Below are 72,089 nucleotides of genomic sequence, written 5' to 3' on the forward strand. Positions count from 1 at the left end.
CAGTGAATTTCAGAGTTCATCTTTCTTTTTATTAAAGTAACTAATCAAATGGTTCAGCCTATAAAAATACAATAATCCTCCCTCCTAATTAGAGCAATTTGAGTTCAGGTAGAAATAAAAGCTCACACACACATACACACACACACCTCAGGATTGCTGCCAGAAAGCTCACAGGATAAAGAAAATAAAACAAATTTTCCTCATCTCACACCAGGACATCATAGTCTCCCTCCTGTCTCCACAGATAATGGAGTCTTTCAGCTTTGGTGCATATCTAAAAGCTAAACAGCAACTTGGAATTTGTCCTGAAGGGGAACCAGGACAAGGCACCTTTAAGGATAATAAGGCAGAAAGGGACTCCTCATGTGCAGGGGTGGTCCTGCTATCCCTGAATCTGTGGGATTAATCAAAATCTAATCAAAGTCTTCACCCTCACAAAGTGTGAGTGAGTCTGCCTCAGTTTGCTGTAGCCAAGAAACAGTTCAGGAACAGAGGTTTGCTCAGCCATTTTGCGGTGCTACACATGGTCTTCATCCCATACAGCACAAACTTACAAGAGTGCAGCCAGGATAGTAACTGAGGAAGTCTAAGATTGTGTTCTTAAAAGAATGGAATTCTCATGGATGGCAAACACATCACCTCCACAGTGGCCTTCAGGAAAGACAGGTCAACAGAGCATCTGTTGTGGAACAGAGCAGGGAGGCAGTGACAGCTGGGCCACCTTAGTCACAATTATTTGACTAATTAAGTGTAAAATGTCACTAAGATGTTGCCTTAATGAAACAGGGTTTATTCAATCCAGACACTCTCCTAAGCTCTCCAAGCATGTCTTTGTCCCGTCCTAACAGGATAGGAAACAGTCCATGTCCTCACATGGGGCCAGAATATCTTTAAGTCTGATCTACATACCATAGGAGCCTGATCCTGCTGGGATCTGGGCAGACTCCAAGAAGCACAACAGACTCCACAGGAGGGACACAGAGAAGGCAAACTGAACAAAACATGAGGAAGTTTCCTTCTGCATCAACACCGACCACTATGAAAATACTTTTTTACTAGAGGCACCACATCATAAGAATACTCTGAGCATGTAAAATGCCTTTAGTTACAGCCAAGAAGTTTTTAAAACATTGCTTTACTGCTTCTTTGTTGATCATGATTGTCTTAAAAGGCCCAGACCATTCCTCTATGCTGCAACAAAGGTATCTCCATCAGAAATCCTGAAACCATGGAAAACTCAGGAAATTACATCACTGCACATCAGTGAAGGCCCTGGTCTGTCCTTTACGGACACTAGCATTCCTTCTGGTTCTTAAAAAAGCTACCATCCAAACCAGTTCGTATCTGGAGTATTTTTTATGGTTAAGCACAACTCTTTCTGTGGGAATGTAATCTCAGGATTCAGACGTGTAAACAGTTGCTTGAGAGAAGAGCACCCTTAGTAATTTCCTTCTGCAACATGTAACTGCAATTTAGTTGCACACACATGGAATACACAGTTTAGTTTCAATTACTAAATACATGCTGGCAAAGAAGAGCATTACTTTCTCAGTGCTGTTTTACCAGAAGGAATAAGTGAAAGCTATCCTAAGGAACATCTAATACCAAATTTCTTGGTCTCCGTGGCTTAAAACCACACCATTAACTCTGCATTACAACGGAGTTGGCTCAAAACCCATTTCCTCATGCTAGTTCCTGTTGGTAGCCCTGCTTGCCTTGCAAGCAACATCTGTAGCCTTTGGAGATAAGTATAAATGTTTCTTGAGCAGGATTTTACATAAAAGCTGTTGGCCTGCTGAAATGTCCACAGTTCTCACCTCCTACTGGCACTGAGATCTGAGGTTAAATACAAATGAGATTTCATAACTGTTAAGGATGATGCATCTGCTGACAGTGAGATATAATTTGATAAGTAACCACACTGTGAACTCTTGAATGAAAGAGATTTCTTCTTCCTCTTCTATTAAAATCTCTGTACAGAATCAAATATATTTATAAACCCTCAGATGTGGATTTTTTTAAGGTGGTGATAGAGCTAACAATGAACCTGGCTTCAGGACTCAGAGTCTGCTCCTAGCCCGCTTGGCAACTCTTCATATGATTCAAGAGAGAGTTCTTTCACTTTTTTCTGTAACCATTCACATGTGCAGCTGTGAACTGATGCCTGCTGGTCACAAACGTTTGTAAAGACCCCATGCAGAGAATGAATTCTGCGTTAACATTAACTTCCCAAGATAATGCTCAAATGTGAAGACCTAAGGGAGCCAAATAAAGCTCTTGATATTCAGGGGCAACTGTCTCAGTGTGTTGCCCAAACTCTGGAAAAAGTTTCAGATCATTTGTCAAACCCTTTTCCCTCCTGCCAGAAACTGAAGCAGCAAGTGAGCATGGCTTTCATCAATATGCTCCCATAGATAACAAGTTGGTCCTTTGTCCTCAGAGAATAATGGTCTCCATGCATTCATCTGAGGAGCATTTGTCCTAGCTATCCTGCAAGGAGGAATGTGGGTCAATCCCTGATCCAGAACTGTACTGCTGTTCTCTGGTCATGGCCAGCAGCCAGAAGCAGCTTATTAAGAGTTCCACACTGGCCCTCTGCATGCTGCCTTGTTGCATTTCAGAAACATCAGCACTCCTGCCTCTCCCTGCAAATCCCACCCAAGCAGCAGGCAGGGATTTGCATTATCTCTGCTACATGTCAGACAAATGCCTGCAGCCTTTTTGATCCTATCCCTATCAAAATGCCAAGGAAAAGATGCTTCTTTATCCTCTTGCTTACCCTGTCTTCTGTGATGGTATCCCTGCAGCCTTCCAGCTCTTCCTTCTTCTTCACCTTTGTCACCTATACTGACAAGGTAACTTGTTCTTTGAGTTGAAAAGCTCTTTTTCCCACGGAAACTAGTCAGGAACTAAGCTGTCAAGACTCCCAGTTTAGATGTTGAATCCATGGTGATGCCTGTTAACTTACCTGAGCCTAAGCTTTCATGGCATGTCAGGTGAAGATGGAAGGAGGCAGATAGAACAGGGCACTGTGTTGTCCATGACTAAATCACAGCACTTTTCTGAACTGCAGCTCACACTGACACCAGCTTCCCTGCTCCCCTTGAATTAGCCCAGCAAATGCATCCAGCTGATCTTTTCATCAGTGATTCCTCCTCTAGCACAATGCAACTCTGCATACTTTCATTATTTGATTCCTTTCATATTTTTAAAAAGTTCATTATTCTTTAAGATTTACTGCTGTGTTTTAAGTGTGCTTTCCAAACATCACACGTCACTATCTTTCACACTACGGCCTGTGAGAGGCATAAATATCTGTAAACCTAATTTGCAGAAAAGAAAGCACAGGCATAGGAGTTATGCAACCTGCCTAATTCTCTGCTGTTCATCTGTCACCAGATCAGTCACGACAGACTCTGTTAAAATCACTAAAGATGTGACAATTTTTCTTTGGCGAGTTATCTTTTGGTCTTTTGACTTGGTACCTGAGGCCCACTGCTCACTGCCTGTGGGAGGGTCGGGATTAAAAATAATAATTTCCAACAGGATGATGCTTTACAGCGGCTGCAGAAATGCACTGTGCTAGTAGAGGATCAGAGTGAAGATTTAGCCCAGAGTGTTGACCAAAGCTGCAAGTATTTGCAGAAGAGGTGGTGGATTTGTCCCTTTTGCAAGCTCTTGAGGACACAACCTACAACATTTTGCTGGGCGGTCAGTCACAGAGATGCCAGGGACTTTGACTTGACTGAAAGAGGAACTGCCTAAACACCTCCGATTTCATTGTTCTTGCTGCAAAATAAAGAGGAACCACAGGAGAACAAGAACAGTGACACTGGGTCATGTCCATATCTGGCACCAGCCACAGCAAATGCCCAGGGAAGAGTATGGCAACAGAGCAAGCACTAGGAAATCTCCCTGCCCCTCAGGCCCTCCCCCCAGTCTCTTACCATCTCCAGCTCAGGGCCATTTTCTCCTTAGGGATGCCCAGGGTAGACAAAGCAGAGATTGTTCCACCAGCTGATGTGATACTTTGGCCAGTTCCACATCTCTGTTACACCTGAAGGACACAACATCCCGTTGTGTCCCGAAGGATCCCGTTTGTCACATCCCGGCAGGGGAAGCCCTGGGATTGGTTCTAGTCCTTACTCAACACAAAAGCCATCCTGATTGCAAGAGACATCCCCAGAAGGCTTTAAAGGCCTTTGCAATTACTGGGTCTTGTAGTGCAATTATCAACACCAAGACTCAGCGAAAGCTCAGTTCTAATGAATACAAGATCTTTACTGAAAATATCCTAGAAGCAGTCAAGTCCTGGCACCTTCCACTGCTCACTATAGTTCTTCAGGTGTCTACAGCCACATCTCACAGCACAGAACAAGCACCTTTCTCAATGTGAGAGACAGATACTGCTCTGCACCCTTAGAGCAACTCTAAATTACCAAGGCTCACAACCCTCTGCTGAGCTCAGGGCAGGAGCAAGGCAGAATGCAAACTGGAGCCCTCAAAACTGTCCACTCTCCCATATATTCCCGATCCACTGAAACACAAAAAGAACATAGGGTATTCCAGGAAACAAGATGAGATCATGCTGTGATAAATAAAGCATGGAGTGAAAAGTCAGTCCTAGAGAAGAAACAAAAGATGGTGCAAGATGGTCAAAGAAACTTCACTGAAAAAAGGCTTGCAGACTCTTCAATATTTCACAGAATCATAGAATCCACTGAGTTGGAAAGGACCCATGAGGATCATCGAGTCAACCCCTGGCCCTGCACAGCATACCCCAAGAAACACATCATGTAATTTCCTTATCTTTCCCTCAAAAAGCAATTCCTGTGCTAGAGCATAGGACACTAGCTGAGGAAAGAAGCTTGTACCTTTGAGGAAAAAAAAACCAAAACAACAACAACAAAAAAATCCTAAAATCCAATAGAAAGTAATGCTTTCTACATGGAATTTATTTCCTCTTAAACAAACCCTGCAACTGACTAAAGGCTTCCAATTTACAGTTAGGAGAACAGAAATATATGTCAAGAGACACTGGAGTTAATACCACACTGGCACCAGGCTTGTGGAGTGCTTGGGTGAGAGCAAAGCAGAGCAGGTACCCCTAGCTACACATGCAAGGCTCCTGAGCACCTTCTCAGCTCACAGCCTCCTGGAACAGGAGGCTCTCAGTGTAACACATTACACTGCAGGTCAAGAACAGCATCTCAAACACACATCCCTCATCTGCCCTTTCATTCTTCTCCCAGTGCCCTTACCTGAAGACTCTTGCCACTTAGAACAAATGGCAAGTCTTGTATCTTATCAGGCTTACCACCAGGATCCTCATCATTACAGTGGCAGTTGTTGGAATCTATCACAGTTTTTTACAGTCTCAGACGATACAATACCGGTCTTTCATATTCCTACCGTAAGAAAACAATCCATGTAGAGAATTCTAGACTGCATCATGGCTATCCTGAGGAATGGGAACATCACAGAAACACAAGAAATGTAAATTCTAACACAAATGATAAAATGACCAAGAAGATGTTCTGACAAGCAGTAGGTACCCAGCACTATTGCTTCTATGTATCCCTCTTGTTCTGCACAAACAACAAAAGAACTGAGACATTTTTAAGTCTAAAGTAGGTCTTCTGTAAGACTACAAATTTCTGGTTTCTACATACTCATGATTCATTTAAATCCTACGGTATCCATTTCCAAGAGAAGCAATGTCAGGGGGTTTTTTTATTAAATTCCTGCTGTAAGAATGATTTGACCTCCTTAAATCCAGCTGCCCTGACAAGCTTTACATGGGACTGGACATTCACATAGATGCAAAACATGGCAATCGACTGGTAGGGACTAGCAGAGGTGTTCAGTGAGGAGTCTGAGCTTCTGCATTGCTTTTGGAAAACACTAATACTAGGGTGTTTGCTTTAATTTTCCATTTCCTGAGAGCCCCTGTCAGGAACAGTGTGCCACAGCCTATAGCACACTGCTACAAGGATGAGGCACACTCCAACTGCAGCACCACAGGGAAGAAGGATTGTATGGCAATTGCAAGGTGCTGCTTTGCAAGGAGGCCCAGCCTTTGGGTTTGCCCAGGGCAGTACTTCTACCTGTGGGCAACAACAGCTTCAGGGTGAAAAAAAATAAAAATTGAGATGTGCTCTTCTCTGAAATTGTGCTGTGATGCTTCATGAATTGTCATTTTAGTGCTGCCCTCATGTCCTGATCCTAGCTGCATGTGTCACGGTGAAGGAGTGCATCATAGAACCACAGAATGTTAAGGGGAACCACAGAATGAAAGGATCTTAAAGATCATCCAGTCCCGACACCCCTGACATAGGCAGGGACACCTCCCACTAGACCAGGTTACTTAAGGCCTTATCCAGCCTGGCTTTGAACACTATCAAGGCTGGGGTATCCACAACCTCCCTGGGTAACCTGTTCCAGTATCTCACCAAATTTTATCTGTTTTGGTTTGTATCCACTGGTCCCTGTCCTACCACTACAGTTCCTGACAAAGCCCCTCTCTGGCTTCCCTATAGGTGCCCTTCAGATACTGGAAGGCTGCAAGGCAATGCTCTCTTCTCTGGGCTGAACAGCCCCAACTTTGTTAGCCTGTCTTTGCAGGGGCTATGCTCCCATCCCCTTCATGGCTCTCCTCTGGACTTGCTCCAACAGTTCCATGTCCTTCTTGTGTTGGGAATACCAGAACTGTACACAGTATTCCAGGGGATCTCACAAAAGCACAGGAGCTAAATGTCTGATGAGAGACAAAATGCAACCACAGAACCCAGCCCACAGGGGACAGTCAGGATTTTCAGCTTCCTTGAGGCATCCATATACTATTTTAAAATCAAAGTATTCAGGGTTCTGCTGCATTCAGGTATTTCAAAGAGAGACTTAAAAATGTGCTTTTGGTTTCCTGAGTTGAAAGGAGGTGGGATGATTCTAACAGGAAGAAATGCAAAGTTGATCTGGGCAAAAACATCCCTACAGAATTGTGTTTGTCTCCTTCCATTTTGAAGATGAGCCAAGGAATGACCAAATTTTGTGGACATGGCTACAAATAAACTGGTTAAAAAGAAACTCCACCTGCAGTTTCCCAGTGGGCTGACTAATCCTTTCCTACTTGGATTGTCTGCATAGCTCCAGTGCACAAGATTAACCAGCCAGTCATGACGCACTCACTGCGCTCTCCCTCAGGGGTGGCCACATCTCACTCGTCCTTCTGCAAAATTCATCATGTCCCTCCACCAGGAGGGATATTTTGCAAAGGAAGGCAGCTGCTGCTATGGAATTGGAGTTGCCTCTTCCTAGTGCTGCTCTTTCTCCAAGACAGATTCCTCTGAGGTAAGAGAGGAGAAAGAAAAAGAGAGACTTCAGCATTATTTTATATCGAAGCTAAGTGTGAATACACATTGCTGAGTTAACAGTGTGGAGATGGACCACATGCAATCTCTTGTTGAAGTAGCCAAGGGAAAATATCACAAATCCAGGCAAAACATGGCATGTGTAGTCATAATGTTCTTTTAACTACTGGCATCCAAAGAGCCAAGATAGAACAACAGGATCTTTGTAATGAGTTTGCCAGACTTTGTTCAGGTTTGGGATGCAAATTCAGGAAGGACACTGTAAAGGCAAAAAAGAAGGAGTAAGAATCCATTTGGCTGAGCTTCAAGAAAAGGTAACCATCTACCATTAAAGCACTACCCTGGCTCAGCACCACCCAGAATTACTAAAAGTAAACTGCTGCCAAAAGAATATTTATGCAGGACCAAACTCCTAGCAGGAACTGATAGCCAGCTCCCATACAGAGATCACTGGGGTTATAAACTCACCTCTTCCCCTTTCAAGCCAAGACTCAGACTTGCCTGTCATCAGTTTCCACATGATGCGTGTTCAGAATTTTTCCTCCCCTATTCAATTTTGCTGGAAGAGAATATGACTAAAGTTGTTTGGATTGACCCATTAAATAAACATGAGCGGGACATGGTGTGCTAGCAGAGGATCATGTGTGTTTTCATGAAGGGAACTGACTTCTGGATTTATGGATGTTGTCACAGGCAAGCCTCTTTCAGACATACTAACACTAGAAGAGACTCTACATTTTTTTTCAGCCCCAAAGGGATTACTTTAACAAAATTTGTTCTTCCTCTTGATTTTTTCCTTAACAGCTTGGTTACAAGAAAGGAGGAAACCAATCCTTGATCTGCACCAAGATCTCCTCTGTTTGGTTACTCACCAAAAGGGAGGAAAACTACCATGAGCTGCAATGCAGTGGGAGAATTAAACAAGACCCTATAAGCTATTAATTTAGGCATGAAACAAAAAAAAATTAAAATAGAAACCAGCTAGTTTTAAGGACGTACTCAATATTTTTAATGGATTGGAGAACATGAGAGGAAGGGGAGTGGGAGAAATATGTTGCTTCATATCATGGCTGTAATGGTTGGTAAAAGTTTTCAGGCTAGAAAACAAATTTAAGCAACATTTTCATCCACTCTGGAGTTTATAGAGTGCTTCTCCATTCAAACAGCAGCAAAAATTTTTCCCTACACTAAGCACATACTGGGTTTGTCTACCTGCATATCTTCAATTCATCTGAGCCTCCACTAATGGAAGTCTTGTTACACCAGAAGCCTCAGTGGCAGCTCTCATGTACATGTACACAAGTGTGCATGTGCAACATGTACACATGTACACATATAAACTATCAAAATACTATTATAAAGTGAGTGTTCCCTCTCAACACCCTTTCCCTGCCCACCCCACCTCCCTCCCCTTCCCCAGGCCAGCATATTTCAAAACAGAGTGGAACTGAGCACTTTCCAAGAGCCACCCAGCCTCTGGTCGCACTGCAAACATCTGGGTGCGTTGACAAGTCCCTGGGCCCCTCTAGGACTGGTCTCAACGAGCAGCCTCGAGTTCACAATACTGATTCCTTGGATTCAGGGTCTGCTGTGCTGCTGGTGTTGGAGACTGGATTTTTGTGGGTTACCAAAGGTGACGTTTCCGCTTCAGACTTGCTGTTAGCAACTGCTTCTACGGTGACTTCCTTTAGCTCTTGCTCTCTCTCTTTCTTGTCTTTTTCATTCAGGTAATTAAGGATGCCCGCTCCCAGGGCATCCCCTTCCACATTCACAACTGTGGTGGTTCGGTCCCTAGTGAAGGGAAACAAAAACCAAAGCAGCAGGCTTTTAGTTTTAAGAGAGTTACAACACAGTAAGGGGAGCTGATTTACCCCTGCTGAACCACTAACATCAGTGGAACCAGACAAGAGACATACAGTTCTCACAGGTATTTTCCACTGAAGTATCATCGCTATTTCAGAACTAAAAATGTGCACCAGAGCAGGTTTAAGGTCAGTCAAAATGTTACTGTCAGCAGCTTCTGGTCTCTCTGTGGGTTGTAGCAATAGTACTACCCTTTCTCAGGCATCCTGCTCTTCACAGGTCACCTCCTTCCTCTTCCCTTTCCCCAGGTCAGCATTTTTCAAATGCATGTTCAGAGCAGGAATGTACTTCAGGCCCATCCAAAAAGTAACTCAGAACACCCAGCTCTCTTTTTTAACTACTGTGACTGGCATCTTAATCCAAGCACCTACTCAAGAGATCCTTCCAAAAGCAGGCAGAATGACTTGTGCTCTCTGCATTTGTTGCCTGTAGCACCTGCCCTAATTTTTGGTCCTACAACACAAAACTAGTGTGCCAGGGTGTACTGGAAAAGATTTATGGGTCATAAAGATAAACAATGTTTTCATGTGGCTCTTGAGACTTGCTAGCCATTCTGCAGCCTACCTTTAACAGAGGTTCAACTTGTAGTTGTGGTCCTCTCTGGTACCTAACCAGCTGCCATTAAAGCAAGATATGGGACTCCCTCCCCCTCCCTTTTGTTACCAAAAAGCTGAGCTCCTTGACTAGAACACTGTTGACCACAGAGGGATGCTACCTATTTTAAAAGGAAGGTAACCAGCACAACATAGGCTGAGAGCAGCCCAGAGTGAAAGGAAGGGCAATTTTTTCATTCTTGCCTTCAATCACTTGCAAGTACAAGTGTGGAATGCCCAGGCACTACTGTACTTCCTTAGAAAGACAGGATAAAAAGGGCTAGCCACTGCTTTGCCTGTCTCTTCTGTCCTTTGGAGTTTGCAGTAAGAAAGAGTGTGATGACCTCGAGGAAGCTGTAGGAATATGATTATGCTCCACAGACACGTGCTGTGTGGGAAGCGAAGATAATACAGCTACCACCTTCTCCAGTCTCTGAAATTCAAGGGTGTCCTCAGGCATCCTAATTTCCACATCTGCTGTGGGAATGCACCATCTATATAGAGAGGCTGGTGTTTCCAAAAACCAATGCTGAGGCATTATGTGCAGTCTAAATCAGGAACTGCTCAATAACCAACCAACTGGAAACAAAAATCCTGAGTGGGATTGAGATGACTTGACCCATAGTGACCTCTTACTTCTTTCCCAAAAGATGGAAAGGAAAGGTGATAATAGAGTCTATTAAAACTTGTGACACTCAGCAGTGTGTTCCAGCCATAACACTACCCACAGCAGTGACAGGTATCACAAACCCTCTGCGTCTCTGCTCTGCCAGTGGAGAGCACCTCTCTGTGTTGGTGCTTTGACGAGTCTTGAAACTATAAAAAAAGCTCTAACAATAGCTGACACGTGGGAAACTGCTTCCCACATGTGACCAAGGAAGTTTGCCACAACTGATGTCCAGACTCAATTTCCTTTGTCCTCCCCTGCCCTTCTAGTGTCCAATTAATTTCAAACAATATCAACACCTTCTAAATGGACTTTTAACAACAGTTCTAACTGGAATTGAAGCCAAGAAGAAATTAACTTCTAAAAAGGCTGAATTAAAAAAACTGAAGAGGGATTTTAGCATATTGACTGATTTAACTGGGAAGGCACCACCTTTTCCAATCCCCGTCGTAAGTTACCTGTCCTGTAGGCAGACATCTTGTGGAGTCTTATTTTCTACTGGGTTTTATTTTCTACTGGGTTATATTCTGTACTCTGACCACCTTTCCAGCTAAGCATGCTACAAGGACATGCTACAAGGATGCTGTAGTGAGGTAGATGTCACACTCTTCTCCCACGTAACAAGTGACAGGGTGAGAGGAAATGGCCTCAAATTGCACCAGTAGAGGATTAGATTAGGTCTTACAAAACTCTTTTCCATGGAAAGGGTTGTAAATTATTTGAACAGTCTGCTTAGGGAAGTGGTGGAGTCCCCATGACATCGCTTAATGGTGAGCACGGTGGTGGTGCTACACCGACAGCTGGCCTTGACAATCTGAACAGTTTTTTTTCCAGGCTTAGCAATTCTGTAATTCCATGTTTCTATGCCTTGCAAGCAGGTACTCACACAATCCAGTCCACGGCCAGTATGAGGGACAGGTCGTTGGTGGGCAGCCCGATGGCCTCCAGGATGATGGCGATGGTGAGGACGCCTCCGGCAGGGACCCCAGCTGCTCCCACGCTGGACGCCGTGGCTGTCACGCTGCAAATCAATGTCCGTGCCTGGTTAGAGAGGCTCCCAGCTCTCTTCTGCTGCACTCTGTCACGTGCCTCCCTGCTATGGGAATTGTAAACAAACGCTCCAGCGTGGGACACACCGAGCATTTGCTTCCCAGGCAAACCCCTTCCTGCCTGCTGATGCAAAGGAACGGCTACAGAGGACAGGGAGGACGGTCCAGGACAACACCAGGACTGTCTTTTCAGGGTAAGAAACAGCCAACACAGCTGTATCCTGCTGCCTTACTAACATTCCCAGCACCAGTAAGTATGCTGAGTGGCTTGCACCTCCTGACCCCACATGTATAAAGGCAAACTCTGCCACGCAGGGCACAGCACCTTCTCTGTGTCTCCTTTGCATCCCAACACAGACCCTAAATCAGGAGCTGGAAACCTGCAGTGCACGTGCTCAACATGCCTTTTTGTGTGCAGGTGTCTGCAACTGAGCTCTCCTTGGGCTATCACTGCATCATCCTCAGACCTGTCTTCACACCTGATCGAGTGAGAGTACCTGAAAAGCTAATTTGGCTACCCACTAAATACAAAACCAGTGCCCCAACCCTGCCTTAAATAGACAAACAACATACTGGGAAACATAATCAAGAATGAAATAAAACCTAGCCAGGAAGGGTAAAAAAAATGCCAGGAACCAGCCCTAGGAGGCATCTGGTAGATGCAGCTGTGGCTGCTGCGCACAGTGAGGAGCCAGAACTGCTTGTAGTACCCTCATTTAAGGGATTTTGAGGAGAGAAATGAAGATAATGACACTTCATGGGATATGGGACATCGTGGGATATTCCAGGCATAGAGGGGAGAGAGTCTTAGAGAAGGAGATAGGCCTGAGATAGTGGAAAGGACAATGGAGCAAAGCAGTTAGGAGGGGAACAGCAAGAGATCTGATGAGGAAAGCCAGTTATGTGGTGGTAGGAAGGACAGATGTAGGCAGGAACAGAGTCCTTAGTATGAAATACATGCATGAGGAACCAAGGAGCTGGCAGGAGAATTTTCTAAGACATCAGGGGTGCTTTCTGGGCAATGCTGAATGCCTCAATTACCCAGCCTAATGGTGACTGGAGGATGGAGGAGTGACATGCTTAAGGAAGGAGAGGAATTTCATGTGTTCAATTTAAACAGCTCAAAGACTGTTTCAGAATTCAATTACCCCTCCCAGGTTCCACCTTTTATTAAATTGAGAATCTTGTAAAGGTTTAAAGATTCCATCCTTTAATCACCCTATAATTATGTTACATAGCAGTTTGCAAGATTTAGGTCAGAGATGTGGAATGCTAACTGTTAGTTATTAACGGAGAGACCACAGCTTGAATGTGTCTGGGGGCCAGAAGGATGTGGTTGCAAGCAACTTACAGAATTGTGAAGATCTGCCCAGGGTTGAGGTCGACATTGTTCAGCTGAGCAATAAACACAGCTGCCATGCACTGGAAAATAGCAGCTCCATCCATGTTTACAGTGGCCCCAATGGGAAGGATAAACCTGCTGATCCTCTTGTCGACTTTGTTGTTCTCCTCAATACACTTGATCATGGACGGGAGCGTGGCTGAGCTGGAAACAGAACAGGGAGAAAAGAAATACAGAGCACCAGGGTGGTCTGAATGACCCATCACTATCTCATGGCTTTCATGTTTCTAACATGCTGCAGACAGGACTGTCAAGACAACAATGCCATTTTATAGTCCCTCTCTGTCATGAGGACAATGAGGGACCCTCCTTGTTGAGTTTTGAGCAGAGGTATTTAATAATCTGCTTTCATCTAGAAAGCTTGTAAGGACTTTAATCTCCCAGAAGCAAGAACTCATGACTTAACACAATATGCAGCATTACATGGCTGTAGAATGAATAAGTCTGAAACCACAAACATACAGTAAGAGATGCAAATATAGCAGGGGAGGAGGTTGGAACTAGATGATCTTTAAAGTTCCTTCCAACCCAAGCCATTGTATGATTTTATGACAACATAAACACAACAGATGCAACAGCGGTCTCTGTTAATGCTGTATTAGTACCTTCTCAAATTAACAGAAACATAATTAAAAATAAAACATCACTCTTGGATTTACTTCTTGCTTTATAAATTACGTGGTTTTGCTCATAAACCCTCTCCTACTATGCAGAAGGAGATAGTTTATAAATAGTACTTCAGCTCCATTGACAGATATGCAACTGCTTTTGGGGATGACCTGAAACAATTTTATATAAATATGTTACTTGATCAAGTGTTTGTACTTGAGAAAAGTGTAAATGACATGCTCAATCATTTGGTTATGACAAATAAAAGCTGATCAGGTCAGATCTTTGAAATAAAACATTAAATGCCTTTACACTAGTAACCAAGTCTGCTTTGCTCCTACAAAATTAGTCTAAATCCCACAAAATTAGTTTAAATTTGTTCCAGGTCCTTCTGAACTTAAAAAGTAAACTTCTGAGGGAAAAGTCACTCACTACTGACCCTCACTTCACTTAAAATTGAAAGGACGGCTGGCAGGATTATTTAAAGACAATAAATTTACTTCCCCCCCCCCCCCCCCCCCAAGATATTTCCAACTCAGCATCATGAAAATATTGGCCCCAATATTTTGAGGAATTCTTTTCAACAGCTTCTAATCAGCATGTGCTGTGTGGCGAGCTGACAACAGCAGTGAGACTCTCTATGCTCAGAAGACTCTTTCTGCAATCTCAGGAACAACATTCACACCTAAAACTAAAACTGGATACAGCCAGTTTAGGCTGACAAACGTAACCAGGCAATGGTCCCAGAAGTGGCACAGAAACCCACCTGGAGCAAGTGGCAAAGGCAGTGGCAAGTGGTGTGATAAGTCCTAAGAGGAAACGATACGGATTTTGCCGTGTGGCTGCAAAATAAATAAGTGGCAGAATGATTCCTCCATGGATGACGTGGCCCAGGATAGAGGCGAAGATGTATTTTCCCAGACTGGTGACCAGAAGCACAATATCTTCCATTTCAACAATCTTGCTCCCAACAAGGAACATAATGCCAATAGGTACATACCTGTGTAAATGCAATATTGGCTGTCATTAAGTACAAACAAAAAGCCTTGGAAAACACGACATTTTCTGTTGTGGAGATAACATTCCACTAAAGAATCTGCTGCTCCTACTGAAGGGTGGTTCCTGGTTCCTTGTTCACCACACATTCAGGTTAGGCAAATTGTTTGGTGGATGGTAAGCACAGAAATTTTAAAAGGTCTGTTCACTTGTGCCCTCAGAGATGGAGCTAGGAGAGTGCCAAAGGAAAGGTGAGTGGGAAGCAGAAATGCTGTCAGGACCTACCAGGGTAAGACACCATTGGGGAGGGGAAGGGAGCAGCATCACATCACTGGAGTAGACAGAGAGGTCAAAGAGTTGCTTCTTACACAGGCAGAAACTCCCAGCAGAGTCAGGTCATTAAAATTACAGACACACTGGGTGCCAACTCCATGGAGGTTAAGAAAAAACTGTGTACATACCAGAGAGCTCAGCTAAAGCCAGCTGAAGCATGAGCCAAAGACAGCAATTAACTCTGCTATTTGCCTAAAAAGGACTAAGTTAAACGACCAGGCTTCCAGAGATTCCCCCAAGTGAACAGCCAGGAGCACACACACATCCATGCGTCCTATTTAGAAACATGCCACGTCAGCATTTGTTTTAAGCTTCCCTTGTCAAGAGCACCCGGAGCTGCTCCAGTGGAAGGGCCACCTGCAGGCCACAGCCACACCTCTGGTCCCAGCAGCACTGAAAAAACTGAACTGCCCTTGCACCAACAGCACAGCAGCTCTAAACATACTGCATGAATCACTGCAGGCCCAGGGCCAGCTCCTTCCTAAGCTCTACTGGAATGTTTATGTCTGAGCACCTCTGCTGATGCTGCTCACACTTCATCCCTTTCTTCTAAGATTAGGAAATACTAAAAGATCACCCTGCTCCCCAAAATCTTGCCCCAGGAAAACGTGACTACAAAACATTTGCCTATACATCTCAGGAATAAAAAGAATCCAATGCCCATGTTCAGAGAAGATGATTTGTGGAGTCGGGACAACCTTCAGAAGGTTTGGTTAAGCATACAAAGGTCTGGCTGCTCAGATCACTCACTTCTTCCTGGCTTGCCTCTCCCTCAGTGATTCTGTAGCTCCTCTGTTCCATGCAGTAAGCATCTCCCTATGCCCAAGATCAATGTAAGCATCCTCTGTCCTCCCTTGGCCAAATCTCTAGGGGAGCCTGTGGAACACTCCCCACTTAGCCTCTGCAATTCTGCCTTTGAACTGTGTTTCTGAGGATCCTGATTAGCCAGATCCAGCTGAGTCCTGGTCCTGCCCAAGCACTGCAAACATGAACACTGAATTCCTCCCCTTGAAGAACAAAGAACTGAAAGTTGAGACCCAAGTGCTGCTAAACACAAGAGTGACTCTTGAACAGGACCATATACAAGCTGAACTGCCTTTGCTCCTGGTAGTATTATTTCACCATTCCAAAGAATCCCTTGGGAAAGCACATGCAGCTTGACAGATTTTGAATAAATACAGAACTACACAAGAGCCTTAAGGAAGAGAAGAGAACAAGTAAGGGCTCCACTGTTAAGGGTCAGCAGTGGTCCCCATAATCCACAAAATAAAGGATTACATACCAACTGACTGGCTTGAAGTGCTAGCACTGTAATAAGCTGAATACATAAACTGCCTCTTATCAGTATTCAGTATCCAAGGAATTACACTCAAGAGCAAAAAGCTTAAGCTGCTTGGAGACTGAATTTTTTAATCCCTTATGATTGCAACTAACACAAAGATCTGCCTGTGTAAAATCAGGTGTTTTGTTAAAACCCTTCTACTTCATAGGGAGAGAAAAACAGTAGGAATGAAAAATGCAGAATGAAGGAAGAAAAAAATACCTCTACTAAGGTACATTTACAGCTTTTTCACCAACTTTGGAAAGGGAGTGAGAAATGTCCCACTGTTAATTTGTTTGCTAGGTATCTTTATGAATATTCTTAATTTTGTATGTGAGGTATGAATACTGTTGGTTTCACAGGAGCAGCCTAACTCCATACAGCTACCCAAGGATAGCCATGATACTGCTCTGAGGCCCAGGTTCATCCCACCTGATGGAAAACCCAGCCAGGAGGCTGCTCCTACCCCAGCTTAGGTGGCCTGAGCTACTCTCTAGAGGTGCCTGCCTCCTCCAATGCTGGTTTCTTGCCTAATGAGAAGGTTCAGTGTGCTCCAGGTCTTAAGAGGCTTTTTTTGGTGTCAAAAGCTTTGTGGGATTGATCAGATCACTATTCAGTCCATAAACTTTTCCAGACTCCAAGGAATTAAATGAAATAATGTATTTGCTCATTAATAGGCAAGAAAAAAAAATTGCCTCAGGAAATACTGAGTTTTCTTTCCACTACATAATCAAGGAGTCCTGGAGAGGATTTATAAGGCAGCCCTCTGAAGTTCTCCAAGCCTGATACCTTAAGCTGTGAGTGACTGTCTCACTACAGGGCACAAGCAAGGAGAAAAGACCCCATCATGTGACATCACAACATTCACTTTTGCTGTGATGAGGGATCTCACAGGAAAAAGCTGGACAGAGAGATGAAATGTGAGTTTGCTGATCCAAGCATAACACTGCAGTGCAGATATATCTTCAGCCACACACTTACCACATAATCCAGGTAACCAAGACCATTGTTGCCTCATTGAATGAGTTAAAGAAACGAATCAGATCTTCCCCCTCTGGGCCAAGCTTTTTCAGTGCCACTCCTAAAACCAGAGCAAACATCACCAGTCCCAGGATGTTCATCCCTTTGATCTCAGTACCGACAGGGATCTGCAGAGACAAAAAAAGGAGGCTTGTTACATGTGAGAACGGGACAAAACCCAGTGAAAGGGTCACCTCATTTTGTTGCTGTCTGATTGATCTGAAATTAACAAGTAGAATCTATTTTGGAAAGGAAAAGCCTATTTCGTTGAAGGGAATCAAAGAGATCTGGACACAGTTCAGGTATGAACCTCCCTAGTTATGAGCTGGCATGGATTCACTGGAGAAGGAAAGGGCCTGCTACTACCTCCCCATGTGCCCTCCAATTTACTCAGGACTTTAGTGCAATGATGATACCGAGGTGAAAACCATGAGAAAACAACCAAGGTTATGCAGCAGAAAGAGGGCAGAAAGGCAGCAAACTGGCAACCTACTCCTTTATCTGTCCTTGTCAGCTGTGGGAGACAGAACAGAAGAGAGATACCTATTCCCCTTCTCAGAAATCTGTCACTACCTGGGAAATAAAGCAAGAGGCCAAAACACCAGGATCCACCTATTGACAAAAACTAGTCTATCCACAGGTCTGCTCTGTTAGTCCTTCATGGTTTGCTTCTCAAAGAGAGTCAGAGCTCTCTTTGGCAATGTAGTATCATATGAACTGAATGAGTGCTCTTGTGGCTGCATAAAAATATAATTGTTTTGACAAACTGGGCTTTTTCTCTCCAACTTGGCAGTACAAACATGTCAAAATGTTGTTTTATTTGGAAGAACTTCTATAACAGATGAAGTTTGTGTACAAGTTTTGGCCTTTTGGCTAGTTTAAGTGGACACTAGCTCAACACAAGGAAAGAAAAATACATTCTGAGCTGAAAGTTTGAAATTAATATTGACTAAAGATAGAATACTCAGGATACTGATCTCCTAAATCTGATAAAACCAGCCTGCTTAAGATTGATCTTTTTGCTGGAAGTACACTGATGAACTGGACTATCTCTCAGTGGCAGGTAGAAACAAAGTCCTGCAGGGAAGGGGATAAAATGTAAATTATACACAAAAGCAGGAAGGTTAAACTGCTGTTAAAAAAGTGTATATTAACAGTGAAGGTGCTGGCTTTTTTTATTCACTAGGTAAAAATTAATTAGATATGGAACCTGCAATTTTTATGGTAGTTGCTTGTTCAGGGCTAACCTGCCACAATTTATTTGATTCCCAACTAAAAGAACTGAGAACATGGACAGATATTAAGCATGAAGTACAGTGCATCTCCAGAGATGTCTGAAGAAACATGTCACACACACTAACACTTTTCTGTCTGGATAGTTTTGGCTATATTATGTTTTTTATATTATGGGTTTTTTTAGACTGAAAGCTCTAAACTCTTTTGTGGTTAGAAAAGTTAAAACAAAACAAATTACACCATCCTATTAATTAAACAAACCATCTGTGTACATAGGATGTTATTTTATAATATAAATCATTTTATACTGGGATCATTTGATACAAGGGTAATATGAAATGTTCAGCTGGAACAGAATTTTACCATATTTACCAAATTTACTATAATGGGCCCAAACCATTACAAAAAAAAAAAAAAAAACACAAAGTCTTAAACTCCTAAAACTAGTAAATACTCTTTGTTTTGGTTCCTATTCTGAAATAAAAAAATGTACAAAACTCGACTATGGAACAGAAATTCAGTGTTTCAATACTGTAAAAGTCCAGCATTCTGTCTTGGATGTTGCTTGGAGAGAAACTCTACTCTCCAGAATGACAGTACAGGGTCTTCTTTCACCCTTGGAGAGGTCTCTGTCCACCTTGCTCCCAGCACTGTGGTAACTGCTGCTGTTCTCCAAGTGTTCACACCCTCCAGCACTTCAAGCCTAGATTTTGTGATCTAGGGACTCCCTGACCTCTTGGTGACCAGAAGATGTCTGCGTGTGCCACTGCCAAGAAGAGCTTGTGAGCTGTCCTCCCCTGTTGACTGCCATCCTCTCCCCACTTTCAGGTCTTGCTCTCCCCCTTGGCTCTCTCTCACCAATTTCTTTACAACACACAACATTCACCATCACCTCCCAACACTGCAAGATGTAGGCAGAAGATGCACCACTTGCCTAGGGCAGTAACTTATTGCAAGAAATTTCTCCCTGCAAATCCAGAAGACAACCTGCAGCATTCAGGGAATTCCACCTCGTTGTGACACAATATGGAATGAGTCCAGTAGAAAATCTTCAGCGGAAGATCCTCACAATCCCAGCCTCTAAAACTGGCAGATGCTGAACAGCCTTTTTGTACTCTCACAGAAGAGTGCATCACCCCAAAGGGGCAGCCAAACCAAGCAGCATTGTGGACACCAAACAAAAACAGCTTTAATGAGAACTTTGTTCCTAGACAAACCATGGGGCATGTTAACTGTTTGCCTGATTATGCCTTCTCTTAAGAAGATTCATGGAGCTCCTCTGGTCCTTGAATCTCTCTGAAGATCCATTGTTTTTTTAGCTCTTGAAACAAAACGCTTATCAGGGAAACAACTGCTGACATTGAACAGTCTCAGTAGTAGGTGTCTGAAAAGAAAATGCAGCCATGTGGTGTGAGGAAGAAGAGCAACCACTGGTTTGTGTATTTTTACTCCTGTCCAAAGAGGAACTGAGCCCCTCCAGTCTCCCTGTGCTGCAGATTGTAAAGTGAGATAGTCTGTGCCCCAGGAAGTTTTGCTGCCAAAGAGACAGAGAGGATGTAGCCATAAAAGCTGGGTAAACATGAGGTGAGCATGCGAAACAACAGAAAAGGACATGGCTGAGCAAACAACTACGTGTCCCACTATTCCTTTCATCAGACAGAGAAGACAGGGTCTATTAACCAGTGGGGGAAAAATATCATCAATGGAAAATTTTGCTCTACGCTATTCATATGGGAAGTTGAAGGAAAATATTTCTCCTCTTCACTCAAACATGCTGCTGATGAAAGGAAAAAGTAGTTAGGAATATGATCTTATTCCCCTGGAACCAAACTTCTGTCACTATGATATCCAAAAATTATACTCTTTCCAAACTTAACTCTCATCTATCCATAAATATTATGGTCAGGCCAGTACTGAAACTGAGCTAACAAAACTGAGATTATGCTCTCTCTTTATTTGGTCTGTTCTTCCCTAGAGACAATAGGGTGTCTTCACAAATTAAAGAAGCTCAGTCTGCCTTTGCTCCAACAACTTACAAAAGGTTTTGGAAAAGTAATAGTAGAAATAACCTTTACATCATTACAACTGTTGGCAAAAACAGACACCAGTGGCACATTCAGAATATTTTTTTTCTGATGTTACATCAAACAGGAGACTGATAAGCAGGAAAAAGAGAGGGGGGGAAAAAAAAAAAACAAAAAAACAAAACAGTGTTGCATTTTAAAGAGCCAAAATACGTATTCTTATCTCTTGAGGAAAAGTGATGGTGTTGAACAAGCATTAAAAAAAATACTTGACAGCCAGCATTCTGTCCAATGGATATGGTTAGCCTTAATCTCTGCTTGGCTGCTACAGAGCCCATATCAGACATGACAGTGAAGATAAATAGAAGATTTACACTCTCACTTACCCTTGCTTAAATGTCAAATAACTCTGCACTCTACAACACCCACACAAATCTAAGTGCACAACAAACACACAAATCTAAGTGCATGTTGCCTTTCATACTGAATGTGTTTCAGCAGCACAAAGCTACAGGGGCATGCCCTGCCCAAAGACACGAGGCCATGGAGAGAGAAAGTGCTCTCGTGGGATTCCACAGGGATTTGGCATCCCTGTCACACGGGGGGACTGCGGATCCGGGTTAACGCAATCCAGCGGGCACGGGCAGGGGGAGCTGCCTCCTTCCCCAGGAACTGCTCAGCCTGTGATGCCAGGCTCTCAGGCAAGGCACAGCTTTGCCCCTGCTCAGTTCAAGAGTCATCCCAGTCACCTGTCACCCTGTCTCCAGGGCTGGTGAAAGTTCAGCCCAGGGCTGGAAGCAGAGCTCACACTGTTCTGCATCACCTGCTCACACACCATGCATGGGGAGGAGAAGGTAATGAAGCCAATGCTTCCTGTGGTCAGGGATAGGCTCCAGAGTCCCTCTGGATTAGCATAAACTGCTTTTTCCTTGATGGTTTTACAAAATGGTGGGCAAACCCCAGCTGAGCCCTTCCATGACAAATGCAAACATTACAAGTCCCTTGCCCTACGGGAATTCAAATCATATTAAAAATGCAGTAACCCAACATTTGATACTGATCTCAGACATCTGGAATGAGCCTGAGGAAGAGAAAATCACCTTGAAAGTAATTTCTCAGACCAGTCTCCCAAAAATCCCACAGCAGCACATGAGACACTTTATTTGGAGCAAGGTGACACCTTGTAGGCTGGGACCCTGGGTCTGTTTTTTACAGCATGCTGCATGTAAGATAACAGTAATTATTGCTGGGCCTGCAACATGTTGGCTCTGGCCAATGATAAACATGTTTGATCTGTCTGCAAGAGAAATGACACTCATTGGTATACAGAGCCTCTTTGGAAGTCCTACCATCCACATATGGAATATACCACTCTTTGTCTACACCTACACATCAGTTCCCTTTTTGACACCACTGTGACAGTAGCCTATTTGTAATGTTCTGTCTGTCATTTTTACTCCTTCAGACCACTTGTTACTGCTTCAAACAAAACTCCAGCAACGAGAAAAAAATTCTCAACCCAACAAAACTTTTCTTTTTTATATAAAGAGCCTTGGAAAGAGGAGAAAAAAAACCCAATTCTCTCCAAACTCTTAATGAAGAACAAGGTTTAAGGGATATACTCAGCCAGCCTGGTTAATATTTACTTCCAAGTCTACAGAAAGTTATTCAGAAACATTAGTAGACTGACTAAAATTTAGAACAAGTGAGACCAGGTCTAAGAAAGCATGACCTAAAAAAATCAAGCGTCAAAGGTCACATCAGTTGGGCTCAACTTTCCTCTCTATCACAGCTTTCTGTTGTGGCTGTGGATACTCATTCAACTTATGTCTCTCACAGTTCCAGGCAAATAAAATTCCTTGTTTCTTTCTCAAAACTACTGGAAAGGATTAAAGACTGTGAAGAAGTCAAATATTACTGACAATAATTTGTTAAAAAACCTAAGAAGTGACCTTACCTTTTCCAAGGTGGCATTTCCAGAGGTGTTCCTGAGCAGCATCTTATAGTCTGTTGCATACTGCAGGTAAGAAAAAAAACCAAAAAAAGGTGAGGCAAGCATTAAAATTGTCAGCAAAATATCTAAAATCTAGGGCAACAGTTTACTTTGATAAACAAAATAGACCCCTCACAAAAGGAGGGCACTTCTTTGGGCTTGTTTTCTTTAAATATAAAAGGAGGGAAAGAAAAGCTTCTGTCCTTGTCAATTCCCTGTGACAATAGCAGCACAGAGGAAAAGAGGACTGCTTTATTTCATCCCTGAACACTCACAACCCTGATGCTAGAGGCATCACAAATATCCTTTTCATAGTGTTATTTTTGCACTATTTCTGTTTTACTCATGGAATACTGACTTGTACTGTGTATTAAATATCCTATGTGTACTCAGGCAAAATGGAACTTGATTTTGTTTGCCCCGGATTTGATACAAAAGCAAACCCACAGAACACCATGAAGGCAAAAGCTAATATTCTGCTCCTGTATCATAAAGAATCACTCTGCCCCATGACAATATTGTCAACACTCTCTATCCTGACATATAAAATTAGCATTGAGAACTACATCAAAATCTTTTTGGAGCCCTACAGCTCCTACCCATCAGTTTAAACCACACTATGTTCTGGTGCCAGTTATCATCCCATCACACACAGTCTCTGTCGGAAGAGAAACTAGGCTGAGTAATTAATCCAGCAAGGGATGCAATGGAAACTACAGAATAAAACCATCAGGCAGCAGGTAATGCTTACACACATGGGAGCCTAAAGGTCTTCAGCCTTGTCTGTTCTGAGCCCAGCTCTAAAACTACATACCCAAAGGATTCTCAGCTACCTCCTGAAAAATGGTAAGCAGCCTAGCACAAAGCAGGACTGTCACTGCTGCCCAACATGGCACTCAAAGTTTAAAGAATATTTTTGGTGAAGGTAGAAAAGATGGGCTTTGAATACGCTTTTGGTTGAGGAATATTTTTCAAATTTGCCATGGAAGTTGTACGTCTGACTATATAATGTGTTTTTAAAAACCCTACCTTCTCTAAGTAAATTAACTTCTGGTATTTTCTACACCATCCTTCTAGTCTTCTTCCAATAAAAGAGCCTATGCACTGTAGCTCATGTCCAAAGTCCACACAGATCTTACCGTTTCAAAAGCTGCAGCAACAAGATTTGCAGGAAACAGGTTTCTGTAAAAGACAAACAAGAAAATGAAATACGTCATGGAGAACTTAAACGAATGCACCAGTGTATCTTACTCTCACAAACAGAATTCCTTTCTCAAAGGCAAGCACATTGGCACTGGTGAGGTGGGTAGCACAGAAGATACTGCAGCAGCATGGAGCTCACTACGTGTCCAGAGGTGTGGATGCCATCTTCCTTGGCTCACATGGAAGATGAACAATGCTGGCTGCCACACCTCACCTCGTGGGCAGGGCCACCAGAGGCAATCACACACAGTGCTGGTTACACACACCCAGCGGCTACAGAAACTGGTTCAGCCACACCAGCTGCAGCACCAGCTCATGGCCTCCAGTGTCAAGCAGATTTTTAACACTGCTCATGTGATTACACTTTGCTCATAGCATCAACATGAAGGACAATCCAATCAGCAAAATCCACTTATGAGAATGGCTCAACCCTTCAACAGAGCAAGGCCAGCTTCCCTGATCACCCAGGCAGAGCAGAACAATATCACGGGCCAGACTTCTCTGCAACAGCTTAGACAACACAGATGGAAGGCACAGGAAATTCCTATGGAACATCTGAATCCAGTAGTGCCTTCACACAGGAATGCCCATCTAGCAACAGGTTAGTGCAGAGAGGACAGCATGCAAAGTGATGTACACTCTGACCATCCAGGATGTATCTGCATACAGGACTGCAGAAAGGAAATTAAGATAGTGAACTGGACCAAGCAGGGCATTCTTCCAAGCTTGTTGTGGTATCTTATAGTTGGTTTTAACGCTACAATTCTTTTCTCCCCTTATGGGCAAAGAGCAGGGGTTCCCCTAGCCAAATGACAACTCTTGGTTTTGTGTCAGAAAGGAAAACAGGAATAAAAGTTTATCTCTGGGGTCATGGCAGGACCCCAGTTGGCAAGGGCAGGAATGTGATGGGTATGAGCTGAAAATATTGCCAGTAGAAGGCATCACAGAGTCACAAGAACTCTTATAGTAAGGAAACAGAAGACCTCACCCAGAGACAGTTAACTGTGGTAAAAGAAATCGGATAGCTGCTCCCCATCCTTTGCTCTTTGCACTGCTCAGAGGAAGCTGCAGCTCCCTCCAGGCTGTGCTCTGCTAACTTCCCCCCATTTTTGCCATAGTTACCCACGCAAACATTAAACCAGGCTGTGGTCATTCCATGAATGGCATGGAATGTGCAAATCCAAACCAGAGAAAGAAAAGGAGCAGCAGAGTCAAATCTTTGAAAGCAAGAGGTAGATTAAAATACAGCCCAGTTAAGGACTTTGGCCTTTTTTGTTACATAGCTCTGTTCTCCTGCCACACATGGCATTTTCCCACAGCCTTGACAGCAACTGTAAAGGACACTGAACTTCATCAAACACCTGTCTGCTGTGAAATACCTCAGCCCCTCTGTCTCTCTCTCTGATACACTACAAGTGTATTAGGAGGACTGCTGCAAGAATAATTTGTCTTCTGGAGTCTAAATTCCACCAAGCATAAAAGAAACAGCAACTTTTTCCTCCTCAAAAGCTGAAAATACAGCTGTCTGTCTGAAAGCAGGAGAGCGAGCTCTCACTCAGCAAAGGCTCTAAAAAAAATTGGTCAAATAAGATCAATGGAGCAGCTACCATGCATCAGTTCTTGCACAGCTGGAACTCTGGTGGATAAAAACCTTGAGTAAAGTAAAAGTAAACTTGCTTTTATCAGGAGTAAAATATCACATATACACAAATGGGCTCATGCTGTTGGGAAAAGAAGGATATTTCTTTTCAGCTTCTCATAGCAGGATGATTACTTTTTTTTTTTTAAAAAAAAAAAAAGAACTGACTGGACTTTGAAGAAGCAAAGAGATGAAAAAAGACTGAAAACCAACCAGAAATTGATTATCTTTTTTCTTTAAATCAGCTTTTCCATCCAGATGAAAACAAAACCAAAGGAAGCAATCCTAAAGCCTAAACAACATGTTTCTCCAATGTTTAAATGTGGCCAGGAAACCAAAGCCTCCATAATTTGCACAGTACGTCAGGCATGGGCCTCAGTAACTAAACATTAACTTATCTCCAAGCATATCCTTAAAGCACATAAAGTGATGCCAGAAATCCTGTTACAGCAAGGCGAGGGGCAGGTTCTTATTTCAAGTGTGAAGAGTGCTAAAAAAGAACCTAGAGTAGACACTTTGCTTTATTCCTCCAGCACCAGTCACAGGACTTGACAGTTCACCAAGTGAAAAATTTGGATCTCAAGCAGCTCAAGAGTTATATGCTCTGTTCAATCCAACTTCTAAGTACACTTGACTGCAAAATACTAAAAACCACATAAAATAATGTTTTGCTCCTCTGTTTCAAATCCCAAAGCTTAAGAACAAAATACGTCAGGCCAAAAAAAGCAATCTCCAAATAAACGACTTATCTTAGAGGCCTGAGACTATGCACAGACTATACTTATTGCTCACCTAAAATCAGTCAGCATGTGAATTCATCTTTAATTACAGGTAGGTTAGACCACAAGTTCTTACCTTTGGACGGATTCGTGCAAGAACACCACTGCAGTGCCTAAAAAATGGGGCAAGATGCTGCGTGCTTTGGAGAGAGATAAAAGCTGGCTGGTGACCTGCCTGGGCCCATCATGGTCTTGTGCCTGCAGGGTTTGCTCCTCATGGCTGGTGAGGTGAAGCTCGCCCACCACAGAAACACAGACACAGCACAGAGGAGCTGCATGGGGAAGGGTGGACAACCCTCCTGTGAGGGTGAACCAACAAACAGGAAAGCTGATGAGCTGGGTAATTGGGCATGCAAATGAAATCTGGGTGTCTGCCAGTTGGTTTTTCTGTGAAGACCAAAGGTTTAGAAGGTTTTTGTGCTTTGAAAGCCTGTAGCAAATGTGAGCATGGAGTTTAGGGAAATCACCCTGGAAGTACTGCTGGATTGTTGACTGCTCCTGATGGCCCCATCCCCATGCCCTGTGCCAGAGAACACAGTCACCTTTCTGAAGCAGATGTGGATTATCGCAAGAACGCGGCGCTGGCCAAACCCTGGGTCTGGGTGATAAGGAGCCCAGCACAGCACCGTGGGATCAGACAGCCTTGGCCCCAAACGCAGGAGACAAAACTTGCTGCGTGTGGCACAAACAAGACAGATCAATAACACACCATGGCAGGGGGACAGATGTGCTGCCTGCACCCCAGGTGCTCCACCGCTACCACGCTACACACACGCACAGACCCCCAACTCCTTTGTGCCATAGAAGTGAAGTAAGTGGGCACAGAGAGACTTTACTCCCCTCAACAAGCACCAGGCAGGAAAGCCTCTCTTTGCCTGCTGCAAGTTGCACAGACAGCCCCAAAAAAAGCCGTATCAGAAATCCATCAGACAGCTGCCAAAGGGGACAGCTGTGTCCTGGGGCTGAAGCAACAGCTGGGCTGAGCCAGGAACTTCATGTAACTGCACAACAGAGTGAGAAAGCACCCCTCTCAGATCCTCTTAAAACAGGAACACGAAAGTAGCAGCATCGAGGGTGGGTGTTACAGTCTCTATTTCCTGCTTGAATACTCTGCTCATCACATCATCTTCCCATGCACAGCTGAATAAATGCACCTTACTTCCCTTTCTTCAGCTGAGAAGATGCTCCTCCCAGTCAAAAACAGACCATTGTTCCCCAGTAAGATCCCACTGTATTTCTGTTGTAATAGAAATCTTAAGTTTAGCTGCAACATCCACTCTTGGGAATCCCAGACAACTAAGGGAACCTGGAGCTGGCAAAGGGAGAAAATGGGGGCTGTAACTCTCCTCCTCCTTCATTTTGGTATTATGGTCAAACTGCTCTCTTCTTTACATGCCTGCCTTCCACCAGCAGGATGAGGATTACACAGGAACTCCTCCATTGTATGTGTAAGGGATTATTATTAACAACTATTTCTAAATGATTCGTTTGCTAGAGCTCTGCAAACAACTTTGCTCTGGCAGCAAAAGCGTGAAGGGAAATCCAGGCAGATGGAATGAAACTCTAAAATACTATGCATTCCTCTCGTACTGCTTCTTACAAAAGGGTTCCACTTCTGAGGCCAAAAACCTTGCTGTTGAAAAATACTTTTTTGAGGAAGTCTAGAAAGGAAATATTCTGTGTTGGGTATCTCCAGTTTTCAGGTTTTTTTCCAATGGTACAAGTCCACTAGCAGCAACTTTATTTCCACCTGTGAGAAGATGCCAGGGCCCAGCTCAAATTCCTCCAGTATCTTCATTTTTCTTCCTGCCCCGAGATTTTAATTCAATATCACGCAGCAATTTGCCTCATCTGCTTTTTCATATGTGGATGCACAATACATGCCCTGTACATATTCATATTTGTGAGTGTGTGTATTTGTTTTAACACAGAGAAACTTGAAAATGTGTTTACATATAGCAGATATTTGATACTTTTTGGCCTTAATGGTCCAGTCTGTATTTTTAATGCTTGGGAAATAAAACTTGTAACTGGGGACAGACAGCAGTAAAAAGCAACAAATATAAAAAAACCTGCCAGAGAGTGCAGGCACATGAATGAAAACACTGAGCTCTTCCTACAAAATTCAGTCAGCAATTCCTGTACTTTGAGAAAGAATCCAGACTCCAAGTGACACAAGCAAAGCAGGACAGTTACCTTCACTTTAAGAACCAGCCATCAGCTTCAAACCCACAGGTCAGCCTGTCTGTTGGTGTAACTGCAGCCATTGCCTGGACACTTTTTATTCTATTTATGAATTCAAAGGTGGCATCTTCCCCTCCTCTTCTAACAGTCACATTTTACTGTCTTTCCACATGGGGATTTCAGAGATGGCCTTCATGGCAGCTGGTTCTGGGTGATTCACTGGGAAGATCAAGGCTATAAGAATCAAGTGCTACTGGAGCAACTGGTGCCCAGGAGAGGGCCACTGTCTGAGTGGCCCACTCTGGCCACCTGCTCTGCAGCCCAACCAGCAAAACACAACTGATGCTTCTCCCTGTGCTCCTGTCTGCTTTCCCTACGGCTCTGAAGAACCTCAGAGCAAAGGAATGAGCTTGCTGTGGGTGCTCCCTTTGGCAGCTCAGCTGTTAACATCTGGCAGAGAGACACAGGGGGCATTGAGAAGCAATTTAAAATGTAAACAGCTTTTGCAGACTTGCCTGGCAAACTGGGAAACCCTGACCTTACTGCTTGGGGCAGACGTGTGGACCTCCGTGCACTCTTCCTATAAAAGAAAAGGGATTACCTCTTTCCCTTCCCAGACTGTTACAGCTAGGGTTGGATTAAAAACAGAATTTCCTTCCCCAAAGCAAATTCCACAGCTGCAAAACATGTTTTCATCCCAAAATTGGGCAAAGAAAGCCTGTTTCAGATACTTCTCTCAAAAAAAAAGCAAAATACTCTGTTGCAATGTTCCTTTTTTGATGAGTGAGATTTTCTACTTAAGTCCTTTGTATAAAATGACAGCAAAACATTGACCTCACCGAAATGAAATGCCTTGATCACCCACTGATGGAAATTTTGACAGGATCAATAGGTTTCTGTGAAACTTCAATTTTGTTGAATCAACAAATATAAATTAGAGCTAGAAGAAAACTCTGACCTTATTGAAACATTCAGTCTTGACAATTGCCCATCAAAAGTGTTAACAAATCTATAGATTCTTGCAAAACACTTCATCCTGCTGTTCCAACTGCTTTCCAACAAGCTGCAAGGTGGACTGCGTGAGCAGGTGGCTGGAGTCCCATTCTTGGGACTCCCTCTCCCTGGTCATGCAGGGCACAAGCAGACTCCCTAGTGTCACCTTCTCAGGTGGGGGCTGAGCCCCAGAGCCCACCACATCCCAGCCAGCCCCTTCCTCCAGCTGCCAACCACTTTACAAACAAACTCACAATCTCTCTTTAGTCTCTGTTGCTTTGTCTCCTCCACCAAATAAACTGAGTTAAGGGAAAAACCCAGACATTCTAAAATTTCCCCTCACTCCCCTCATCTTCTGCTGGTAGATTTAAGGAATTCTAAGATCATGCCTTGAGTTTAGGGAACACCCCACTATCTCGGTCCCTTTTTAAAAGCCATCAGCCTTGTGGAAGTAGTTGTGAACTCTTGCTGGATCATCTCCCATGACCACTGCCTTTGGTCATGCTCCTCTTTAGGAAGCTCCAAGGAGCTGGCCACAAGACAGACCTGGGACCAGATGAGCCATCAGCATCCCTGCTGCAGGGCACAAAACCACCTTATGACAGCTCTGCTGTCCCCACCCCATGTCCTGGGGCAGAGGACAACATGCCTAAGCCCTGACTAGACATGCTCAAGGCTTGCTCCCCTCCAGCACCTGCCAGAAGGGAAACCAGGAGGGTGCTCCAGCACCTCCAGCCAGACAAATCAGACCTCGAGGTTATGGTCAATGGACAAAATAAACCAGACAGCCTTTGGGTTCACCAATGAGTCATCATTCATTTGATACCAAAGCACAAGATAAATCTTTTTTTCCAGAGGTCGTTTCTCCATGTTTGTGGGGAAGCTTTAGACTTTAAAAAGGAAAACCAAGAACTAAGCTGGCCTCCAGATATATCACTGCAAGAATGAAAAGCAACATCTTTGGTCGTTACCAAACAGGCTTCTCAAAGGCAGACATGATCTGCAGAACCAAATAGTGACACACAGCTGCGATTTCCTCTTTGCTGTTTCCTTCCTTGGGTCATGTTTTACGTTGGCTTTCAGTGCTGTAGGGGGACTCAGTTTACCCATTTGCAGCTCAATTTTACCTTTCCTCTGAAACCAAGCAGCAATGAAGCCTTGAAGGACTCAGTCTTGTGCCACAGCTGAAAACAGAGTTTTCCTGCATCTAAGAGAAAGTTTCATGGCCAAACGAGATAAAAGGAGAAGCAAAGAGCAGGATGCTGCAAGACCCACCCACACAAAAAGCAATCAGTTCAACCCTCCAGGCCCTACAGAATCAAAGCTTTATCTCAAGGTGAGGTTACTCTACTAAGTTCCATCACAGCAGGGACCAAGTTCAGTGCTCAAATCAAAACATCCACATTTTCAAGAACAAGTTAAAAAACAAAATAACATTACATGGCAGAGAGAGAGAGAGAGAGAGAGATGTGTCTTACTTCCCAAAAAGAATATACTCTCTCCATCCCTCAGTCTGTCAGGGATTTGTGCTAAAACTGAAAGTTTTAGTGATGGCTGTGCCCAAAGACAACTTCATTGAACTGGATTTCACCATCACTGCTGTAACAACTTGACTGCCCAACAGTGTGGCTTCAACAGCCCTGCCCTGGGATTCCAAGAAAAAGCTGTATTCACAGCCCCTCATACATGCATTGGAGGAAAGCTCCTGTCCCCTCATCTCCTAGAAGGAAACACCTCTGCAACCCCCATGCTTTACCCAAGTTGCATCATTATGAGCCCTACTTTGTAATTAAGGGCTCAATCCCATGGCCATCATGAACCCCTTCGAAGATGAACTCTACTCCTGCATTTACAGACCAGACCAAGAAAAAGCTGTCTGCTTTGAACTTTAGGTATTACCCACAGCCTGAAGCTCACTGGAACATCCCTGGCCTGTTCCTCAACTCCATCCTACCAGGTGACACAGGGATGTAACACCATGTACAGCAGCCCTGCCAGGATGTGCTGAGGTAACCACCACTACAGGCATCTTTCCAACTCTCCCAGGTGTGCCTGCTCCTTTTTTTCAGCAATTTTCATTCACCTCCTTCCCCTCCGTGATATGTTTATCACCACCACAGCCAGACTACCTACTCCTGTTGTCCTGCTATTCCCTCTTAACATGGTGTCAGGAATTACTGGTCCTTAAGAAAAGTCCTAAATTGTGGGCTCTTAAGAGAGGGAGAGGTGAGCTGAGGACAGACTACATGGCTGCCAGTGGAACAAACCAGACTTACTTTCTATCCAAAGGGAACATACTTGTCTCAGGGGGAGAAAAGGACATTAACCTGAATTTGTAAATACAGTTCTGGGTTTGGGGTTGTTTTTTTTTTTTTCTAGAAAGTCTTTTTATCTTTGTTGCCACATTCACTTGTCCAGACAGAGCAAAAATGCATCTCAGCTGAAAAACTGGACTTATAAAAGCAAAACAAACAATCAAAATTTTTTAAAAAATAAATAAAAAACAAAAACCAAACAACTCAGCTTTGCAATTACCAGGATATCCACTAAGTTTGACTTTCCAGCCACTTCTCCGTGACACAGGTCACCTCCCTTATTCTTGTGTTTGTACCTGGGTGCAAAGCACAAGGAAAATGCAGTTGGAAGTCCAATAGTCAAAGCACCATCTGGATGCCTACCTCATTTGTCTATGTGCTCCTATCTTATTTAAAAAGCCAGAGAGATCTCAACAAGACATGGGCTTTGAGAAAAACAAACAGGTGAAGTTTGCAACTTTGCAAGGAGGAATAAAGATACACTAAAACACTATAATCTGATTAGAAGTGGAATCCTTGTTTCCAGATAGATTCAAGGAATGCAGACCTTGTCCTTGCAAGATGCAGAGGTAGGAGGGGAAGCTCACGAACCTACAGAGCATCCTCACTCCGCACAATGCTTAGGGTATGTCCTCCATGGAATTACAGGGCTGCGCTTCCACGTCCAGGTTTATGGGAGGGCACTCTAAGGCATTTGGGTGAGGAGACTGGGTAAAGCGTTGGAGAATTAAAGAAAAAGGTGTGTGTGAGGGATGAGAAGAGCTGCCCAGCCCTGCCCTGCCTGCAGGAGACAGGCAACAACAGGTAGCAGGGCAGGGGAAGGTGCCAGACAAAGCCTGCCCTGCAGCCAGCACCCAGGAGCCGCTCTCCCTCCAGGCAGAACCACAAACGGGCCTAGGCACCCAGAACTCCGAGCAAGCCTCGACTCATCCTTGCAGCCACCCAGCCAAAATTAAAAACAAAGCGGGGAGAAGCAGAGCACCATGAAGCCCTACACACCTGACCGGGCTGCGGGTACTTGGGCAGAGTGCCGCGCTTTTTGAAGAAGCCAGGATTAGGATGAGGAGGATAGTAAGATGAAGGAGATTAAGAAGGAGGTCGAGGAGAAGGAGAAAACTGAGGGGAACGTGCAGGAAGATGAGAAGATGAAGGAGGTTGAGAGGGAGGAGGAGGGCTCCCCGGCCACGGCTGCAGCGTGCAACACTGCCGGGTCTGTCATCATCCTCCAGCGGCGGGAGGGCGGGGGAAGGAGGGGAGCGGGGCGGCCTCACCTGACGAGGTCCAGGAAGGAGTCCACGGTCTCCTTGCTCGTGCCGGGCAGCGCGCCCGGCAGCCCCAGCTGGGTGTTGAGAGCGGAGGCGCCGGCGCCGGGGCGGACGATGAAGCCGAGGGCGACGGCGAGGCCGGAGGCGAGCAGCGTGGTGCCCAGGAAATAGGCGAGAGCGATGCCACCCAGGCGGCCGAGCGAGCGGGTGTCCAGGCTAGCGGCGCCCGACACCAGGCTGCAGACCACGAGCGGCAGGATCACCATGCGCAGCATCCGCAGCAGCAGCTCCCCGGGGAAGGCCAGGTAGGCGACCTGCGCCGGGCCCAGCGCCGCGCCGCGCACCGCGGCCCCCAGCGCCACGCCGGCCACCACCCCCGACACCGTCAGCAGCACCAGCGCGTTGCGCCGCAGGAACCCGCGGCAGCCCCGCAGCCGAGCCCCGCCGCCTCGCCGCTCCTCCGACGCCGGGCCCTCGGCGTGGCCGTTCCGGCCGTGGCCCGCCTTGCCCTCACCCGCCGCTGCCTCCTCCATGCTGCGCCGAACGGCAGCTCCGCGTGTGCCGCTACCGCGCGGCGCCCTAGGAACGAACTGAGCGGCGGCCCCGCCCCGCCCGGGCCCAGGAACGACGCCCGCCCCGCCCGGGGGTGGGAGCGCGGTGCCCCCGGCCCGCCCCGAGCCCTCCCGCCGGGCCCGGGTTGGCTTCGCGCCATCGCTGCCCTCAGGCCCGGCCTCGGCTGGCGTGAGGCCCCTCCGTGTCCTGAAGGCCCCCTCAGTGTCCCTGAGTTGTCCCAGAAATCGCTGGTGTCTCTCCACGGTTTACACACATCCCCATCGGTGTCACAAAGTGTCCCCACGGCGCCCCGCCTTCCTGTCCCTGTGGCTCGCCCTTGTTCCTCCATTGTCCCCCCTCAGTGTCCCCCCTCAGTATCCCCGATGTTCGCACGCACAGCCGTAGTGTCCGCATGGGTCACGCGTTCCCCATTAGGGTCCCATTCGGTGTCCCAGGTCTCACATGTGTCCCGTCATTGTCCCTGCTCAGTATCGTGGTTCATACACACCCCTGCAGTGTCCCCATAGGTCACACCTGCCCCCTCAGTGTCCCTACAGCTCACATATGTCCCCCTCCATGTTCTCGTGGTTTGATCACGTCCCCTTAGTGTGCCCGTGGCTCACACACGTCCCCCTCAGTGTCCCCATGGTTCGTCTACATCCCCATCAGTGCTCCCAAAGCTCACATGTCCATTCAGAGACCCCCTCAATGTCTTTGCAACTCACACAATGTCCTCATCAGTGGGGACGTGTCCTCTCCTCTCCTCTCCTCTCCTCTCCTCTCCTCTCCTCTCCTCTCCTCTCCTCTCCTCTCCTCTCCTCTCCTCTCCTCTCCTCTCCTCTCCTCTCCTCTCCTCTCCTCTCCTCTCCTCTCCTCTCCTCTCCTCTCCTCTCCTCTCCTCTCTCATGGAGATAGGAGCCATCCTCTGCACACAGGTTGTGTCTGTGTCCCTGTCCGCATGGTCGAAGCTGTTCAGCAGGTCCATGGGCTCATCAGGGGCAGGGTGATGTGGACACGAGGACTCTGAGCACCCTTCCTTGAGGAAACCCACGTCTCACACAAGCTGGTTGTCTGTGACAATACGTGGGGCTGATAAAGGGCACTTGGGACTTTCAAACCCACAAGGGCCTCATGGGTACACTACTGTCATGTTTGCTCACAAGAGCACTTCCAGGAGCTCCAGCTGGTGTTTGGACTCAGTCAGGGGCTCAGTTTCAGTTCATTCCCTTGACATCAGCAAAGCACAGCCTAGCAGAAAACACGCTGTGAAAACAACCAGCCACACATCTGCTTTTCGAGTAGACTGTGCTAATTCAAGAGACTGACAGGGTGTGATGGGACAACAACCCCAATTTATAAAGACTTTTCTGTTTTCCAATATCATGGATAGACCTGAAGATTGCTATACCATGGCTGGAGCTCCTGGGAATTGTCTGTGTGTAAATAGGTAACAACACTGGCAAGCAGTCGTGTCCACCAACATCCACTCCAGAGCTTGATGAAAATTCTTGATTCTCTCTTGCTCTGAAATTAGATTCACAATACCAACGCATCCTTATTGATTTTGTATTTTTTTTCCCTGATAACTTTCCCTTTGAGTAACACTTGGTTTGTGGAAGTCTGTGAATCAATGTCCCATCAAATCAGGAGAGATAGGAAACGGAGACTAAATAGGAAAACATGTGTCTGCAAACACTTTTAAAGACATTCAATTCTACAAACCTCAAAAGGAACAAAAAATTATGTAGATATTTTAAATTTGGGTTTAATTTTCTTTTTTGTAAAAAGATTTGTGAATAATAAACAAGTTACTGTCCAACATAATTGTATCTTTTTCCATCAGAAGCAATTCTAAAATTGTTTTTAATTAATATTTTCGGAGTATTCCTTGTGAAAATATGATGCTTCATTTTTTTCCTTGCATTTTTCCCTGACATCCTCTCCTGATCTCATGCTTTTTTCTGTCCATTTACCCATGAAAAGAGGAAGAGAAGAGCAGAAAAGAAATTACAACAGAAAATTATAAAATAAATATAAATATATGGAAGTCTTGCTTCAGTTCAACTTTCTCAACTTGTTTCAGTTGAGAAAAGATTCTAAAACCAAACAACAAGCATAAATGCTGTTCCCTTGTACAAACTGAAAGCAAGGGGAAAAATTCAGGAAAGTGTGAACAAGAATAATGTATTAAATCAGAAAACTCATTAATAGCAGCACATGTATGCAGGAGCCAACACAGAACCTTTTCCATCACATGACAGTAGTCTCCTTCTCTCTGGAAGTCTCTCCCCATGTCCTTGTGGGACTGACCTTGCTCAGAGCAGTGCCATGAGAACAGCCAGATGACCTGCAGGAACACACAGCTCCAGAACCATAGATCCCAGTGGAAGTTCTTTAACCCATGCTGAGGCTGCTTGGTGATAGCCAACCCTTCAAAACAAACACTTTGACATAGGGATGCTGATGTCAAGCTTCCTGGTCAATGATACCATGACAATTACCCACAATTTCCCCTTCATTTCCCCCCCCCCCCTTGATTTTTTTGATTCAAATACTGATCCAAACAGTTATTCTTCCTATCTTGACGTATCTCCAGGTGCCAACGAGAAGACGACACAGCACGTGAACATCCCACCATACAAATGGACATCATCCCAAAGATGTTCTAGCCAAAACTAACTGTTTTTCCACCCTGTGAGAGTTCATGGATGGCTGCAGTGATTAACCCTGAAGCCCGCTGGCTTATTTAGTAGTAGTCATTGACTGATCCATTGTGTCATGTTTTCATTTCAGCGCTTGTAGATCTTGGGAACTTTCCAGTGAGTGAGTCTGCATGTTTCCAATGTCCACCCCGCTGGTGCTTCTAAATTAGGGATTTTGACTTTCCCTATTGGAACTTGAAGATTGTCTTTTTAGCTTTAAGTGGCTTTCGCCTGCAGAAATCAGCAGAGGGATCATGAACAGGCAACAAAACAACCAGAAAAAAAACCCCAGTTATTTTTAAATAAAATTTTTAAAAATCCTTTTGCTTTCAGTGAAAAAACAGCCAACATAGTTTTCACCACTGGCCCGGGTGACTGGTGCTTTCCAGTCAAATTCAACTTAATACCAGTTTTTGGTGGTAGGTGTTTGAAATTCTGGCCTCAGTGGAAGGAATGAAAAAGTCTTAATGGCTGTAAGGGAACCAGGTCCTTCCCTTCTATGTTTCACCTGCACATCAGTGCAGATGGATGCTTATAATAGGATCTATGTAATCTAGCTGTTGCCTCCTGGAAATGTAGGATTTAATGCCCCTTGAAAACAGAGGTGATTGTTTTCCACACCTGCGGAAGGTCAACACAAAGACTGAAAGAAATCAGATTTTAAGAGGGGAGAAGAGGAAGGCCTTCAAAGAGCTGTGTGCAGCTCCCTGAGTCTCACACCTGATACATACAATTCTCAGCACTTGGCACAGGTTAGAGTAGCCCTCAGGCCACATTTCCTACAAATGTGCATAGCAGCAGGAGTGCACGGAGCACTCATTGTGCCAGCTTCACTTCCCCTATCTTCCTGCTGCTATTTCCCTCTTCCTAAGACTGGCAGCAGCTTTTTCCTTGGGTCTGGCTGCTGTTTGCTCTCTATTCTTGGAAGACCCAATAGAAACATCAGCAGGCTTCGAGATAAGTCATCCATCAGTCATCTGCTGCAACTGCTTTGATTTGAAGTAGTTTGAAGACTGATGCCTCAAAGGCATGGTGGGGAGGAGGGAACAAGATGAAAGGGAAGAGGGCAGGAAGGGGTTGCATTTTATAGTCATGTTTTTCAAGAGAAGCTTGAATAAAGGTGCTCCCAAACATCCCAACAGAGATGTGATGGGCAGCCTGCAGTGTCCTAAGGGCCTGTGTTACAGTGTGGCCTTTTTCTGAGGAGGATTCATGAAGAACACATGGGAGAGATCTTGTTTTCTACTGGGCAAAATGAAGTCCTCAGAAGAGCCACAGCACATGAGCTGAGGCAGGAAGACCCAGAGCACTTTCTTGTTATGCAGACTTTAGTTTGGCAAGTAGACTTTGTTGGGCCTGGGATGCCAAGCAATTTGAACAGATTCCAGCTCTGTTGCAGAAATCCTTTCTGCCTGCATCTGGGAGGAGAACATGAGATGTGTTCCTCAGCTCTTCCCAGTGCCCCTGGCCTGCTCACCTCATTGCTAGCTGAATTCAGGACCAGCCACCCATGCATAGTTACCTGGATTTACCAGAATAAGCCAGATTTCAACACATCTGAAACCACAGAAAGAAACTCCCTGGCCACCTGTGATGACAGAGCCAAAGAATATTGCTCTGGTCCTGCTTCATTTAAGTTCCTGGCCACCAACTGAAATAACACAATCCCAAACACAATCCTACCACAGTGTCACATGTTGATTCAGCATTTCTCCAGCCTGGGTGAGTGCTCACACCTGATCAAAAATATTCTGAGTAGGAAAAAGAAAGTCTGTAAATGCATTTTCTAATGGCAGAGGCAGGCAAGGAATTTTGCAAATACCACTTGCTTGCCCAAACTCCAACAAAATATAAACTCTGCAGACAGGCATGGTTGACTTAGGGTAAATATTTAACTTTATCCTTCAAAGGCACATGCAGTTTTACCAGAAAGAAGGTGAAAAATATAGAATAATACCTGCACACATATACCTTGTTTACTCTAAGGATCCTTTGATGGCTCTGGAAACAAATTTATACTGAGGCAGGAGTAATTTTTTAACTTTGTGTGTTGTTCCCTTTTTCAAAACCATCATAATATAAAAACATGAAGAAAAACCAATCATCCCCCAAGAATAGCAGAATTTTTATCCTTTATAAGCTCTCCCTGAGGTTTTTCTTTGAGTTTAAAGCAAGAAAAAGTAGGGGAAAGTAGGAAAAAAGGGCAAGAACAAGCACAGACATTCAAGATCTTGGATATGTGACAACCTGACCTAGCAGGGGACATTGCCTCTAGCTGGTGGGGGAAATTCAGGGTCAGGCTTTTCAAAACAAACTGGGCTGATCTGAAAACAAGCTGTGTGATCTCCCCTTGCAGTGAAGCTTTGCTACCGAAGAAGCGAGGGAAGCGACTGGAGAGTCTCAGCCATGGGAAGCATGCTTGAATGAAGAGCTTGAAAATGCTCCAAGTGCCTGCTGATTTCTCCCATGGTAGTGGGTTGATAAAGTGCCCTGTCACTGGCAGGAGGCGGGTAAGTTGGACATCTAGGGTTTGCCTGGCATTCAAGGATCCATATGCAAGTAGAGCATGCATTGGTTTACATCAGTTGTATGGAATATGCTATAAAAAGCTACATTGGGGGGGAGGGGGGAAATATGAGCAATTTCTGAACGTTGATTGTGATTCAGTGGCTAGAAACAACAGGGGGAATCTCTATCCTTACATATTTTATCCCTGATTACGGTATGACAATGAATACTGTATCCCTGATTACGGGTGACAGTAAACCGGGATGACAGCGAACAGGAATGACAAAGCTTCTGCCAAGGAACATAGGGAACCAAACAGCTGCCCTTTGCCCACTGTGAGGCTGTCTTCCCATACTCCCAGCTCACTGCACGATATGACAGTGGCCACACCAAGGAGCTGTGGGAGCCAACATGGGGACCAAACACATCTCTGAGAAGTAACTGGAAAAGAACATAAGGGTAAGCAAAGTAAGAATGTGGTATTTTCAGAGAATACTTTCCAAGTATCCAACAATCTGCAACTCAGATTTTTCCAGGTGGTCCTTTGATTTAAAAGCCTTCCATTAATTTTCCACCTGGAAATTTGTCTGCTGTGTTTTGTAACCCCATCCTTTCTTTTGCAGAGAAGCGATCAGTCCTCTGCAGAGCTCACTGCATGCTTCTGTCACCCTCTGCACCTTTCCTGGTGGAGACAGGTAGCTACCAGGACTGCATCCACTAAAAATCTCCATGTTTGCTACAGTCTCTGAGATACAGATTTAAGAAAGTGTTACAGCCTTTTGCCTCTGTCCTCCAAAGCTGCTGTTCAGCCACCAAGTGCAATTCCCTCCTTCATGAGGAAGAGAATTTGGCATTCTGGCTCAGGAGATGTTATTAGGCTCATGAGTCTAGTAAGGCTGTAGGTCTCTGAGGCTGTCAGTCCTTGAATTTCTACTCAGAGGTAATCTCAGGAAGCTCCTCAGCAGAGGTTCTCTTCAGTCAACCTGCCTACTTTTGTGAAACTCACACCAATACACTTCCTGTGAGATTTCTACCCTTCAGCAAAATATTCAGTGGAATTGCATGTTGGAATCAAGTGCTGTTAATGAGGGATGGGTGGATGGAGTCAAGTAGAGACACATCTCCCAGTGCATGTGCCAGTGTACCCGGCTAAAATTTATATGTTTACTGTTGTCCCAACTCTCCGTGTGATTCACAAAGTAGTTCTCCTGATATGAAAGAAAGGGCTGATGCAGATTTTCTCTTTGATCCTGAAAAGAGAAATAAAAATATGTGGAAATACAAGGCAATTGCATATATCTAAGGAAAATGGTAAATAGATACTCAAAAGAAAGGAGAAACACAGAAACGCGTGTGATGAGTCTGCAGGTTAGTATGAAAATAATCCCAAAGTCTTCAAAGTCACAGCAGGGTGTTACATTGCTACTCTCTCCCTTTCCTCCCAATGTTTGAATCACAGAAGATGAGCTTTTTGCTGCTGAAGCCCTCAGTTTCAGACACATTTCTTAACTGGATCTAGGAAAGTACATAGGTACCTGATGTTTTTCTGGGGTTTGTAGTTCTCAGTGATCTTAAAGCCTTTGAGAATCTGAGCTTACTTTATCTACAGTACAATTTTCAAAGCTGCCTAGGCTACTGTAGGTATGTGAGATACTTGCTGGGAGCTCCAAAGGCCCTTTTACTCACCTGAACTGAAGCAATTTTAGCTCCCTAATGAAGCAGCATCATTATCAAAACCATATGAAACTAAACAAACAACAACATACATGTGCAGAGTAGAGTACACACCACTGTGGCTGTCTAACCGTCCTGTTACTGCAGGTTTTGGAGTAATGGCCCAGCTGGGAATTAAGATGAGAAAAACAAGGCAGCAGGAGTGTGAACTTTACACCTGCCTGAGGTCAGAGCTAGGACCTCCTGCATCAGGGAGTGCAGTTCACCTCTGGCATGGTGCAACCACAGAGCAAGGAGTCAGCCCCAGGGTGAAGCCCCTGATCCTGCACTGGGGCTGCTGATCTGTGGGACACATGTGCTTCTTGGGGGTGGGTGAAGAGGTCCTAACTCAGCCTTGTTACCCCCAGCTTGCAAAGGAGCTTTGAGAAAAGTGAGGAGAGGAAAAGCCACCCTCCATCACTTGCTCACATGCCACTTTTTTTCAGAGGTGACAGAGTGGCTCTATTGGCAGCAGAGGATAGATATGCTGAGCAGAGCAACCACATCTTTCTGGTGGATAAGGAGAGGCAGCAGAGCAGGCTGCTGGAGCAGACTGAAAGTTTTTTCTGAGTGCCACAGGAAAAGAAACCATTCTGAGAGTGTGCTGAAAGCCTATTCATTGCTAAGGAAAGGGCTGCTGAAGAATGTGGGATGCATGCCGAAAACTGCCAGCCAGAGCAACAGAGAGATTATTAAAGCCCTTTGCAAAGACCCCCGTCTCCTTCCTTTGGCAGTTCTGGACATGGAGTAGTTTCGGCCCTACCCATTGAAATCCTGTAAATAGCTGTCTGCATGGAGGCAGAAGCTGGGTTACAGCTGAGGGGTTTTCGTGTGGGAACTCTAGGTAGCAAACGTGGTTGTTCTCAGCCGTGCTCCTCAGCGAGGAGCAGTGCTGATCCTTTCCAGGCTGGCTGCTTGTGCTGGAGCTGTGCACACAGGAACCTGGGGCTAGGAAGCCTTTCAGTAGGAATGTCTTGCCCTGAATCAGCAACTACCTGTTCTGGCTAACCTGAGAGCTGTCTCCTGCTTTCTGTGTCCCAGTTTCTGCCTTCCTTTCCTTCCTGCTTTTACATTTCTTTCTCTTACCCCGCCTTAGTTTTTTATCTCCTTGGTGTTGTTTGGGATGAGTGCCTGTGAGACAAACCCTAGCCAAGGGGAACCCATCCAAGGAGCAAAGCCCTGGAGCAATGACTCCTACAGGACAGGCTGTCCCCTTTGCTCTCTAAGGTGAAGCCGATCCCGGAGATTGTTGTGCCCATAACTATTTTGTTTTAGGACCTGGTGCACTCCCTCCTTGTACACTCAGCTGGGTGGGAACCCTGTAGGAGTAGGAGCTGTACAGACACATCAGGGAAACCCCCAGCCCATCAAGGGCTTCTGCAGGACGAGTAGAGAAATGGAGGCGCAGGAACGTAAAGAGACATGCCCAGGATTACCCAGTACTTCCAACTCTTTCATCTGCTTTGTCCCATGTTGTCCCCTCTGGCACCTGTATCACATATTCAGATGCAATAGCACAGCTCCAAGGCTGGGAGCATTGCTTTCCTGCCTCTAGGAATAGCATGGCAGGGATCCAGCAGGAAGGAGGAGGTGAAGCTCTACCCTCCGGAGGTTGAGATGGTCTATTAACTAACTATTAACTCCTGGCTTCAAGGAGACTCCAACATGACCACTTCCATACTCAAGGGTTTAAAAGTCATTAATCGGGTCCCTCCAAGAGCATGAGACTTTATGGTTTCAAAAGCATGAAGTTTAAAGAAAAATAAGTGCATGTTCTTAACTTGCCTTTGGTACTGGAACCCTTTGATCATATTTTTGAGATTTTAGCCCCAAAATCAGTGTTTATTCCGCCTTTTGGTTAGGCAACACAGAGCACCTTCCCTGTCTGCTCACTCAGACATATTCATGAGACTTTTCAGAACCTGAAGTCTTTGAGCCCTCTGGCCCTCTGTCGATTCATTAAGTTTGGTTGATGCATTCAAGTTTTGAGGGGATCAGCAACTATGCCCACACATAGTTCTCTTAACTAAGCCTTGTGTCCTTAGAAAATGAGACAGAAATACAGATGTCCAATGTCACTGCTGCTTTTTTGAGGATACAACAAAATCTTCTTGGAGTGGAGGAAAGACATGAAAACACTTGATGTGTTGGAAAAGCAGCTCAGAGGCTGGATCAGGAGTCTCCCTGGAAAGAAGGAAGCACATTTAATAACCAAACTCAGCTGAAGTAAAACCATAGAAAACAAACTGCCGGCACCAGGAATTTGGGGGAAGGGCCAATGCTAGGAAAGGGGGAGAAAAGAGCACAGAGTATTATTTAGTTCAAGTAAAAACAGAGCAGCACATCTGAAGAACACAACTGGGAGGTGCATGTTGCAACTGGCCAGGATGAAAAGAATTAGAAAAGAAGGAGAGGCAAAGACAGCTTTAGGAGTAATAGCAGGGAGATCAGATTTTCAGGCAGAGCTCAGACATGTCAGCTAAGTGGACCCTTGTAAGTCCTGCATGATGCTTAATCCAAAAGGCATCCCACATTCCAGTAACAATCTACTTCAAACCAGCAGATGCACTGTTTCACCTACACCCTTGGGGCTCAGAAAAATACTGCTGTTTGGAGGTTTGCCCTTCCTTCCCTGCATCCATCCCGAATCCTGACTTGGCTTTGCAGGGCCCACAGCTCCTAACAAGGCAGGAAGGGGGATGTTCAACTGGGCTCAGCTAATGAAGGGTCAGAAATCTGCCTGCAAAAGCCTCATGGCATTTTCATCCCAATGTAACCTGGAGATGAGTGGCTGAGATGGGAGTACAAATCACTTTGATCTCTCTGATTTACCTCCCCAGACTTAAATGATGGTGTTCTTATAATTTCTTCTCCAGAAGACCATGTACACTGCCAGGAAGGGTTCAGATATGCCCAGCACTGCAGTACATTTATGCAAGTGGTGGCTAGGTGGTATTTGGTCCCAGAATGATCTGGTACTGAGCAGAAAGACCAGGGAGCAGCAAGAGTTCTCCAGGATATGCACAAGGATGAATTATCATTGTGAATCCTGTGATAATTCACAGCAGGAAACAGAGAAAGCGTTCAGGAAAAATTTTGAGATCCACCCTGAGCTGAAAAGGGGAAGCTAATGGGGAAAGGAGGTCACTTTAGTGGGTCTTGCAAGGTAGGTAGGAGGTAGGAAATTACTCCATGGTAAAACACCGCTTCCTCCGACTTCTGCTCAATCCAAAGTGCAGCATGAGCATCAGGGCACTGCCGTGTTCCACCCTCGGCAGCACAGAAGCCTGTCTTGTTGATTCAGTTCACTGCCAGTGGGACAGGATGGGGCAGGATTTGGCCCTTTGTCTCTAGATGTCTGTCCAATCTGTGGGCTTGCAAGCAGTGAACCGTAAAAAAAGAAGAGTTGACAATTAAATGCTTAAAATCTACTAGGACTTTGTCCAGAGTGGGCTAAGCAAACAAGTACAGATGGAGCAACCTATGATCTGCAGGGTTACATGAGCTGTACAGTTAAGGGTGTACTCTACACTGCTTAATTTGCTTTAATCATACTAATTTATGTCCCAGTTTTCTTGCTTAATTAGTGAAATGAAGAATGAAAAGTGAATACATAGAATTAAGTCTTGACTTGTTAATCTGTCTTATAACCTCCATTACTGAGCTGGGAGAGCTGTGTTCATTTGGTGTCTGGATGTTTAATGTGGTTGTTTACATGGTGTAGAAAATGGTGAGGAATCAGCAAAGAAAGGGAGTGAGCTGATCAGTAACCCTCAGCCTCAGGGCCTCTCAGTGAAGGCTGAGTCAGTGACCATATGATGTCCTTGGAAGGGCCATTTTGGGTGAAGAGGAACGCAAATTTTGGAGATGCTGCTGCTGTGCATGACTCGGCATTTGCTCTCATGTTTGGAGCAAAGCTCCCACTTCATACCTAAATGGTTGCCCCAAAACTCATCATCTTTCACGGGAGAGCATCACCAGCCAGCTCCAGCAGGTTCTGGGTGCATTTTTCTTCACAGGATATTGACCACTCTTTTTCCTGCTCATGTGGAAAAAGGCAACACCGTCTCTCATGCCTCCAGGGGCCTGAAGAGGACCTCGGGGAAAATGGCACAAAATCTTCCCTGCATTAGCATTTTCAGACAGGAAACTGTTTTCAGAGAATGAATTCCTGTGATAAGGCAGGGTTATATTTTTCCCACTTTGAAACCAATCTTTTTCTAGCTCCAGAGTGTTGTTCCCTCCATACTGTCAGATAGGAAAAATAATTTTTAAAAATCTGATGCAAATGCCTCTGCTCTCTTTTGTCCTCCCCTCTTTTTTATTCATGCTGCTTTTAATTTTGGGACATATTCTATTATTAGGTGGTTGCATTAGCTAATTGAATGTAAACAGTTTTAGCAAGATTGGGTAATTAAAATCAGAGCAATTGGGCTGAAAATGCACAGAATCTGGTAGAAGTATTTCACTAGAGGCTGAACTAGATAAACAAGAAGGGATGTGTTAGTTTGTGTGAGGGTACACACACATATTTAGGGTACACAGGTCCAACTCCTAGACAGGAAATGCCATATTCATGAAACTGGACCCTTCCCCAGGACCTGGAATCTATTGAAAACAATACTGACTGCAATGAAGGCAACTTGTAAATATAGCCTAGATTTTCATTAACACCAGATAAACCAGTTCCAGAAGTGAAAACCCCACAAATATCTTAGGACTTTCTCTTGTCACTCTATCAGAAGCCTCACTGGCAAATACAGCTATTATTTCTAAATGCATCCAGGGAAGTTCAAATTTTCAATAATTCAAATTTCCAATAATTAAATGGTTGCAGCCAGGTGTGTAGCTGTACTTTAGCTCTCTTGTAGCCAGAAGGAAGACAACAATTATCTGTTAACCTTGTGCATATTCTGAAATAATTTCCTGGGAGTTTTTCACCCATCATGTGTGAAGCAGGTATCCAGCACAAAGGGGCATGGGACGCACGAAGTTTTACCCAGCTTCTTGTTGCTGGCTCCTTCCTTACTCCTCCCTGCAGCTGCTTACATTATGCAGAGTTTCCTCCTCCACATCTCAGGCATGTGAGAAAGCTGATGGGAAATGAAACAGATTTTGATGAAAGTTTCCTGGGCAAAGCCCAGCAACCCCAGTGATGGAGCCCTGTACACTTCTCATGGCCACACTGCTTCTCAGGGCCCCAGAGCACACAAGCGTCAGGAGTCATTTCCCCTTCCTAGCACTGTGCTTTGGTCCTAGTGAAGAAGTGAAATCCTCTCATTTTCTGATCACAGAGAAAAAGCAGACAGGAATTACTTGTCTAAAGCCCACCAACATCTCTAATGTAGCTAAACCAATTTGCAGAGCCTGGAATGAAACTTGCACCAGTCTGCCTATTTACCCCATCCTTCCTCTATCTCTTTCTCACATCTGAAAGCAAGACACAAGTTTGTGAGTCACAAGCAGACTAATGTCAGAAAAGCCACTTCTGAGAGCCTCTGGCTCCTGGATGAGACACCCGCTCTGCTGGAGCAAAGCTCCCACCGCTCTCACTGAGGCATCTGACTGAGATAAAACATGGTAAAACACTTCTCATTAAATGACCCTGGCAGAAATTGTTTCATAAAGGGCATCTTGTTGATAGCAAAGACTTCAGGCCAGGGGGCTGTGATCCCGCCACACCAACCACAATGTCCACACTTGGCATGATGAGAAGTGATGGTGAGCAAAGTCAGGAGAACAAGTCTGAGCCAAGTGCTTCAGCCTGGGACTTTTCCAAGCATTGCAGCTTGTGTGGGCACTGGACAGGCGCAGGTCTGGGCAAAGCTTGACATTTCCCAGCTGCAAATGCAGAATTTAATTTTTCCACTCAGGGGCACGAGGAACTTAGGCACATGTTGTATGGGAAAGAGATGGTGGGGGCAGATCTTGGGCGATGAGCTTCTGTTCCCATTGGAGTAAGAAGGATGTGGGGCGGAATCTCAGGTAAAACTCTAGAAAATTCCAAGACACCTCCAGCCCTGCCATAGATGGCAGGGCCATAGCTTCCTGATTTTCCATAAAACCTCACAGATTTCACTACCAGTGCAGATTTTGGCTTTTCCACTATCATATACAAAACCCATAACCATATGGACAGCAACCACAGCAGCAGGTGTTGTCGCTCAGTGCTCCCCTGCTATTGCACTGCCCACCCAAGCAGAGAGGATGTTGTGAAGGAGAGAATGAAGGTCTGGCCCATGTGGTTCATACCCCTGAGCCCCCGGTCCTCTGCAAGAGGGGGCAGGGGGGCTGACATTGTGTTGAGGTTTTTGCCGGTTCAGATCCTCTGGTGTACAAAGTCAGTGTGCCTTGGGGAAAATGGTGTTTTCTCACACCCAGGCATCTCCCCTGGGACAAGAGCCTCTTGTTTTCCCCTCCAGTCCCACTAGGACAAATCTTTCCGGAGCTACACTACATCAGGATCTAGACATGACTGATGTATAGACACTGCAGAATCGGAAGTCCTGGCATAAGGTCTCGTTTACTTTAAAATAAAGAAGAGCAGGATATGACTGTGAAAGGAGACACACTGTGTGCACAAAGGTTTTGGGATTGGTCACAGTCCAGCATCATAGCAGCTGTCATCCCCTGAGGTGGATATAGTGGTACCTAGAGACAACAGCCACCTGCTCTAGCCTACAAAAGTAGTGTGCTTTACAGTTGCCAAGGAAGTGTCTTCTGGACGTGGAAAAAGTAGGACTCTCCCAGCAGAGTCGTGTTCCTTTTGGTGGCATAGCTTTTCTGGGGTCTGCAGTGAGTGTCCACCATGTGGCATCAATCCTGTGTGTGCTTGCCCAGCCTCTCACTGCACCTTAGAGGGATATGATGACCATCTGCTACTCTCCCTGCATGTAGGGACTGGGTTTCTGAGTGCTGTGAAAGTCTTTTCTCTAGTCTGGGCCCACAAAAGAAGCACTGTTATTCTTCCATAGGCTTCCTCCAAACATCTAAGAGAATCATTAGCTGCTGCACAGCTCCAAAGTAAACTACAACTTTCTGAGGTCCCGGGGGTGCTCTTTTTGGGAGAAGAAGCTTGATCCCATGTCACCACCACAAGCAGAGTTACCCTAAGACTTCCTGGCTCCCAGCACTAGCACAGACCCCATTGCATGACACTGAGCATTTCCAGTTCAGTAGCCTCGCTTTGCTTGCATTTTATTGCCGAGGCATGACTTACATCCTTGCTGATGGATGTGTCCACAGTGTGCCAGGCTGGGCACAACCTGTCCTGAGCCCGAGGTGCAACCAGCAGCTCCTGGGATCACAAAATGTTATGGTTCAGAAGATGTTTATGCTGCAGTTTCCTCACTTGGATCCTCATCTGCTTCAGGGAAGTTGAAGTGGCCAAGACTGACAGAGTGGAAGGGTCCTTGGGTAAAATACCCTCCAGAGAGATGATGGATCATTGTTTTGCAAACCCTCCTTCAGCAGGTTGTCCTTCCCACATTAACTTGGGCTGCCTGACTAAAGTGTTTTGCTCCTATTTAGGGATCATTTTCCCTAGGGTGAGACCAGGATTTGCATCCTCCCAGGTGGGTATCCCCCTGTTCTATTTGAAGAACCAATCAGAAGTTTTAATTCCCCTACTGACCCTTACAAACTCTGCTGCTTTTTCTCTGTGGACCATGTTGCTGCTGAAAGTTGGTCCTGTTCCTCTGCTTAAGTCAGGGGCAGCTTTCTACTGAACAGATCCCAAAGTCCCAACTGCAAATTCTGAGCAGCTCCTACCTTAAACTCCCTACAAGCACAGAGCAGAGGCAGGAGACACTGACACCTCCTGGCATAATATATCACTAGGAAATTACTCACCAGTCATTTCCTGGGAAACTCTGCTTTGGGGTACACCCAACACGACACACTGAGTTTTACTCTGCTGCATAGGCCACCTTGGAACCCGGTATATTATCTTTGAGGTGTTTTTCTGCATTTTTGGTTGTTTTCCCATTGTTTCTTTATCAACTCATGGTTACCATGCAAAGGTTGTGGTTTAACTTTAAAAAAAAAATCCATTCAGCTTTTAAATACAGTTAACCATACATCTCAGTGTTTGCTAATATTGCAGAAAGTTTCATAATTTTTTCAAGAAAAATATTTTCGTACAAGCCCAGCCCAGCCAGTGAGCCTAGCAATCTGGGCACATATTTCTATGTCCATTTCCCTCATGATAACCCTGACTGTGCCATTGCTCAAGGACTCACAGACCACACTGTCTTACTGTTGTTCAGTTGAGGTCCATTCAATTTGGCAGAATTTTTGTAATAGGAGTTAATTAGGGAGGATTTGCTGATGTGAAAATACTAGGGCAGAAGAAAGTCAGGCTCAAGTACCTCCTTTGCATCTCTAACAGAAGTGAAATACAAATAAAATTCATTGCAACAGATGTCAGTCAAGTTCCACATCTCTTCTTATCAGGAGCAAGTCACAACACTGAGTCTCAGTATTTTGAAGTTGTACATAAAAGAGGGAGTGTCACAAAATAACAACATTCTGGAAAAGTAGACTGGAAATTATTCTCCACATTTTTCAAGAAAAAAAAAAGGGGGAGGAAATCAGCAATCTTACTTGATTTATCCTAATAAATACTTACTGTTCCTTAAATAATAGAAGTAATGATGACCATAGCTTAAACCAAGCTCAGCCTTTTGGAGTAACTTTACCATTTCTGGTTTTCATAAGGAAGCATCCTCCAGTTCCCACGCCATGAAGCTCAGCTTTGAGATGCTGCAGGGCTCAAACCCCAGCGGGCTGGAAGACTGAAGGCAGTGGAATAAAGGGAAAGCAAAGCTATTTTGATTGCACAGTGCCACCCACTGTCGGAGAGACAGACGGCACCGGGGCCGCTGCGCGGGATGGGCAGCTCCTATCAGTAACAAAGATATTTATCTGAGATACATCGTTCTGATATCTAAGAGAGACTGGCGTGTATAAGGCAGCTCTCTACGTACCGTAGGATATATATACACACAGGTACATACATACTGCTGGGGTCCGTTGTATATTGCATATATATGTGTGTGCTTGTGTGCGAATATGATATAAATATTGTCTTCATCAATCAATATCTGTGTACCTTTCTGAGTCTTGATGGGTCAAAGAAAGCTGTGATGAAATGAGTGGCAATCCAGTGAGGAGGAGACCTTGCTGGGAAAGCTTTGGATGGGTCTGGAGGTCACAAGTGTCTGGGAAAGCACATCAGTTTTGTGCCAGCCCCCACCTTGGTGGCCTGCAGGTATAGAAGGGATAGTCAAGGAGATTGGGAGGGGATGGAGATGTGGTGCTGCAGGGAAACACGGGTCATTGTCCCCGTTTCAGTGAAGATGCTTAATTTGTCGTTTGCAACAGATACGTATTTTGATTATAGCTACTTATGTGTATCGGGATGGATGAAATTATCTGATGAATTTCCTCTGTCCAGACATTGGGTGGAAAATATTCCACCCAAAGCACCATGTCACTCTCTGGGTTATGCCACTGTGCATCTGCAGAAGGGAAGATATTTCCAACAGTTTTATGAGGACCTCAGACCAGAGCATCCCAAAACCCTCCAAACCTACAAAACCTGGAAAAAGACCGTAGTTGTATTGTTCTATACATCCACCACGAATGGCCAAAGGCAATTCAAGTAGCTGGAGAGCAGGGCGTGCTCTGGCGAGCTGGGAGCTCTTGCAGGATGGTGTTCTCTTCTGCTGAGATGCCCTTGGAGAAGAGATCTTTCATTAAGATTGTCGTTTGCTACCGTTTCCATCCCTGCAGAGGCTGCCTCCTCCTCACAGGCAGCATCCCTGGGGAGGGTGCACTTGTGAAATATTCATACATCAGAAGAAATTACACTTGTAAGCGTGGACTGCGAAGCGACAACTGGCTGGAGGAGCGAGCAGGGAAAAACAACGGGAGCGAGGGAGGGAGGAAAAAAAAAAGACAGGATGTGGGAAATGGAAGGTGAGCGGTGATTTTTTCCCTGCCAAAATGCATCAAGGAGCTTTGTGGGCTCTTCTGGGGGTCATTTATGAGGGCATGTGTGGGAATAGATTTTCTCCTCATTCAGGGTTGTCTAAACAGCATTTGTGTCCGTGCTTCTGTGAGACTGGAGAATAACCTCACCAAACATGTACAAGGGACAAAAATTCCCCCTAACCACTGGCAGGTCTGCATCATGGGTTTGAATAGTTTGGGCATTTCTGTAGGGCCTACACCTGTTTTAACAAATGTACAAAAAACCCCACATTTGGGAATTTTTAGTGAAATAGGACCAAACAGCAGGAAAAAGGCAAACCCAAGCCCATTTAACACTGCATGTCAGGAGACTTCAGGCCCGTGATCAACAGGAGGCAACGAGGTGCTTGGTGCAGCCTTTGGGTATCTCCAGCACACAGCTGCAAATCTTTTACATCCTCATGGAACACTAATGCTCCACAAGCACATTGCAAGAACTCCTTGAGAAATACATATTCCCTCTTTAAAACCACCCTTTTCATTTTCCTCTTCTCTCTGTGTCCCCCCCCCCCCCCGGAGGACTGGATTCCTTATCAAGACCCAGTGCCTCAGACTTCCAGCAGTGGCACTAACAGTGAAAACTGGAAGAATCATAATTTTTAACACTGTGATCATTAAGATCCACCCCCCCCCTTTCTGATGCAGATTGTTGCCCGCTGGTGCTTAATTTATCCAGACACCTTACAGGTATAGGAAAGAAGACAGATAGCATCCTACAGATGTTTTCTCAAGAGGATGGTTTCTCTCCCTGCATAGGAAGGATCCTTACAGCCTCCCTGTGCCCTCCTAGCTGGGTCCTCACCTCCCTCGCAGGAAGCACACGCACACTCACATGATGTGGGAGCAAGTTTGACTATTTTAGGGCCTGAAATTTCTCTGTCGGCATGGCAACTTTCAACTCCTCACCTCTGACGGAAGCTGCTTAAAATAGAAAATCCAGAAAGCAAGCACTGTGCTCCATGCTCAGCAAGCCCAGCTCTGGCATGGCAGGAAGGGCAGGATCTGGCCTTACATGGCCAGAGAAATGCCAGGTTTAAGGAAGATGACCCCCCAGGCCATGACCATCCACTGCTGCAGTTCATAAAACACCACCTGAATCTTCATGATCTTTGCTCTCTAAAAGTATCCCCCCGCCCCCATCCAGCCTTTTTAGCTCAGGGAAGCTTTGTCTCAGTATTCCCAGACTTATCCACAGCCACTGAGCCTCCATCTTTCCATGGATACTGTCTCCATCTTAGATATATTTTTCCCCCACACCTCCAGGGCTATTCAGTACCACAGGAAGTGCCATATGAAGAAAGGTTCCCCAAACCTCCAAGCTTACTTTTTATTTACCTTTTCTTTTTTCTTTCAGAAAACCCATTAATTTTTTACACCTACTCTTTTTCCCAAACCAATTTTTCCTCCAGCTCACACATAAACAATTGCAATTGCATGGGGTCAAGTGGGCATGTGGTGTGTCTCTCCTAATCCCCGCTTAACCTAATTCATTTTCTGCCTAAGAACAAAACTCTGCGAGATTCATTCAAGAGTCTGGATTATGTCTCTCTCAGTGTACAATGCTCACATAGGATTAGGGAATAAAAAATCCTAGAAGTCATTGGCGAGGCACTAAACCTGCAAACAACCCAAACACCTCAAAAATCCCTTTCTGTGCCTGGATTTGAGCTATGAGCCAGGATGTGCAGGAAGAGCTTCTCTGCTGAAACATCATTGCCAACACAGAGTCCAGCCCTCAGGGCTATTTTAGGTCAATGAGCATCTGGACCTTGCTGTCATATTTTGTGCCTGATGGGTTTTCTCCCTTATTTTCTCTTCTCTGCAACCCAAAGTTTTCTGGGGAGTTCAGTGGATGGAGCTGGGATATCTGGGGGTTTTATTTGGCTTTCGTATGGAAAAAATAAAATCAATATTCTACATCAGGAAGAAGGGCTTGTTTTGCACAAACACAATCACTGCTGCTTGTTGTTGCTTCTAGGAGAGCTTGTTGACATTTTTCAATCAAAATATTTTCCACCCTCCCTCCAAGTGATGTCTTCTTTTCTCCCCTCCTCCTCCTCCTCCCCTTCAGTTTGGCAGGTGCTGTTTTTTTAAACAGTTTATGCACTTTCATTTCTATGTGTTTTTGAAAGGGCAACAAACACCCAACCATGTTTCTTTCCCTTTCTGCAGGTGGGCAGTGAGTATTAACACAAAGAATTTCTCTCTCTCTCCTGTCCTTATTTTATTTATTCCTATCCTTTTTCCCACTGCTTCCCTCCCTCCTGAACTTGTCAAAACTGCTCCAGGAGGCGAAGGGCAAACCCCAGCTCTCCTCTGGAGAGCTGGAAGAACCCCACTGAGCTAGGCAGGGCCACTAAACTCTGCTTTCCAGGATAAAAATGGATTCACTTCACTTCTCCTTCTTAATTTGAGATCCACAGACGCTTGACTGAGGCACCTCTAACAAGGCATCTTCTCAAGAGTCTGCTGCAGGCTCCTGGCTCCTGGGGAAAGCAGGACTCAACTGGGAGGAGGAGTTACCTCCAAGCACAGGGATGAGGTCTTGTCAGAAGCAAGCCTGGGACGCTGTCCCCTGCAGATGTTCACACCTTTTTTGGGTATTCTGACTCTTTTAAAAGCTGCCACTGGAAATGGGGATACCTGTATTTCACCTGACTTGCATTTGTAAATCACCGCTCACAGATTCCCTTAGAGGAAAAACAGGGATGCCCATTCCCCAGACCCAACAGAAAATCTCAGGGTTGTATCTCTTACACAAAATGCCAGAGGAGATTTAATGCTTTACTACCACAGTGTGTGCTCTTGTTCAGCCTAAGAGGCAGCAAACCCCCATTTCCTAGGCAAAGCTCCTCCTGAGCTCCTCTAAAGGCAGGGGAGCTGCTACAGCCTCCAAGGAATACTAGGAAGAGTGTGGGATATCAAGAAAAAGCCGTCAAGCTGGACAAGCAGGTATCTGCAACTCAGCTAAAGGACCTGCAGATAAGAGAAAAACAGCAACATAAATTTCAAAAGCAGATTAGGGGAAGGGAAAAAAAAGTGTATCTAGTCTCATCTCTAGGCCAGGCCAAAAAATTAGGTGTTTGGGAGTGATTTACCAAAGTGTGCTCATTATAAACATCAGCTTTCCTGGAGCTATTGAACAGTGAAGCAAAGTTTCATGTAGTTGCCTTTATATAAAGGTCTATGGTGTCATTATTAACACAGTCAATACCAGGAGCTTTATTTCTTCAGTGGGACACAAGTCCTGAGGTGCCCTGGATGTGAAGCCCATCAGCCTGGAGCTGCAGGTGGGTTCATTCAGGACTACAAAGGGTGCCTGTGCTCGAGCTGCCCAAGCAGACAGGGTAAACACCCTTGGACCTATCTATTACAGGAAAGAGCAAGCCCACATGTCCTGACTCACTCCCTGAGGGACATCCAGCAGAGGAACTTGTGGTCATCCATGCATCCCTCCTGCCTTTGCTGTGGCTGCAGCTGGTTCCCTCTGAACACTGGAGCCTCTCTCACCTCTGCTCCCAAGGGAGTGCACCCCTCCTTTCTCAAATTCACCATATGTCTCCTGTTCTCTTTCTGTGAAGCTCCAGTTCCTCCTTCAGATGCCCCTTTCTCTGTGGCAGGGACTTGCAGTGATGGAGCTCCCTTTGGGGCAGCACCGGGTTAGGATTAGACCATTGCTCCTTACTGATAAAGGTATGAACAATTGCAGAGGTATGAACAATTGCAGAGGTATGAACAATTCATTGAAAATAAATTAAATACCTAAGCCCTCTTCCTTCTCTGGAGCTTCTCCGTCAGCCTCACAGTCTTACATGGTCATGATGGTCAAGCAGTTACAGTGCTTCAAGCTTTGGCACAGAGATAGGACAGAAATTTGTGTGGCTACAGAGGAAAGGGGATGATCAGGATGAGGAGAAAGGCTCAGGGACAAGTGCACCAGATTTGTGCCAACAAAGGATGTTTTTCCTCTGCATCACCTTCATTCCTGTCTAACTCCCCCCAGCCACTCACCAGCCACCAGCTGAAGCCCAAACCAGCTTTGAGTGTTCAGGCTCTGTCTGAAGGAACAGAAACCTGCTGTGAGAAACCCAGATGTTGGGATAAACAGAGAATAAATTTCCTAAAATTACTGCAAAAAAGGTCAGCTACTATTTAATTTAGATATCGCTAATGAGAATTACCTGGGTAGGCTGTACAGATTACTAGACAGTCCCCTCCACAGCTCTCTGTTAGTCTGACTATTTAAACCCCCTCTGTCCTCTCCCTAGATACCCCTCGGCTGCCCCTGCTGGCAGGACATCCGTCAGGGAAGGATGATAAGACAAAGAAGCCACCATAAATCACACCTGCTAATTGCAAAGCCGTGTGTATCTGTCCTTGCCCTTTTGTGCCTTCGCCTTCAATCCACGGCTTGCCCATCCGATCCATCTCCCTGTCAGTCCTGCTCCTTCGTGTCTCTCTGTGCTGCTCCCCTTTATGCTCTGAAGCACAGCCTCTGCTTCTTCATAATCAGCTTGATGCCCTCTATCTTCATTCTTGAGCGCTCCTGGCCCCTTTGCCAGCTTGTTCTCTCCTTTTGTACCTCTCTTTTTCCTCGAGCATCATCATCATCATCATCATCATCATCCTTGTTTCCCTGCTTGTGTCTCTGAACAGGCACACATGATATCTTTTGCTGTTGCCATGCTTTTCAGACATGAACTAGTTATGGCCTGCAAGCCAGAAAGTCAGCAGTAGGATCCCTATTTTTGCAGCCCTCAATCCCACTATGTCAATGCACACACCAGCATGGACAAAGGTCTCTCAGGGAGATGGTCAGGCCTAGACACTTGAGCCCTGTAAAACCAGTAAAAAAGGCTGGTTCTTACTATAGAAGCACTCCCTTGTCAGCATATGCTGCACCCAGGGCTCGACAGAAAAGCTGTGTCAGCTGCACTTTAATGTCAGAAATATTCAGGAGGCAAAACTGCCAACTTGCCAACCTTTGGGTCATCTCTTAAAACATTAGCTGGCCTCCAGATTTCCAGGAACAGGCTTTTTTACCACCCAGAAGGGTGTTGGGAGACTACAAGAGGCCATACTTTTTACATTCAAGTGATTTAGGAAAAATATCAGGAATAGATCCCAGGGAGAGAAGGAAACCCCTTAGAGATTACAAGGAGACAGTTTAGTGTTTTCCTGGGGGAAAAACAAATTGCTGGGCAAACCAAGAACTGACAGTCTCTGAGGCACTGTTTGACTACCTGCAGAAAACTATCCTTGATATCTGCTGCCAGGGCTTTGTTCCAGCCTGAACTGCCTCCACCCAAGCAAAGTTGTTCCACAGGTTTCAAACACTGAAAAATTGTAGGGAAAAGAGGGTTAAAATATTTCAGAGAGCAAAGCAAACAAGGAAAGGTCTTCTGTGAGCCAAATATCATTATTTTTTTTCAGAAATTTCCGGACTGTGGGACCCCCAGCATTAGCAAATCTTGTTAACAATTTGCTTGAGCATTTTTGTGAGGCACCAGAAGAATGGGTTATGTGTCTTATTGATTTAATGACAACTATCGCTGCTGGGAATTGATGCTTTCATTAGGGAAAGCAGGTTAGCAATAGACTTGTGAATGTCTGGCCAGCTCAAGAGGTGGCAGGGAACAAATGGCTTCCCCTATTGAAATAAAACTTACAGGCAAGGTGTAATGCAGGAAGGCTCTGCTAATATCACAAAGCTGTAACACAGTTTGGTTCACTGGATTAAAAAAAATCCCATAGTTGCTGAAACCCTCCAAAGATTATGATTCATATCTCACCTCTCTGGGAAAGAGCAGTGAAATACCTGATCAAAGCTATTACTAGTTCTGAATATCTGCTTTTGAAACCATGGGAATAGGACTCAGTTTCCCCACGATGGAAATATTTGGCTGACAATGCCTCATATCTTGGATGACAATTCCTGGAAGAATGTAGCAACCTGAGGTAGAGAAGGCATCCTCATTGGGGAAAGAAAAAAAAGAAAAAAAGCCAGAAAAGAAATCAGAATCACAGCAGGGTTGAGGTGGGAAGAGACCTCTGAGGTCACCTGGTCCTGTATCATCTGTGAATTCCCTGTGGATGCATCCCTATTCTCTCCTTGAGGTCTCCTTAACAGAGACATGGGGCAGCATTGGGGGGTTCCACTGTCAATCCCTGGCTGCACCATCTCCCCCCAAGTGGGCTTTGTGCCACCAACCACAACCCTCTGGACCCAGACATTCAGCTGCTTTTCTACCCCTGCCATCCCCTCCTCTATCCTGCACTTTGGCCAGGGGGATGTCACAGGAGACAGTGTCAAAACCTCGCTGAAACTGAGATAAAGAGCACCCACCACGTCCACCAGGTCACCTGCTTCAGGTCAGTTAAGCACAATTTCCCCCTCACCTTTCCCTTGTTCTGCTGAAATAACACCAGAGCCCAAGGACGTGGCATTTTAAGAAAACAACGAGATTAAGAGACAGATGCTAAGTGTTCACAGCACTTCTGACAGAGATAAACTGCAGTATCAGTCTCTATCAGATGGAGAGCACAGGCCCCACGCTTCAGGGGAGAGGCTTAATGATTTAATTGAGCTTTCCCACCTCTCACTGGCCCTGCACACAGATATGTGAGTGCCAAGAGGAGACAGTCCCAGATGTAAATAAATCATTAGAAGCCCTCACTCAGATTCTCAGCACTGAAGACATTACTTGGGCATGTTTCAAGCACGAAGCAGAGCAGTTTTCCCTGTTCCAGGTTATATCCCACACCTCCTGGAGGAGGGTGGATATAGCTCTTCATTCTTCCTGCTGCCTCTGGGGCTACAGCCTGCGTTTTCATTGGTGTTTCAGGCTTTTTAGCAGGTACTTAACTGTTCATGTGAGTGTACAGTGATCATGAACAAGGTGGGACATGGGCGTCAAAGACTTTTCTGGATTCTGCTTCCTCTTTGTCTTTTTTTTTTTTTTTTTTGTCTGCCTCCCTCTCCACCTTGCCTTTCTGTTCACCAATGGAGCTGCTCCACGTTACCCTACCAAGGAAGCACAGCTTGGCTCTGCAGGTTGTCCTTCACCTACAGCCTCTGTTCCAACATTCAGTTAGGTGGAAACCTCTAACCTTCAACTAGATGGGAAAGGAAGGAAGAAGAGAAACTTCCATGTGGCTTCTTGTGGTGCAGCATCTATCCTGTTTGTTGGGGAACAGGGCCATATCTCCAGCATCCTCACTGACTCCATTGCTGAGGAGGGATGTCCTCTGCAAACTTCATCTTCCTGTACAGTGTGTATCCAGAGGCTTTGCCCACGGAGGCTGATGTTTAAGTATCTAAACACGACAGCGTGTCTGCATCCAACAAGACCTACCAAGTTTTATCCACAAGGAAAAGGGAAGCTTGTGATGGTACCACTGCTCTACTTCCTCTAAACTCACTGACATGTATTTACCATCTGAGTTAATACTCACGTGATTTAGCTTGATAAAATGAAGAAAGAGGAAGGGAGAAGGACACAAGTGTACAGACTGGGAGAGAGGAAAAGTCCTGAAAATGCCATAAAACCTGCCAGGCATCCTTATTACTGCCACTGGGCATAGGATTTTTTTTCAAGTACAACGGCAGCAAATAGTTCAAAGAAAGAAAACAAAGATGTGATTTCAAGGACCCCCTCAGAAGTCCTCCTCCTTGCTATGTGAAGCTTCACCTTTTCTGATTATTTTTTAACATCCTGCTTAGACTACTGTACTGATTACAAAATTAGATTGCCACTCTGAAATCAGGATGTCTACACTAAGTAACAGCCAAAGAAGCTCTAGTCCCAAATGCCCATAAGAAGCTCTGGCACCCACAAATTTCACAGGATTTTTGGGTGCTCACCACCTCCCAGGCAGGATGTGTCCTCAAATGACTGAACTGAGAAGAAAAAAAAAAAAAAAAGAAAAAAGAAAAAACGTCCTCTCAAAAGTAAAACACGCTTCTGATGCAAAATTAGCATTTGGCAGAGAAGTGACTCATGGTGACTGAGGGCTTCGTGCAGCCGTTCTCTGAAGCATCCAGAATATTTTTCTGGCTTGTTATTCACCAGAAAATAGTAGATGAGCACATCTTGACCTAAGCAAAAACTGAGAGTGTTACAGAAGAAAATGAACGTTTCTTCTCTGAAATGGTGCTGCTGGCAACTCTGTAGTGCTAGGAAGAGGGAAGACAGCATTTCCAAGGGTGGGTTAAAGGGCAGAAATCTTCAATTACAGTGTATTCTAAGTCTTCGGGAAGCCTGATGGTGAACCAGTGGTGGATTCCACTTTACACAGAGCAGGATCGTGCATGGGAAGGGGGCATGTCAGCTCTTCCAAGGGCCTGATGCCTTTTATTTATTTCAGGACCCCATTTTTGACACATTTTCCATATGCTCTTGTGACCCATAGCCCCTCCCAGTGTCCAAAAATGCCATCTTCAGACTCTTCACAAAGAGCCTTCAGACTTGTTTGAGAAGAAGTGGGAGTGTGAATCAGCAAAGCACCTGAGCACCACAGTAAACCCTCTGTCTATACTTCCCTTTCAGACACAGTCTTGCATCAGCAGCACTGTGTGCGTCGAAGACAGAATTTTATCAACACACCACGGGAATTCCAGTTTTACCACCTAAATTGCTACGGGACAGAAGGAAGGAGGCATCTGTAAGACATGCATATGTTTCCTGAGTGGAGCACATATATAATGAATTTGGGTTAGAGTCCAGCTGCATGAAATGGGGCAAGCACAACACCTCCAGCTCCACAGTGTTCTGGAAAAACCTTTCTGACCAAGGCAGGGCACAGTGTGGAGCCAGCAGGCACATCTGGCTATCCAAGCACTACGTTGATGCCCCAGGGACTCTCTTGCTTCTTGCAGGAGGAGTGATGGCAGGAGCCCCAGCTGTCCAGGCAGAGAGAGGCAATGAAATACATTTTGTTTGTGGTTGGACTAGCTGGGTTTACTGATGGCTATGGTGAAAAGACCAGCCTGTCTTCTGCTTCTTGTTTCACAGCTATGCCCCTTGTCATGCTTTATCTCTACATCTCTCTCAATTATTTTTTTTAATCCAGATGACTCCCCACAGCAAAGTTCCTGAGTCAAGCAGTCTCTTATTCTGTAGCAGAGAGAAATAAATGTTGACAATGATCTTTTTTTTCTTCACATCCAGTAGAATTAAGTGCCAGCTTTAGTCATGATTACAAAATATTCTCTCTTCGTCGAGGATTCCCTTTGGATAAATGCTCATCACAAAATAGCACCTTCCCAAGCATTCCTCATTAATCATCCCCCTGATCAAAAATTTCCAGGACCTTCCTACTGCAAAAAAGACCATGACACTGATGTCATGGTTTAACCTGAGCTCATCTTAAACAATCTAAATCAGCTTTTGTGGGAAGGGTAGTCACGACTACAGAGCAATACTGAGGGTAAACATTTGAGGTGGTGGATGTCAGCTGAGCTCTGTTGGATGGTAGCATCGTGCTACAGGCACCTGAGGGATCCCCGGGTGAATGGCTGGGTGTATCACTCCCCATGGCTCCAGACATCCAAGTGCAAAGTCCTCTTTTGACACTTGTGTTGTGAACGCAGGCAAGGGCAAGTGGCTTCAGGCTTTTGTACTTCCCTTCTCCAGGTTTTCCATGAAAAGAAAGGTGAAAATTGCTTCGCCTGTGCTGTTGCTCCTGCTGAGCAGGAGCTCTTTTCATAAGGATGCTTTGCTGTGGGATCATCCACCTGCCCTAAGGTACCTGCTGAACCTTTTTGTCAAATGGCAAAAGAGCAGTGCAGAAGTGATACCGGGCCAGCCATGCAGATCTGAGCACAAAACGCTGCCTTGGTGAGGCTGCCGCCTCGAGCAACAAAAGCAAAAAGAAAAGGAGTAAAATTCAAATCCTGCCATGGCTTTCATGGTAATCAGCATGGCATTATGCAAAATGATTTGTAATTTTACACTGACAGCTATTATCTTCTGGCAGCCACCATGACTTAAATGAATGTCTGACGTTGCAAGGGGCTGGGGGCTCGTGCCTTTTACAAAAACCTCAGCTCAGTAAGGAGCCCAAAGAGAAGGAGATGCTGCTCTGCAGTCCTCGTTTCAATCCTGGCCCTATGGATCATGGAATCATTCCTTGGTGCTGATGGTTGCACTGTGATGTCAGCCTCACTTGAAACTCCTTTTGCAGAGCAAACAAGCAGCACAACCTGTGGACTTTGCTTTTAATATCCTCCTTTTCTTCTGATGGAGAAGCGTCTGGAATGAGAGGAGATGCAGGGATAAGCTCTACAGCTTGACCCAACATGGCAGATTTTGAATATGAATAAGAAATGTCAGAGAAGAAATATCCAACCGTTTACTTGGGCAAAAACTTTTATTTTTTTAATGCCCTCTAGATGGGCAAAGCAGGCAGCAAGTACTTGGGTAACAAGTGATCAAGTAACCCTTCAGCTGTACAGGTTCACAGGAAATTGTCTAATCTTCCTTACAACTCACAAAACAAGGGAAGCAGGATACAGAAAATGAGAAATTTTCTCTTCTGCCTTGAATTAACTTGTTTTTTCAATGGAATTTCTCAGAAATCCAAGTCCAGTGACTGGAAGAGCTTCAGCTTTATGAGATGTCTGAAGAGTATCAAACACAAAATGGGATGAGACTCCAGAGCTGGAATGCTCCAGTTGAGGTTCATTCATAATATTAATATTTCTCTTGTTATCAGGTCTTGTTCCTTCAAGATACCTGGATAGCTCAGGCTCTCCCACCAACCACAAGAATGCCCTGCCAATTCACAGGGATTTCCTATAGTGCTATTTTTAGGGAAAAAAAAATTAGGGGTTTGAATCAATAAAAACTGCTTAGGTCAGAGCTCCATCTGTGCCGAGCCTGGCTGGTTTTCAATCAATCTCTTCATTAAATTTTCATGTCTTGACAGAAAAAAAGAAAGAAAAAAAAAAAAAAAAGAAAAAAAAAAGATTTTTTTTTTTTATTGTGAAGAAAAAAAAATACATTTCAAGCAAAGCAGCTATAATTTGTTCAAAGTTGATCCACATTTACAGAACTTCTTTGACTTCTGTGAATATTTTTAGTTTGTGTCTGGCTACTTTTGATGGTTTATTTAAGGTGTTGTTGGCACAAGTGGGAGATTTCTGGGAACTTTATAAAAGCTTTTAAGGGTTTTTTGCCTTTATTCTGGAAGCTTTTGCATGCCCAACAGCTGACAAGCTGTTTCCAGCTCTAGAGGCTTGTCCAATAAAATATATTAATGTTCCCTATGGCCTTGATACATTTCTGTGATGCTCAGAAAAATAGAGAGCTGCAATTCCCACCTCAAAGCCTCTCACCAAGTACTCTGCCTGATATGTAAAAACCCCAGTGTCCAGAGATATTTGTAATCTAAAGTTGAGGTTATATAATGCACCATCCCCTTCAGTGCTGACAGGGATAGATCCAAGGTCATTTCCCTGGTAACTTCAGGAGACTGATACACACATATGGCTTCTTTTTTGATAATTACAAGCCACTTTTGAAAATCTTGCCTGATCCCACCAAAATTTCCTCAACCCAAAGATGTATGTTTTTCAAATTTTTTCCTTGCAATGCTTTTTTTAACCCTCAGGTGCTCCTTTTTTTAGGGTGAGGAGGTGTTGGCATCTCTTTCAATGTGTCACATGCTGTCCAACATGTGAGATCCAACGGGAGGTGGCATAGTGGTCCTTCCAAGCAGAGGAACAATTCCAGGTGGCTCTGGCATATCCATCTGTGATTTTGTGTCCCGTGGCCCCTTCAGTCTGAAGACACATGACCCTTGCCTGTTGGTAGATAAACATCAAACCAGCCCCATCTAAGTAAAGCCATTTTTACTCATTTCAAAGATGTGGCTGCTCTCCTCAGTGGGCATGGCTCCACAGCTTCTCCACTTCTCTCCTTCCCAAAGCTCTGGCTGGGCCCTGGGGTCCTTTAATGTTTGAGCTCCTCCTTTTAACCTCAGAATTAGTCTTGAGAAGAGTAAACTCTTTGCAGCCTGAGTGGAGCCAGCCAGGAGCTACTCCCCAGGAAACATCTTGTCCTTTGTTCTGCCCTGCCATGTTATCTAGGTCATTGTTTTACCTTTCCTGCTCAGTCCCACTAAAGGTGACTGAAACCACAAAATGAGGAACTCACAGTTTTCAGGGCCCATCTTCACCCATTCTCTGGATGCTCACCTCACCTTAATTTCCACCACACTGACAGCTCCTGAGATTTCTCACTTCCTTACGCAGTGTCTCACCATCCCCCCCATGGGTAGGATTAGCTGAGGTCCTTCTGCACAGAAGACATGGCCAGGTCATCATCTCACTATGGCATCTGGTGGGCAGTGGGGGTGAACCTCAAACATCTGAATGCTGTCTCTGTAAAGAAAATCAACCCCCTAAAGCTCAGCTCTGTAACACTGAGCAGGCCTGCATGAAAAAAAAAAAATCAAACAGAGTTGACTTTTATATTCCCACTCAGCTCTGTGCTTACCTCTGAACATCAGCACTCATGGCAGGACTGTGTTTCCATGTAACACACACTCCCCTTAGATAATTACACTTAATTGCTGGTGTTGGTGGCTCAAATGTCTCCCAGGCTCCACCATGATTCTGCCAGCAGTGCTTGGGAGCTGAGCAGAGCCGGCATGTGTGGTCCAAGCTGCATCCCGAGGATGCCCAGCTCCACTCACACCCCCTCCCTGCTCCCGTGGCAGCTCTGGGAAAATCAAAAAGGACCAGGATCTGTTAGGGTAGGATGCAGAGGTCTGCCCCAGCATGGCAGGCCAGGAGTTATCTGTGAAGTGGGAATAGCCCCTTTCATCTCAGCCTATTAACTCCTAAAGATAAAGATGGTGATGGAGATGACAGCAGCTGAGTTTATCACAGCTTTCAGTTTAGAAGAAACAGCCCTCTAATGTGTGCTCTGAGCAGATGGATGTCACACAAGCCAGGGTTTTGGGAAGAATTCCTGATTTTTCCAGACTTCTTCAGACCTTCCCATTGCCTCTTGTGAGCTCCAGGGAGATCAGCAAGGGCCGAAGTGGGGTGGTGGGGAAGCAGCAGCCAAGGAAAAGTAGGGAGGACTGGCTGGAAATCCTCTGACCCAGGGTGGGGACCACTGAGGCTGGTGTCACTTCTGCCCTGTGGGGACCTGAAACAGATAACCCACCCCCTTGAGGGAGGGATTTGCACCTGGAGCCTTTGCTCCTGTGCTCACATTGCTTTTCTCAATGCCCTTCCTGAGGGAAGGACCCCACAGAGCTTTATGAAGGCAACAGTCTGACCCCAGCACATAACTGAGATTTGCAACAGCCGCTAATACAAACATTTTGTTTGTTGCTTGAATGGAGTATGACGAGAATCACTATTTTTCTGTCTTATTTTTGAAGCCCTTTGCTTGTTCTTATGTAGTTTTTGAAATGCCCGACACTGCAGGAAGGTTAACAAGATCTTGGTGTTCTGCCCTTAGGGTATGAATCAGTGTGAGTGGGCACAGGATAACTCATAGCCTGCCTGCCTGCTCATTTAAAGATCTGCTCTTTACACAGCACCAGAAACAGGACTTTATTGCCAAATAATGCTTCATTCCTGAAATAATCTATCCCAGCACTCTGAAATAACAGGAGATAAATACTAATTTCAGTGATTCCCTAAGCCATGCTCACAGAAATTGTTCACAGTGTTTATCTGTATTATTTCAGCCAAAAATTGTTGTAATACTTCTTCTTGGTAATTATTTGAAAAAGCCACTGCAATGTGCCACCTGCCTCTCTGCACAATGTGCCTGCCCCCCTTTTTTACAGGCAACTACAGGAACCAGATGCCAGGGTGAGGAAGATAATTCCCCCATGGCAAGGAACATCTGGCTCTTTGGCAAACCCCAAATCCCATTGTGTCAACCAACCTGTCTGGTCTCGATTCTGGTTGTACAATGAGGTTGTACATGAGCTGGCACTAAAAGCTCGCTCTTCCAGGCACCTTGTGTCTTCAGCTGACTTTTGAATGTAGAAGATTGATTGCTTTGCCTAAAGGACCTGGTTTTTTGAAAGCTTCTAAGCTTATCTGTGCTGCCCTTGTTTCTCAGCTGAACCTTTTGCTAGCCTCAGACCTAACCACACTTCTGCTAAGCACAGTGGCTTCTTTTTTCCTCGGAAAAGGCTTATGCACTGACCTTTTCCCCACACACCTCACTTTTGCCTTCTGTTTGTCTCACCCAGCTTCAAGCACTTCTCTGAAAAACCCTAATAAGGAGTTTTTTTTCATCCTGGGTTGTCCCTGTAGTCGATGCCCCCAGAAGATAGAAGAGATATTTCTCCCAGCAGGAGTTATAGCTGGGCACAATGGTGTTCTCCAGGTCTTTCTTTCCATTTGAATGACCATGGTCCTATCTCAGACAGCTTTGTGGTATGCAATGATATGCAATTCATTGAACTTGTAATTCACTTGTGCTGTGGTAATACCAGAGATGATTTGTCCAGGCATCACTCAGGTGATGTGGGCCATGGGGCAGGGTGGGATTCTTCAGGTCCCACACCAGAAGAATTTTGTGGAGTCTGCTTTGGGAGTGCATTTATGGGTATAGAAGAGCCAACAGCTACATGAGGTGCAAAAATGCAGTGAAGAAGGTAGCCTTTGACTAGTGTTATTTTTTGGCTGGTGAAAAATATGCCTCCTGACTTCTATCAAATGTATTGATATTACCACATGAAATAATTTCCTCCTCATTTTTTCTTTATATACAGTGTTTTGTTTCATATAGTAACATTTGCTATAGTAGAATGTCAAATTATTGTGGTAGAGCTAAACTAAACTGTGGCTTGAAGAGTTTTTCAAAAATGTGGGGCTTCATATTAGACAAACATGAAGATTTTGGTTAGTCTGAGGTAGCACCAAATGAGGCAGAAATAAAAAACGTGGAGAGTTAGGAGGTTGCTCTCTGTTTATTTTGCTACTTATGTAGGAAGCATTATTGATTTTATAGGAAACTTTCTTTACACCCTTTCTTGAACTGATGCTCTGCTTTGCCAGGACCTGAAACATAAAAATTAAAAATAATGGACTGTCCTGCATCAATTATGAGACATTTACACTTTGAATGCATCTTCTTTCTGTTATTAATTGTCCTTTTCTCAGTCGGGATTGTGAAAAATGGGCTGCTTTGAAAACAATCTTCCCCAGCCTGCTGATGGAAGGAGGGATGAGTGACAGTCTGGACTCTATATCTTGCACCTGGGGCACCTCTTGCCTGTTTCTTCTGCCTGCAGGAGAGGAGAGGGTCCAAGAGCACAACTGCCTGGCCAAAAGCCCCAGTTTTCCTGAATTCCACCCCCAAACCCATTGAGATGTTCATGCAGAAGGGTTTCTCTCTCAGGGCTTTAATTTCAGCCGCTATAGCTGAGCAAACAGAGAGGGGCCACCAGGTCCCTGTCACCACAGTGGACAGCAGCCCCAGGAGACCAGCTTAGCTCAAAGATAGCTCTGGAATAGCTGCTCTTGCAAAATGGCCATGCATTAAGTGTCTGAGTGGAAAAACTTTACTAAAAGGTGCATTGTGCCACCTAAAAATAACTACCACTTCTTTGTCCAAACCACATCCCTCCAGAGGGCTTCAGTATTTAAGCACATTTGGATCTAAGAGGAATCCTAATCAGGGAAATATTTTGCTTTGGCTGAAGATCTCTCTGAAGTCACTGGGAAGCATCTGCAGAGGGGCTGGGAGGACTTGGCTGTCACCCATGCCTAGGCACTGCAGCAGCCAGTTGGCTCTTTTGAGTGGTTTCCTTTAATTGGGGCGGGCGCTCACGTGCGGAGGAGCAAATTAAAATCCTGGGAGCTTGGCTCTATAGAGAAGCTCACGGCTGCCCAGGAAAAGCTGAGAGAGAGCTGTGGGATCCTTTAGGTTGGAACAGGTCTTTAAGGTCATCGCTTCCAACCATTAATGCAGCACAGCCAAGGCCACCACTAAACCGTGTCCCCAGGTGCCACGTCCACACGTCTTTTAAATACCTCCAGGGATAGTGACCCCACCACTTCACAAGTGCTTCCCTTAGAAGCTTCTCCAGACCCTTCCCCAGCTTTACTGACCTTCTCTGGACTAGCTCCATCACCTCAATGTATTTCTTGTAGTGAGGGGCTCCAAAACTGAGGACAGGGTTTGAGGTGCAGCCTCACTCGTGCTGCATAAGGGAGACAATCACTGCTCTGGTCCTGCTAGCCACACTTTGGTGAGAAGGAGGTATCACTTGTCACCCCATTCCCTGCCCCATGGAAAGAGTTCCCCTCCAGACACAGTGTTTGCCTTTTCAAGAGTGTTCGCCTGGAGGGAAGAGGGTCCCCAGAATATGGTGTCTTACCATGGGCTGTCCCAGCATATTTTGGGGATACCATGACCTGCCACGCTGAGCCTGTGCCTCCAAACTCACTTTTCATCTGTCTCCCCTGTCTGCAGGATTCCCATACCTTCCTCCCAAGTAGATGGATGAGATTTTGTATGGGTAGGGTCAAGGTCCAGCTGAATCCAACAAATCCCTTTCCTTCTTCACCCTCAGCCTGCCAGGGCTGTCCTTTGTGGAACTCAGCTTTGCTCCTTCCACGATAGAAGACATTTCAAACACCATTTAAAAAAAAAAGTTTAAAAAAATTGTCCCAAAACTCTCTCCCCAAAGCTCCTCTTTTTCTTTTCCCAGCAGCTACCTTTCTTTAAATTTAAGACGGTGCTGATCACCTTTGCTCCAAAAATACACAAAGCTGCTGCATAACTATTTTCCAAATAATTAATCTTTCCAGTGGAATAACTTAAAGCCTCACGTTTCCTGTTATGTTACACAGCTGCAATTTGTAACAAGAGATCCCGGGCTGAGCTAGGTGGGCAGAGGGCCAAGGACGTGGTGCTTTACCTACACAAGAGCCCTACATAAATAATCCTTCCCTGCATGTTAAACACTTAGGTACTGTTCAGGTCCAGGAAAAAAAAAAAAAAAAAAAAAAAAAAAAAGGGAGATGGAAAACAAAAGCCTTTCTTTTGGTTGCCATTTCACAGTTTGGAATTAAATTTTCAGCGGTAATCTGTTTTGTTTCGTAGGCTTCGGGGGGTTGGGAATACACCTTCTCAGCTGCCAGGGGCATACATGTTCAGTTCCACTGCCAATAGCTATTTTATTGATTAATTCACATGTCACACAAATATTTTGTCTGCCATAAAGCTTACAGCCTCCTGTATAACTGGGATCTTGAGACATGCCAAGTACAAGCAGAGTAATCCTTACTTCTCTGCCCAAAACCAGGCTTGGGTGGAAATTGTGGGAGATAGCCAGGAGATAGGGGATGTCACTGGATGGGACAGCCTTTGGAGAGCCACTGGAGCCAGGCATAAATCAGAGCCACCCTGAGATGGCAAGAAAGAAGGTCAGGAGATGCACTGGTCCCCTGCCAGCTGCAGCATGGGGACAGCTCTGAGGTGAAATGAAACCTCCCTTGGCAAATCTTCATCCCTCCTCTGCCTGGCACAACACACAGCTCCCATCACACAGGAATTTGGGGATCTGGCCTCCCCAAATCACCGAGTGTCTCTCGTCATGTGTGTTTTACAAATCCATAATAACAGCATCATATGGACTGTGGGGCGAATGCAGGGCTTAGCTGAAGCAGTAGCCGTGTTTGTGGGTATTATAAATAAACCATTATCAGAAACATGCATACTGCAATTGTACTTTCAGGGTAACAGTAAGAAGGACTGGGATATGGCATAAATCAGTTGTACATTGTTGTCTTACCAAACTGAGGGAAAGGATTTCAAAGGCTTTCAGCAAAGGCACGTAAGCACAGTGTGCATGCTCACGGGTCAACCTTCCAATTTCATCCTTAAAGATACAAGTAGGAGCTCGGCAGAAGTTTGCTGTGGGATGGGAAGGTCTGAAAGCATCTAAGCCAATTCAGCACCTAACCTCCTGTGCTGTCAGTGGGATTTTAGGCATCATTCACCTCTAAATACACTCTAAGCACCTAACCTGTGCTTAATGGGACTAACATGAGGGATGGACTGGAGGATGTGACCCTTGTAAGAGCAGGTGCTGCTGCTTGTCTCCTCTTTTTGGTGAGGTGAAAATCACAGTTCACTCAGCCCAATGAGGCAATGAGCCTGGAAAGATTGCTTCCAGCACCTCCCAAATTTGAAGGACACTCCTATGTGTTTTGGGGGTACCATGAGACTTCCAGGTGGTGGAGTGGTCCTGCTGGGAGGAGTGAGGGAGGAGACTGCAGGCTGTGGTTTCCCTTGGCCCTACCCATGGCTTGTGCTCACACTGATGGGATTTAGCCCGGGTGATGGACAAGAGCCTGGTGCCCCATGTCAGGACCAGTCCCAGCTGGTCAGCTTTGCTGCCCTGGTCATATCAGACACATCAGCTGCAATAACTCTTCAAGAGGGAAACAATCTGAAATTAGGCAAACAGGAGAACAGCTTCCAAAAAGCATGAAAATTAGCTCATTTCACGCACAGAATAACCCCATTACCTCAATATCCTGAATGAATTATGCCAAGCTTCCCATGCACACATGCACACACACAAAATTCCCCTTTGGGCTACTTAACAACAGTGAGAAATTTCAGAAGAAGCAGCTCCTGAAAAGAGGGAATTTGAAACAAAAGTGTCCTTTGGAGCAGAACTACAAAGTGTGTATCATTGTGCTTTGATATTTAGAATGGCAATTGTTCTTCTCATTGTGAAATATATTTCTTTTGTACTAGCAAATCCTTGAAAAAAGCTAAATCTTGCATACATTGTGCATTAGGAAAATTCTCAAGCTCTTTGAGACACTGATCAATGCAGTGGTGAGAAAGTCCAAGAGGAAAAAAAAGCAGCTCAGAGAGGGAAAATAATTTCCTTCCAGACAGAGAGGGTTATTTATTGTAAGCAAGGATGGGGGGAGATTACACTGCATTATGAGAAATTATGTTTGTGAGTTAAGTTCTATGTAAGACCAGAGCTTGGGGGTTTGCACCCAGGTAAAGCAGCTGCAGAGGTAATTGTTCTTCAAGAGTGTTTAATGTTCTCTTCACACACGGGTGCTGTCAAACTCCATGCATCTTTAAGAGCTTTAAAACCTGCCTGTGAACTTCTTTATTCCATAGCACAGAATAAAATGCTGGTCTCACATGAAGTCCTTGCCTTTTCCTCGTGTCTACTCTTACCTGCTTCTGCACATGTGACTAAACCATGAGTCCACTTTTTTTCATCAGAGTGATCCAAAAGACTGTCACTTGGAAATGACTTTGTGTCAGCACGACTCATATCAGACATCAGAGTGTCCCTACCAGCAAACTGGCCCAGCCCTAGGAACACTTCTACCCTTTCCTGCATGGAAGAGACACAAATCCAGGGTAAATTTGTATATACTTTTTCCACCACTTGCAGAAATTTGTAGTTTGGGTATCTTCTCCCAAGTTTTGAAGCAGTGGGTGACAAACTTTGGATAAAAAATGGAAAGGACAGAATGAGAGATCATATATGGCTGGGGAAAGGAATGTAGCAGGAAAGGTGATGAATTGGTAAAAAGAACGAGCAAGCAACCAAAATGCAAAATAAACATACAGAAACATGCAGAAGTTCCAGTGAAAGGGGAAAGGGAAACAATCTGGGAATGTCAGGCAGCAATGTGGACAATATATTTAGTTAAGCCACTGACACTGGTGGGGAAAGTGACAATTGCAGGGTTTAGATCTTAATCCAACAAGGGAATTTCAGCATGGGCTTATTTTTAGACATATGAGTAATCCTCATATTTTCAGATCAGAAAGATAGAACCCAGCTGGTATCATCCTGTTGTCAGCATGGGTCTCACTGTTAGGAAAAAAAAAAAATGTTTTAAACCTCTTTTAAGTCACATTTTATTTTTCCCTGTGGAAAAAAAAATATACATACTCAAATTTATTCAGATTAATAAAGACATTGAGGTGGCTGTTGTGAGATGGGGAAACAGGGTTTGAGGTTTCCTGTGGGCTGAGACAGGTCTGCCTGGAGAGGCTGCTCCTGCTCTGATTGTGTTTTGCTGACAGCAGGCAGAGCTGGAAAAGCAGAATGATGGAGTCACTTCTGGCATGATGGAGTGAGCAGGAGGACATGTGCACCCAAGACATCACATCCTCAGGAGTGGGATTTGTCTGGCATGGAGAAAACAGGGCAGGTCACAACTGTGTCTGCCCCAGGCTCTTGCAACCTGTATAGATCATGGCTTGGGTGTAAAGGGAAACAGAAGAGCACATCTGAGGGTGAGCCTGGCTCAAACACCCAGTGCACGTTACAAACACCCAGTTCAATTTATTATATTTACATTTTAGATGAGATAATATTTTTACAGTAATTTATTGATTGTTTCCAACTCCACTGTCTCCTCTTAACAGTCAGACTAGACAAAAGTTTGATCTAAAGTATTTTATTCAATGGATTTTAGGGTGGGGTTTTTTTGGAGGGGGAGGCAGGATTGCTAGTTCTTTCTTCATCCATCTTTTTAAAATGCTCCCAACAATGAGTGTTCTGAAGCTTTCAGACACTGCAAAAACAGTGATGCTTGTAGTGACCCAGCTTCAAGCAAGCTGTTCCTGTATGGGAATGGTCCTGCTCTCAGAGTGACTTTTTACTGCTTGCTGCAAGGACTGCAGTGTCCCCTTACACAGCAAAGCCCACCACAGGCTGTTCCTTATGTGTCACTGATCTCCATTGATAACAAAAAGATTGACCACAACCTCATCATCCCCTTTTTGTGCTGGGCTTTATACTGGTAAACCTGCTGGCTATTGAAGTATCTGCAGAAAACTGCACCTCCCCCTGCAGAGGCTGCACTTAGCCAACTCCACGCTGCTCCAGAGCTTCACCATCTTCAGAGAATTTAGGAAATTAGGATGCCTGAAGGGGTCTCAGGTTGCTAGGTGCAGTGTGATGTCATGGAGAGATGGTTCCTCCACTGGGCATTGATGTAGCTTTTGTGGGCCCTATGAAGAGCCCCAAAGCTGGGAGAAATGACCACCCTCCTTGAAAAGGAGCCCATCTCAAGGCATTGGCTGATCAGAAAGACCTGTGTCTGCCTGCCTGTGACATGGCATCTTCTGCTTAACAGGTTGATTTTTAGCAAATGGACCCATATAAGAAGAATTTGTCAGCAGGTGACTCTGCTTCTTTCCATTGGATTGTCACGAGCAACAGTGTCCCATAATTAAAACTTTACTTTTGGAAGACAGTGGAAACCACCCTCTTGGCTAGTCCATCCTCATCCTTTTATCAGTGACATCGCAAGTCACTGAAATTTAGGAAGTTAGGAAAAAATAAGGAGAAATCCATTAACTGGGCTTCTCCGAATATACATTAAATTGCAACCAAGTTGGACAAACCTTCCAAGGAAGAATTAAGGAATTCAAAAGAGATGGAGAAATTACTTGATATTAATCAGGCCAGGTGCTCAGAAAAAAAAAAATAGAAAAGGGGGGGGGAATAATTGGAGTATCATTTTAATCAGTCTAAAAATTCATCCCCAGATTATGCAAGCATTTTATACTGTCTTAGATACAAGTTCTGTGGAAGAAGTGCTTTATCACAGCTTGCTGCTATGGGCTGAGAGCAGGAGCTCAGGAAAGCAAGGACCAAGTCCTCTGTCACTCCAGTCCTCAAATCTGGATTAGACAGCAATGACTTAAAAGGACCGGGCAGGAGCAGCAGCTTTATTTACA

At 45.0% G+C, this 72,089-nt stretch overlaps 1 protein-coding gene across 3 annotated transcripts; it reads right to left on the reverse strand.

The window, feature by feature from the left end:
- Positions 1–8,788: 8,788 nt before the first annotated feature.
- On the reverse strand, positions 8,789–33,390 carry SLC1A4 (solute carrier family 1 member 4). 3 transcript variants are annotated; one of them, XM_062490646.1, is made up of 8 exons: positions 32,858–33,390; positions 23,613–23,655; positions 22,438–22,497; positions 17,182–17,348; positions 14,317–14,550; positions 12,891–13,085; positions 11,377–11,511; positions 8,789–9,158 (listed from the first exon to the last, which is right to left on the reverse strand). In XM_062490646.1, the coding sequence occupies exons 1-8, from the start codon at positions 33,382–33,384 to the stop codon at positions 8,924–8,926; spliced, it is 1,596 nt and encodes a 531-aa protein (XP_062346630.1). In that variant the 5' UTR covers positions 33,385–33,390; the 3' UTR covers positions 8,789–8,923. The 3 variants fall into 3 exon arrangements, with proteins under 3 accessions (XP_062346630.1, XP_062346631.1, XP_062346632.1); XM_062490647.1 differs by lacking the exon at positions 32,858–33,390 and adding an exon at positions 31,807–31,861; XM_062490648.1 differs by lacking the exon at positions 32,858–33,390 and adding an exon at positions 26,171–26,583.
- Between the last annotated feature and the right edge of the window lie 38,699 nt (positions 33,391–72,089).

Source organism: Cinclus cinclus, chromosome 3 (genome assembly GCF_963662255.1).
Source record: "Cinclus cinclus chromosome 3, bCinCin1.1, whole genome shotgun sequence".
Lineage (NCBI taxonomy): Eukaryota > Metazoa > Chordata > Aves > Passeriformes > Cinclidae > Cinclus > Cinclus cinclus.

Excerpts from the sequence above, each read along its gene's own strand:
- SLC1A4 (XM_062490646.1), bottom strand. The coding sequence starts at position 33,384 with ATGGAGGAGGCAGCGGCGGGTGAGGGCAAGGCGGGCCACGGCCGGAAC. Across the intron at positions 17,349-22,437 it reads GAAATGCCACCTTGGAAAAG|ATCCCTGTCGGTACTGAGAT; the intron begins GTAAGGTCACTT and ends TTGTCTCTGCAG. Across the intron at positions 9,159-11,376 it reads CTGGCCGTGGACTGGATTGT|GGACCGAACCACCACAGTTG; the intron begins GTGAGTACCTGC and ends TCCCTTCACTAG.